The sequence below is a fragment of the Scomber scombrus genome, chromosome 7 (genome assembly GCF_963691925.1).
Source record: "Scomber scombrus chromosome 7, fScoSco1.1, whole genome shotgun sequence".
NCBI classification, from domain to species: Eukaryota; Metazoa; Chordata; class Actinopteri; order Scombriformes; family Scombridae; genus Scomber; species Scomber scombrus.
In genome coordinates, this window is record NC_084976.1 from 31,946,917 (window position 1) to 32,018,628 (window position 71,712).

The 71,712-nt window shown below is 39.7% G+C and overlaps 6 protein-coding genes and 1 pseudogene across 6 annotated transcripts; 5 read left to right on the top strand and 2 right to left on the bottom strand.

The window, feature by feature from the left end:
• Positions 1 to 1,712: 1,712 nt before the first annotated feature.
• On the bottom strand, positions 1,713 to 2,645 carry LOC133983116 (zinc finger protein 239-like). The gene has a single exon (XM_062422070.1). The coding sequence runs from the start codon at positions 2,614 to 2,616 to the stop codon at positions 1,777 to 1,779; it is 840 nt and encodes a 279-aa protein (XP_062278054.1). The 5' UTR covers positions 2,617 to 2,645; the 3' UTR covers positions 1,713 to 1,776.
• Positions 2,646 to 5,424: 2,779 nt separating this feature from the next.
• On the top strand, positions 5,425 to 8,553 carry LOC133984000 (zinc finger protein 239-like). Its single transcript, XM_062423215.1, has 4 exons — positions 5,425 to 5,603; positions 7,206 to 7,341; positions 7,645 to 7,982; positions 8,067 to 8,553. Exons 1-4 carry the CDS (start codon positions 5,432 to 5,434, stop codon positions 8,486 to 8,488), a joined length of 1,068 nt encoding a protein of 355 aa, XP_062279199.1. The 5' UTR covers positions 5,425 to 5,431; the 3' UTR covers positions 8,489 to 8,553.
• A 3,694-nt stretch (positions 8,554 to 12,247) lies between these two features.
• LOC133983115 (uncharacterized) lies at positions 12,248 to 14,058 on the top strand. The gene is made up of 4 exons (XM_062422069.1): positions 12,248 to 13,217; positions 13,327 to 13,395; positions 13,516 to 13,611; positions 13,735 to 14,058. The coding sequence occupies exons 1-4, from the start codon at positions 12,647 to 12,649 to the stop codon at positions 13,851 to 13,853; spliced, it is 855 nt and encodes a 284-aa protein (XP_062278053.1). The 5' UTR covers positions 12,248 to 12,646; the 3' UTR covers positions 13,854 to 14,058.
• A 5,462-nt stretch (positions 14,059 to 19,520) lies between these two features.
• Positions 19,521 to 54,758, bottom strand: LOC133984001 (gastrula zinc finger protein XlCGF57.1-like). The gene is made up of 6 exons (XM_062423216.1): positions 54,587 to 54,758; positions 51,690 to 52,752; positions 37,633 to 37,904; positions 21,121 to 21,431; positions 20,928 to 20,965; positions 19,521 to 19,599 (listed from the first exon to the last, which is right to left on the bottom strand). Exons 1-6 carry the CDS (start codon positions 54,756 to 54,758, stop codon positions 19,521 to 19,523), a joined length of 1,935 nt encoding a protein of 644 aa, XP_062279200.1.
• LOC133983294 (zinc finger protein 883-like) lies at positions 24,551 to 32,428 on the top strand (annotated as a pseudogene).
• Positions 41,195 to 48,534, top strand: LOC133983098 (zinc finger protein OZF-like). Its single transcript, XM_062422052.1, has 3 exons — positions 41,195 to 41,404; positions 47,141 to 47,587; positions 47,840 to 48,534. The coding sequence occupies exons 1-3, from the start codon at positions 41,233 to 41,235 to the stop codon at positions 48,427 to 48,429; spliced, it is 1,209 nt and encodes a 402-aa protein (XP_062278036.1). The 5' UTR covers positions 41,195 to 41,232; the 3' UTR covers positions 48,430 to 48,534.
• A 10,065-nt stretch (positions 54,759 to 64,823) lies between the features above and the next one.
• On the top strand, positions 64,824 to 68,032 carry LOC133984002 (zinc finger protein 260-like). Its single transcript, XM_062423217.1, is given in 4 exon segments — positions 64,824 to 65,052; positions 66,616 to 66,743; positions 66,807 to 67,918; positions 67,920 to 68,032. Coding segments are annotated over 4 exon segments (1,524 nt in total). The 5' UTR covers positions 64,824 to 64,880; the 3' UTR covers position 68,032.
• The last annotated feature ends 3,680 nt before the right edge of the window (positions 68,033 to 71,712 follow it).

A 71,712-nucleotide genomic window follows, 5' to 3' on the forward strand; every position in this document is an offset into this window, starting at 1 on the left:
AAATACATAAAAATGATCTTTTGAACTTAAATGCATTGAACTGATCAACAAAAACATTACATAACCATAGCAACATGCCTATATTTCATCTCTCCCTGACACAAATCTGGCAATTATATGAACCTGCATTATCTAGAGCAACACTTGCTCTTCACACTGTCGGCAATGAAAACAATACATAAACATAACATATGCATAGACTCGGTCCAAACCCGGTGTTTGAACACTTTTAAAACTCTCAAGTGTGACCAAATGTTCTTCTAATGTCTAAGCAGTATGCTGAGCAATTTTAAGTTGGTTTTCACATTATTTTACATACCAGTGGAGCAGTAAGCAACAAACACGGTTTCAGCAGTGTGCAACTACCTCAAGCGCCACTTTATTCTGTCTCCGGTCTGTAGTCAGGGGTACTTGGCTCCTGTGGGAGTAACATGGGCTTGAGTTAGAGGTTTCTTACTGAACCTGGTATCACAGTGCCACCTATGGTCACAAAATGGAATAACAACAATATGTAATGTTTGGAAAGCTTAACACTGGTTTTAATGTTTCAGTCATTCACTGTTGGTTTCCTACATGTTCTCATTGTATCGCTCCTCTCTCTGAAGCATCATGCTCTCTGCCATTCATCTTATTCCACTACAAAGGGACTCGAGTCTGTCCAGTGTGAATTTTATCCTCCATCAGTGAGTTCATTCAGTTTGTGCACCTAATCTACTTCATGTCTTGGTTCTTTCCAAAACTCCAGTAGGGAATCACAGGCAGTACTATATGACATAAGAGAAACTATGCATTGTTTGAAATATATTGTTCCTATATCCTAGAGAATTTTTTTCTTCCAACAATAAGAAACTACCACCAAGATGTTTGTCAAGGGGTGCCTGAAATGTGTATAAAACCATACATTTACAGTATGAAGAAATGTACATGAACTAACTTTTTACTGGCTGTGTTCTCAACAGAATGTAGCGGCCCTCAGGCCTGGTGAGCCTTTATGCCATTTTTGTTACCTGATCAGTGTTGACCCAGCTCTCCACCCCATTTGCCCCTGGCCTCATCCTAAAACCCACCCCAAACACCACTAACAGAACAGAGGTTTACTTTGTTTCTCTTTTAATGTTGATCAAAAAACCTGAAAACAAAACCTGACAGAGTTCTTGACAATGTATTATAATAATAAGAATGAATTTTATTAATAAAGCACTTTACATTTCCAAAGCAAAACTCAAACATAACAAAAAACATTAGAAAATAATTAAAATACAAAAGAACTATTAAAAAGAAATGTTTTAAGTCCCTTTTTAAAAGTCTCAATAGACTGTGGCGCACTCAGCTGTTCGGGAAGGGCGTGGGGCAGCAGAACAAAAGACTCCATCACCCATGGTGCTGAGTCTAGTCTAGTGGGAACCAAGATCATAAACAAAGTAGATTGTTGGGAGGAGCAGAGTCAGTAATGACCAGATCCAAAGTGTGACCCCTGAATGAGTTGAGACATCAACAAGTTGTGTTAAGTTAAAACAGTCCAGTAATTGGAGAAATTCAGCTGTTACACGGCAGGAGGGGTAGTTGACATGGATGTTCATATCTCCAAGTACGATTATATTAGAAAGGGTTGTATAAAAAGTTGAGAGAAGGCTGGACATCTCTGGCATGAAGGATGGGTTTGGTTTGGGTGGTCGGTAAATGAGACGAATTGTCATGTGGAAAGGGGGCTCACATTTAAATGCCAGGCATTCAAAAGATCACCGTTCAGGCAGGGGCACAGGGATTAAATCCAGATCACTGCAATAGATGAGGGACAGACTTCTCACCTGTGTGTCTTCTCATGTGCACTTTTAATGTGCCCAGCGTAGAGAATTTTTTCCCACAAGTGTCACATGTATATGGCTTCTCACCTGTGTGGATTATCTTGTGAACTTTTAAGTTGGTCAGCGTAGTGAATTTTTTCCCACAAGTGTCACATGTATATGGCTCCTCACCTGTATGGACTCTCATGTGACTCACCAAGGTAGAAGCATATCTGAACTTTTCCCCACAAGTTTTGCAATTGTATGGCTTCTCACCTGTATGGATTCTAATGTGCACTTTTAATTTGCCCAGCTCAGAGAATCTCTTCTCACAATTGTTACATTGGTACGGCTTCTCACCTGTATGGACTCTCATGTGAACTTTTAATTTGCCCAGCTCAGAGAATCTCTTCTCACAATTGTCACATGGGTACGGCTTCTCACCTGTATGGACTCTCATGTGCACTTTTAATGTGCCCAGCTTAGAGAATTTTTTCCCACAAGTGTCACATGTATGTGGCTTCTCACCTGTATGGACTCTGAGATGTCTGCGCAAAGTGGACCTTGCCTTAAATGATTTCCCACAAGTGTCACATTTAAAACACTGTTTCTCTGTATTACTCTGTATCTTTAAAGTGGTAGACTTGTCTTCAGTGTTGTTATTTTCTCTACTGTGATGTCTCTTCTGTGGTTTTGGTTCTGCATTTCTAGTTGATCCTGAGTCTTCGTGCTGACCTCCTTTGTGATCTTGGTTCTCAGCTATGTGAGAGTTGTGAGAGAGGACCTGGTCATAATTGTTTGGGTCTGGACCCACAGAGCTTTTAACTGACATGCCGACAACATGCTCTTTCTCTACCACAATCTGAGTTTCATCAGGACTCAAGTCCAGAGTCTGATCTTTACTTTCCTCACAAGTAGGAGTCCACATCAAGGTTTCTGTCTCCTGCTTCAGTAGCAGCGGTTCTATCTCCAGACTGGTGCAGAGTTCCTCTTTAATCTGTGGTGGCTCTGGTTCCTCTTGTGCCTCTTTCATTTCTGAAGGCTCTGGTTCCTCCTGTTCCATTTTAATCTGTGGAGGCTCTGGTTCCTCTTGGTCCAGACTTGAGTTCCTCTCCTGGTCACAGAGCTGCCGGTCAGTGAGAACCTCCTCCTCCTTACAGACATGTTGCTGTGGGAGCTCTGAAAGGACAAAGAGGAAAGACTGAAGAGAAACTCTTATACCACTTTCTGATAAGGCATCCTTTATAGATTATAATTAATTACTTGGTTAATAAATATGTAATACTTTATTAATAATTTATTAAACATTAACACATATAATACATTAGAAATAATTAATTTATTTATAATTTATTAATGATTCATAATCATTTACAAGTAATGATTATGGCACTGAACATACAGACGTCCAACAACACTTAAGTTAGTTTCTCATTTGGAATTAAGTGGAAAGTGAAGGAAATATAAATAATGACATTTAACAGCTGATTCTCCATTTTTGCAACGTTCAACACTTGTGAAATGTGTTACACATCATAGCAAAAACCTTACTGCTGTTTAAACCACTTTCAAATTTGTGAAACCTTTTTTATATTTGAGAAAACAGGAAAAAGGATGATTTCAATGATATTTCTTCATCTAGACCGAACACACCAGGTCTACATCAAAAACCACTAAGCTTAGATTAACAAGGAGACTCCACAGACTAATTAAAAACAGTAAAGTGAAAGTCAAAGTATAGCAGTTTTTATGAACAAAGCGACATGTGAATCTCTGAAAGTCTACATTTTTTAAACCAGAAAACACCTGTAACCAGCCAAGTGTTCTGGCATATGAAACTCTGACTGTAAGAATGAGAACCTTCTCATCAGTCAGTTCTTCTGTTGCAAGTAAAAGACTCAAGACTTAAATTTCATAAGTCTGCTGAAGCCTCATTTTGGCCCCAGTAAGACACGACAAGTGGTGGCATTTTATGCAGTTTAAGGTGTCTTTTCACATGATGGCTATTGAATGAAGCACTCATTGGTATCAGTATCACTTTAAGGGTACTGAGATTGGTACTGGTATCATCATTTTTCAAAAGATACCCAGCCCTAATCATCTCTCAGATATGTTTCACTGTGGAGAACGATATTTTGCTCTCCTGTAGGCCAACTGTGAACTACGGAAGTAATAATATTGAACTTGAATTTTGATTTAGACCTGGTTTAATGTGTCTGGATGGAGAGATATGAAATCACTTTTATGTGGTTTAATAAGCAAATTAAAGGTTCCTCTGTTCTAAAGATGGCTTAAACAGCGTGTCAGTAGGCCTATTTATTATACTCTTAAATTTCATTTAACTCCCAAACAGAAACTGACTTCAGTGTTGTAGAAATCAATCAATCTTTATTTGTATAGCGCCAAATCACAACAAAGTTATCTCAAGGCACTTTACACATAGAGCAGGTTCTAAACTGTACTCTTCAGGTTTTATTTTTAAGGGGACCCAACATTCCCACATGAGCAGCACTTAGCGACAATGGCAAGAAAAAACTCCCTTTTAACAGGAAGAAACCTCAGAACCAGGCTCAAAGTGGGAGAACATCTGCCTCGACCAGTTAGAGTAGAGAGTAGAGAGAGGAATAATAGGAGAGAGAGAGAAGCACATTTGACACCAAAACGGTCGCCACCTGGTGGTCTTTTGATAGAATGCAGTTTTAAGTTACTTCCGCGTTGGCATTATTTCAGAGGACCGGAACTCCACGCTTGGTCTGGATGGAGAGATATGTAATAACCTTTTTTCTGGTTTCATAAGCGAATTAAAGGTTCTTCTGTTCTAAAGATGGTTTAAACAGCGTGTCAGTAGGCCTATTTATTATCCCCTTAAAGTTCCCTTAACTCCCAAACAGAAACTGAATTCAGTGTTGTAGAAACCCGAGCATTAACTAAACGTACATATTTTACCCACTGCGGTGGTATATAAAGCTGACTGTTCTAGTTTATCTTATAATAATTCAAGTTTTACAGACCTGTTCTGTGTAACTTTATTTCAGGTTTCCAAACGATATCCAGCAGTCTGCGCTGACGGTTGATCTCTTCTTCGTACTCTGAGATAGTTGTTTGAAAATCTCGGAATATTTCTTCAGCAGCAGCAGTTAGTCGCTCGTTGATTAACTCTCTCAAACGCTGAGCTGAAGTCATTGTTGCTTCAAATAAAATGTCTCCGTGTAATGTAGAGAGACTTCTTACCGGTACAATAACAAGCAGCTAACGTGTGGTGTAAGACGTTTAAGCTTCCGATAGCAGGCTCGTGTGTCTTTGGTTCCGCTTGAAAATTCTTCCCTCAGTGAGTGTAATTTCTAGATCTTCTCCAGATATGTCCACTACGTTCAAGTATCTCCTGGCAGCGTCCAGCACCATCGGGATTCTTTCCAACTTGTCCTTATACTGCAACAGCACAATTCATGATCATACCAGGTCTTTTTGCTCTCTCACCATCGCCACATTACCTACAACCATCATGGTCTGGTTACAACAAGCGGAACCAAACACACACGAGCCTGCTATCGGAAGCTTAACACTGTCACACCACACGTTAGCTGCTTGTTATTGTACCGGTAAGAAGTCTCTCTGCATTACACGGAGACATTTTATTTGAAGCAACAATGACTTCAGCTCAGCGTTTGAGAGAGTTAATCAACGAGCGACTAACTGCTGCTGCTGAAGAAATATTCCGAGATTTTCAAACAACTATCTCAGAGTACGAAGAAGAGATCAACCGTCAGCGCAGACTGCTGGATATCGTTTGGAAACCTGAAATAAAGTTACACAGAATAGGTCTGTAAAACTCTTAAATTATTTTAAAATAAACTACAACAGTCATCTTAATATACCACCGCAGTGGGTAAAATATGTAGGTTCAGTTAATGCTCCGGTTTCTACAACACTGAAGTCAGTTTCTGTTTGGTAGTTAAGGGGAAAGTTAAGGAAACATAAATACTGATATTTAGCGGCTGATTCTCTGTTTTTTCAAAACTTAAGTTTGAGAAAAAAAGTGTTGGTAGCAAAAGTTTTAACACGGTGTATAAACTGCTTATGAGCATTGATTAATGGCTCAATTGATGTTTAATAAATCATTCATTACTACTGTAGTGGCGATTTGTCCTCAAATAAATAAAGTCAATTCAAATGGCTACTGAGGCACCTCGGTAATGAATCTTAGGCAGGGGGAAAAGGTGCATTGTCCGGGTAAGCATAGCGTTTCTTTAGTTTATTTTACTATTTTGGCAAGCAAACAAAGAAGAATGGCGTCTCTCTTGCTCTGGTAATCAGCTGTATGCCCTTCCCGGTGCCTGCTGCTCCTCTACCTGTAGCCTACCTATAGAAATACATTCACCTCTGTGCTCCAAGCTGCCCAAGTGCCCTGAAACAAAAGCATTAACGAGTACTCAAACTAACTAAAATAATACTAATATAATAATCAAATGAATTAAGCTATATTCTTCAAAACAAACAGCCACGTGTACATAAATTAAAGTCTGTGTAAAGTAAAAATAAATATGTGTTCTGAGTTTGACATACCACAGAAAAGTGGGTTGTTAACCACCCTGCCAAATTTGAATGATTAAAAAAATCGCCAAATATATGAAATTAGGCTTCAAAGTTGTGTAATAGTCAGCCATTTTCTCTTCTCCCAAAATGCTGTGGGGGTGCCCGTCGAGTCCGATGAAACCCCGCCCCCTACCAAGTGTCCCCTGTCAATCAAAGTCCCCACCTCTACCAGAAACATGGACACTTGGTCTGAGAGCTTTCTGCTGCTAACTCAGCTGCTAGCTCGGCGGCTGGCACGTTGGCTAACTCGGCGGCTAACTCGGCAGCTAGCTCAGCTAACTGGCTACCTGTATACTGTAGTAGTAGTAGTAGTGTGCGCTGAATGTATTTATACCTCTACAGCAGCAGGGGCGGGTTTATGCTCCGGTGTGTAACCGTGCTATTGGTTAATACCACCGCGTTACATAATGCAGCAGTGATTTTCAGACCCGCTCATTAAATCCAGACACAGAAATCTTGAAACACAGTTTGTGAAGCTTAGCTCCACAACTCAAATCTAAGTGGTTGAATTGCTTTTTACACCTTTTTTAGAAATACATTTATGACCTATTTAATGTGTTTAAAAGAAAATGTCTGAATTCACTTTACACAGTCTTCAACATTTAATTATCAACTTCAACAAAAATAACAAATAGCTCCAACAACTACTCTATAAATCATTTATAAGCCATTGATAAACATGATTTTGAGTTTCCCAGTTTTGTAAAATCCCTTTTTTGTAAACCACCATAACATTTACTTTATCTCATTCTTTAGAGAGATACGTCCTCTGTGCTTTTTGTGGTGGTACAAGAGTTTCTCTTCAGTCTTTCCTCTTTGTCCTTCCAGAGCTCCCACAGCAACATGTCTATGAGGAGGAGGAGGTTCTCACTGACCAGCAGCTCTGTGACCAGGAGAGGAACTCAAGTCTGGACCAAGAGGAACCAGAGCCTCCACAGATTAAAGACGAACCAGAGGAACCAGAGCCTCCACAGATTAAAGAGGAACAAGAGGAACCAGAGCCTTCAGAGATTAAAGAGGAACAAGAGGAACCAGAGCCTCCACAGATTAAAGTGGAACAAGAGGAACCAGAGCCTCCACTGATTGAAGAGGAACCAGAGCCTCCACTGATTGAAGAGGAACCAGAGCCTCCACAGATAAAAGAGGAACAAGAGGAACCAGAGGCTTCAGAGATTAAAGAGGAACTCTGCACCAGTCTTGAGATAGAACAGCAGATACTGAAGGAGGAGACAGAAACCTTGAAGTGGACTCCTACTTGTGAGGAAAGTGAAGATCAGACTCTGGACTTGAGTCCTGATGCAACTCAGATTGACAAGTCTACCACTTTAAAGATTCACAATAATACTTTGACAGGGAAACAGTGTTTTGAATGTGACACTTGTGGGAAATCATTTGTGGTCAAGGCCAATTTGTTCAGACATCTCAAAGTCCATACAGGTGAGAAGCCATATACATGTGACACTTGTGGGAAAAAATTCTCTAAGCTGGACAAATTAAAAGTTCACAAGAGAGTCCATACAGGTGAGAAGCCTTATCCATGTAACACTTGTGAAAAAAGATTCTCTAATCTAGACAACTTAAAAGTGCACATGAGAACACACACAGGTGAGAAGCCATACCCATGTAACACTTGTGAAAAAAGATTCTCTAAGCAGGACAGCTTAACAGTGCACATGAGAACACACACAGGTGAGAAGCCGTACCCATGTAACACTTGTGAAAAAAGATTCTCTAAGAAGGACAGCTTAACAGTGCACATGAGAACACACACAGGTGAGAAGCCATACAATTGCAAAACTTGTGGGGAGAAGTTCAGACATACTCAGCACTTGAAGATTCACATGAGAACACACACAGGTGATAAGCCGTATCCATGTAACACTTGTGAGAAAAAATTCTCTACGCAGGACAGCTTAAAAGTGCACATGAGAACACACACAGGTGAGAAACCGTACAATTGCAAAACTTGTGGGAAAAAGTTCAGACATAATCAGCACTTGAGTAAACACATGAAAACACACACAGGTGAGAAACCGTATCCATGTGATACCTGTGGGAAAAGATTTTCTCAGATCAACGCAGTAAAAAAACACATGAGAACACACACATGAGAACACACAGGTGAGAAGCCATACAAATGTAAAACGTGTGGGACAAAGTTCAGATATGATTGTCATTTGAGTAAGTGGCAAGTGTTCACCAACATCTTTGTAAATGAATGTCAAATATTCTCCATGAAGAGGTCAGAACATTTTCATGTAAGTTGTACATTGTCAACAACACTGTCAAGTTTTATTTGTCAGGTTTTTGTTTAACATTAAGAAAGAAAGTCATTATGAAACACAATAAACCTCAGTTTCACCTTCAAAGACTGCAGGACTGGCTGTGTAGTGGGGAGTAATCTCATTAATCATCTGGTGTATGCTGATGACTTAGTCGTCGTATCTCCTTACAGTGCTGGATTACAACAACTGCTCAGAATCTGCTCAAATGATGGTATGCAGTATGACAACAAATTCAATTCTAAAAAGAATTGAGACTGCTCCCTCTGACACATCAGTCGAGCATAATCGCAGTCTGTGTGTTACAAGATCGTGTTTTATCATATCGCAGTATAATAGGCTAATATATTGCAAACTATAGGCTAGTGCAAAAACATTAATCATTTAGCCCTATGTGCAAGTGACATGATGTAACTCATCTTTTGTTTGAATGTTTTCAGTTTTTCTTTTTTTCTTTTTCTCATGTCGCGCCTCCCCTCAAACTCTCTGGCGCCCCCCAAGGGAGGCGCGCCTCACACTTTGAAAACCCCTGATTTAAATGATTAATACGTTGTTTGTACTGTAAATCATCAAGTGACATTTATTTGACTTCTTTTAATGGTGATCTATCACAGATTGATTATTTTTTGCAAAAGAACAGGGTCTGATCATCGTATTGAACACATAACAACAACATGCAACACTGTACCACAGATAAATATGGTGGTAGGCAAAAATGGTGGGATTACAACACAACAATGACAACGTAATTTTAAATTTGATGATTAAATTTGAATTGATGATACAATATTCAGGCACACTGCACTTTAAAATTAAAGGGATAGTTCACCCAAAATTCAAATTTCACTCATTATCTACTCCCTCTCATGTGGACTAAGGGCTGGGAGAAGTTTCAGAGTCCTCCGTGGCTTCTCTGAGTTACAGCGGGGCTCCGTGCAGCACTGCATGTCCATATGACGGTTGAGAACGGAGCTCACTTTTCTTCTCCAAAAAGACACGCCAAAAAACATCCAAATACCTCCATAGTGCTCGTCTGTAATGTCCGTCTTGTATTGAAGCCCCAACATGAGAAATTGTTCCGAAAAAAATTAAATGCACGGAGCCCCGCTGTAACTCAGAGAAGCCACGGAGGACTCTGAAACTTCTCCCAGCCCTTAGTCCACATGAGGGGGAGTAGATAATGAGTGAAATTTGAATTTTGGGTGAACTATCCCTTTAATTTTAAAGTGCAGTGTGCCTGAATATTGTATCATCAATTCAAATTTAATCAACACAATTAAGTTGTCATTGTTGTGTTGTAATCCCACCATTTTTGCCTACCACCATATTTATCTGTGGTACAGTGTTGCATGTTGTTGACTCTGTTCATAAATGTGTTCAATACGATGATCAGACCCTATTCTTTTGCAAAAAATAATCACTCTGTGATAGATCACCATTAAAAGAAGTCAAATAAATGTCACTTGATGATTTACAGTACAAACAACATATTAATCATTTAAATAATTATGAACATAAGTCGCCACTTTACAATAACCAAGTAATGTTTATAGATGGTTTATAAACCAAATATTAACCATTTACAAAGTGCCACTGATACACATTTTAATCTTTATAGATGTTTTACAACCAACATTTAAACCATATATAAACATTTAATAAATAGTCCATTAATAATTAATAAACATTATTAATCATAATGTAATTGCTTGTTGATGGTAAATTAACTATTAACTTACATAAATAAACTACCTATTTGCCAATTATAGATTATGGTTAAACATTAATAAATTATCTATTTACCATTCATAATTGGTCTATATAATGTTTATAAATGATGATTATACATTAGTAAACTATCTGTTTACCATTTATAAATGGTCTATTTACCATTTATAAACTATGGTTATTGTAAAGTGTTACCCACTTGTCTTATATCACTTCCATGGAAATTAATGAGCCCTCTTTTGAATTATGTACAGGTTTGACACATCAGTCTGACAATGATGGAACCACTAACAACGCTGGGAATGAGAATCAAAATAAAGTAAGTAATTGTTTTCAAGCAAGGGTCGGCAATATTAAGTTTTTAACTCTCAGGCATCAAGTGGCGCAGTGGGTTAAGTAGGCGCCCCATATATTGAGGCTATAGTCCGGCCCTTTCCTGCGTGTCATTCCCCCTCTCTCTGCCTCCCCGTTTCCTGTCTCTCAACTGTACTGTCAAATAAAGGCATGAAAAAGCCAAAAAATATACTTAAAAAAAAGAAAAAAAATTGATTAACTGTAGGACACTTAAGATTTTTCCACAGTGGAGATTTTGCCTTAATGTTCATTCCAATGTCTACATTTATTTAGTGTCACTTGATATGCAGTATATCCACTATTTTCTGTTGTTGTTGTTGTTGTTGTTACAGGATGGAACCCATACAGCAAATTGCTGCCCCAAAACACCAGATGAGATGGACATTGCAGAGACTATTGTCAGTGATCAGGCTGAGATTACTGGCAGTAACCTGTTGCCCTCATCTTCTCCCACAGAAGAGGATTTTTCTGAGTGTGAAATGGTAAGTAAGAGTTTAATTATATAAGCAGTGGTGAAGAAATTCATAACGTTTTATAAAAAAGTGATGAATGTATGATATTGTGTTATTATCTGCAAAGTAATTAATAAGTTACATTTTCTTTATTTCAGACCTACAAGGAACAGGTTTCCCTTTGCTTGGAAATGTCAGATGAAGAAGAAGTTGAGGATCAACAATCAGAAGAAGAAGAAATGGCAGAAAAGGATTCAATCCACGGAAAACCACCTTCTAAAACCGAACAGAATTCACATGGCAGTTACCCTCAACAACATAACATCACAGTGAAAATGTCTTCAACCACTGCACACCAACGAGTCTATGATAAGAGGAATTACTGCCTTTACTGTGAGAAGCCTTACACAAAAATCACAAGACATCTGAAACAGAAGCATTCAGATAAACCTGATGTGGCCAGGGCACTGGCACATAGGAAAGGGTCAACAATGCACTGTCTGCTTTTGACCAAAGTAAGAAACATGGGAAACTATCACCACAACTGTTCTGTCCTGTCCTCTGGGAAAGGACAAATCATACCAAAAAGTCAAGCAATCTCTCCATCAGCCGCAGCAGACTACCTGCCTTGCAAGTTTTGCTTTGCCATGTATATCAAGACGGATCTCTGGAGACACCACAAACGTTGCAGACTCCAAGAGAAAGAAGACAGGCCGATGATGAGAAGAGTTCAGGCAAGTTGCTCCCTGATGTTACCCATGGACATTGAAATTTCCACTGGACTTAAAACGGTTCTCCAGGACATGACGTACGATGATGTAAGTCAGTTAGTAAAGGCTGACACCCTTATTATTTCCCTGGGAGAGAGGATGTTCCTCAAAAATGGAGAGGTTGGACGTCATCGTGCTGACATAAGAAACAAGATGGGGGAGCTTGCCAGACTTGTCCTGGTGGCAAGAAATGTTGACAAGGACATCGTCTTTTTGAAGGATTTGATCTGCCCAGCAAAATTCAACACAGTCCTTGAGGCTGTAAAACAGATGACTGGGTTTAATGAAGCATCCAACAGATTCTCCGTGCCCTCAACAGCTCTTAAACTGCGCCATTCCCTTGTGAAAGTGTCGTATATTTTGCAAGGAGAGGCTCTGCGTCAAGGGGATGATGACTTGAAGTCGAAAGCAGAGCAATTCATGAAGTTGATTGAACTTGAATGGACGACACATGTGTCATCCAATGCCCTGAAAACATTGTATCAGAAGAAATGGAACAGCCCCCAAATACTGCCCTTGTCGGAAGACATCAAAAAGCTCCAGGACCACCTGAAATGCCATGAGGAGGTTCACAAAAAAATCTTACAGATCAACCGACACAAAAATCATGGAGTGAGCTCTCCCAAGTCACTCTGGCACAGTTGATCCTGTTCAATCGCCACCGTGAAGGAGAAGTTTCGAGAATGGAAGTCAACACATACTTACAGAGGAGCAAACACAGCATGCATGATGAGATTTTGGAGAGCCTTTCACCGTTTGAAAAGAAACTGTGTGAGAATCTCATCAGGGTAGAGGTACGGGGGAAAAGGGGCCGCAAAGTACCTGTGCTGTTCCCGACAAACATAAAAGATTCAGTGGAACTTCTGATTCAAACAAGAGAAGAGGTTGGGATTTCCCCAACCAATCCCTACATTTTTGCCCGTCCATTTTATGGATCCCAGGAAAGCATTCGTGGATATGACAGCTTGAAACGGTTTGCTGAGAGCTGTGGAGCAAAACAGCCAGGGAATCTCACATCAACTAAACTGAGAAAGCATGTAGCCACAGTTTCACAGCTCTTAAACCTGCAAACCCATGAACTTGATCAGCTGGCAACTTTCATGGGACATGATATTGAGGTCCATAGGGAGTTTTACAGACTACCTGAAGAAACACTACAGATGGCGAAAGTCAGTAGACTCCTTTTTGCTCTGCAAGATGGAATGGGCAAATTCAAAGGGAAATCCCTGGATGATATCACACCAAACATCAACTGTAAGTAAAGGACTTCAAGGATTTCTTCATTTTTTATAAAATAAAGAAAATTGTATGTTGTTGAAAAAAATACTTTGTGTTTAATTATTTACTTAACATTTTGTTGCAGCTGAAGAGGAGTCCAGCAACTCAGATGCAGATGTCCAATCTGAGGAGAGTGCTACCAGAAATCAAAAGGGTAAAATGTTCCACTATACCTACTATGAGCACAGTAATGGTAAAGAAAAACCGGCCAGTGTTTTTAGATTATTAAATCACTTAAATATCTTGCAAACATTTTATTGCCATGTGTTTTCAGAAACTTCAGAGGATGCACACCGCAAAGAGAGGCCTGCTACATCAAGCAAGACAACTGAGGGCTTTAAAAAATCATCATTGCCATTGTATCAAAAAGGTACGTTTCACTCACTCTAAGGAATATTGTCTAGATGGACAATCTTGACATTTGATGACCAGATTTGCTGTTAGTGATTTGTATTAATATATTTATTCATTTTATTTCTTTATTTAATTACAGGGAAATCCAAAAGGCCCTGGTCAAAGACAGAGCGAGAAGCCATTGGAAAAACATTTCAAGGACTTCCTGAAGGAAATGAAGATCCCTGGAAAAGAGGACTGCCAAAGATGCCTAAATGACAATCAGGCCCTAAGGGATAATGGAAGAGACTGGAAAGCAGTGAAATACTTTGTGCACAACAAAATTACAGCTATGAAGAGGACTTTGTGCTCACTACGATAAGACCAGTAATGTTGACACCTCACATTATAGATCACCCCAAACCATCTGGATACTGAGAGCTCGCATTATGGAGTACCAAGGTAACTACCTGATCACTGGGAGCTTGCATTATGGAGTATCACTGTTGTGTGCTTGAATACTGGGAGCTTGCATTATGGAGTATCAGTGTTGTGTGCCTGAATACTGGGAGCTCGCATTACGGAGCATCAGTATAAGGGTCACAATGTTGGTAGTCCATATTAACGGAGCATCAGTATAAGGGTCACAATGTTGGTAGTCCATATTAACGGAGCCTCAGTGTAAGGTTCACAATTTTGGTAGTCCATGTAAACGGAGCATCAGTGTACTGATTTTAACATGTGAGCTGTTGTAGTTGGCTAAAGCTAATTCTTTCACTGTTTGTGCTTTTTTTAACCAGGCTTATTTATTAGTCATTCATGTTAACATTTGATCATTGCCATATACTTAAATACTTATTATTGTGTTGTCATTTATTTATTGAGCAATTATTGTCTAACAGCACTCACCAATGAGAGTGGAAAGCCTGCACTACCGCGGGGGGGGGGGGGGGCTCTTATAGTGAGCTTATGAGATTTTTCATGTGATAAACTGTCTTGATAGTGTATTTTGTGGAAAGCCATTTCCGTCGTCAGGAGTGCAGCAAAAGCAAGTGAGAAACTCTCAGTTTAGGGGTGTGTGATTGTATGTACTTCAAAGCACCTCAAATAAACTTTGGCCTAACAAACTGTTCTGCATTTTTGGACTTCTTTCTGAGTTTTGCTGAATACAAACCTTGGATAAATGTTAAAAAACAAAAACTTGACAGGTTAAGTATTGTTCAGTTCAAGTACCATTGTTCCCCACACACAACATGTTAACTTTCTGTTCTCTGGTAACACCTTCATGCCAGTATCTGAAATAGTTTAATATTACTTCACTTGTGTTTTTCCAGTACATCACACATTTCAAGAAGCTAATGACAACATTGCCACTTTGTTTTTTTTTAAAAATATTTTATTTTCCAGTTTTTTATATATGCAATATACAAACAAACATCCATATACCAACAGTATAAAGACACAACACAAAACATGGAGGATAACCTTCCTTGCTCTGTAACCCCACCACCCACCCATTTCCACCCTGAGAGAAAAAAAAAAGAAGAAAAAAAAGGGTCAGTCAGTGTGCAAGGTCAATACAAACCACTAAGTACTTGGTGTAACAGATGTACCGATATGGTCTAGATATGGCTGCCATATTTTCAAAAAGGCGTTATATCGTTTTCTAAGACAATAAGTGATTTTTTCCAGGGGAATGCAACTATTCATCTCAGAAGACCATCTGTCAATAAGAAGAAGGGAATCAGATTTCCATGACACTGCGATACACTTCTTAGCAACACATAGGGCAACTTCCATGAATTTGAGTTGTGCATTGTTCATAGAACTGCTTATACTTGTGAAGTTTCCCAATAAACAAAGTTCTGGGTCCCTTGGAACACTAACTCCTGTGATCTTGGTTAAAGTGGAACAGATATCATGCCAGAAAGGCCTCACTTTCGCACACAGCCAGATACAGTGCAGAAAAGAGCCAATTTCAGTGTCACATCTGAAACATATTTCTGACAGGTTAGATTTGAATGAATGCAATTTTTCTGGGGTTAGGTATAGTTGATGTAGAATATTATAATTAATCAATCTATACCGGGCATTGATAACAGTTGACAAGCTGTTTTGACACAAATCTGTCCACAGCTGTTCATCAATTGTAATATTGAGATCTGACTCCCATTTCAGTCTAGATTTATGCAATCCTGGTTTGGGGCCCTCAGTCAACAACAGGTGATACATTTTAGAAATAAGTTTGTGTGTGTTTCCTTCAAAAATAAGTTTTTCAACATCATTCATGACAGGCAAAATCATTTCAGAACCCAAATTAGCCCTCAGAAAGGATCTTAGTTGAAGATAACAGAAAAAAGTTTGATTAGAAAAGTTATATTTCCTCTTCAGGTGTTCAAATGGCATAAATAGTCTCTTATCGAAGCAGTCCTCCAAGTGTTGGATTCCTTTATGATGCCACGTGTCCAGAATCTTATTATCAAGAGTCATGGGTATAAGATCATTTTGCTTTAAAGGTGTTTTAGGTGACAGTCCCACCTTCAATCCAAGACTTTTGTGAGCCTCATACCAAATTTTTATCAGATGCCTCAATATAGGGTTGTCTGTCCTTTTGTTCACAGTTCCAGAGTTATGCTTATAAATGAAGTCACTATGGACCTTTTCTTTCAGGGGGTGTAGTCCAATTTGAGTCCAAGAGGGGGCGTCACCGCTCCCAAAAAAGGAAGAGATGAACCTCATTTGAGCTGCCAAGTAGTAGTTCTTAAAACTTGGTAGTCGAAGTCCCCCTGAACCATAGTCCCATGTTAGCTTTCCCATTGATATCCGGGGTACTTTACAATTCCATAAAAATTCTCTGACATGTCTATTGAGAGCTTTGAAAAAGGACTGTGGTAGTGGAATGGGCAGAGATTGAAACAGGTATTGCAATCTTGGTTGTACATTCATTTTAATACAGTTGACTCTACCAATCAAGGTGAGAGGCAAGCCCATCCATCTACGTAAATCATCTTCGATTTTACTGAGCAGTGGGAGATAATTCAATTTGTACAGGTTTTTAAGGTTATTGTCTACAAATATCCCAAGGTATTTTATACCAACCGTAGGCCATCTAAACGGACTAGTGCGCTGGAGCTCGGAGTGATCAAAATTTGTTAATGGCATGATTTCACTTTTTTCCAAATTCACCTTATAACCTGAAATACTACCATAAGTTTCCAATACAGTTTGTAATTTGGAAAGAGAATTGCTAGGGTCTTTTAAGTACAAAATGACGTCGTCTGCCAGAAGATTAATTTTATGAACTGCTTGACCCACCTGAAAGCCCTTTATATCAGGATCTCGTCTAATTGCTTCGGCCAAGGGCTCAATTGCAAGAACAAAAAGTGCTGGAGACAGAGGGCATCCCTGTCGACTTGATCTACTTAAAGGGAATGTACATGAAATCTGTCCATTGGTGCTGATTTTTGCCTGGGGTTTATGGTAGAGAGTTTGAAGCCAACTAATAAATAATGGGCCGAATCCAAACTTGGCTAACACTTTAAATAAATATGGCCACTCTAACCTATCAAAGGCTTTCTCAGCATCTAAAGCCACAGCTATACTGGGTTCTGTTTCCGATTTTGTTGAATCAATAATATTAAAAAGCCTATATAGGTTGTTTGCTGAGAAGCGCTTTGAAATAAAGCCACACTGGTCTGGATTTATTAATTGTGGCAGGTGTACCCATGTAACACTTGTGAGAAAAGATTCTCTACGCTGGGTGCATTAACAGTGCACATGAGAACACACACAGGTGAGAAACAATACTCATGTAACACTTGTGAGAAAAGATTCTCTACGTTGAGCATATTAAAAGTGCACATGAGACTCCATACAGGTGAGAAACCGTATCCATGTAACACTTGTGAGAAAAGATTCTCTAAGCTGGGCACATTAAAAGTGCACATGAGAACACACACAGGTGAGAAACCATACCCATGTAACAATTATGAAAAAAGATTCTCTAAGCAGGACAGCTTAAAAGTGCACATGAGAACACACAGTTGAGAAACCGTATCCATGTGATACTTGTCGGAAAAAGTTCAGATGTACTCAGCACTTGAACACACACATGAGAACACACAGGTGAGAAGCCGTACAAATGTAAAACGTGTGGGACAAAGTTCAGATATGCTTGTCATTTGAGTAGAAACATGAGTACACATGCAGTGGGGAAAGATTCTGATGCCAGATTTGAAAAGATCGTTGATGGCAAGTTTTCACCAACATCTTTGTAAATGAATGTCAAATATTATCCATGAAGAGGTCAGAACATTTTCATGTAAGTTGTACATTGTCAACAACACTGTCAAGTTTTGTTTGTCAGGTTTTTGTTTAACATTAAGAAAGAAAGTCATTATGAAACACAATAAACCTCAGTTTCACCTTCAAAGACTGCAGGACTTGCTGTGTAGTGGGGAGTAATCTCATTAATCATCTGGTGTATGCTGATGACTTAGTCGTCGTATCTCCTTACAGTGCTGGATTACAACAACTGCTCAGAATCTGCTCAAATGATGGTATGCAGTATGATATCAAATTCAATTCTAAAAACAATGTTGCCAATGACTGTTAAAACCAAGGAAGATCAGAATGTAATGATAGGTGTTTCCATAAGTTACCACTAGATGACAGTGTAACCATTGGCGATAGTAGGAACACATCAGGTTGTGAACAAGAAAAGGACATGTTGAAATGAAGTGAACAATAAACAAGCTGGCATAGCTAGCATAATGTTACAAACTGGATATGTTTATTTTTAAGAATGAAGAAACATTACATTAAATGTAGTGAGCACATCATCAGGGCTGACCTGTATGATGATGATGATGATGATGATGATGATGATGATGATGATGATGATGATGATGATGATGATGATGATGATGATGATGATGATGATGATGTGCAGCGTCAATGTTACAGAATGTATGCACAAACAAATATGCTGGTACACAAGTTTCACATGTGAACGGATGATGTAAAGACCGCTCTTTTTAAAGCATATTGTACTCCACTCTATACAGCCCATCTTTGGGGCAATTACAGCAAAGCAAAAATGAAGAAGCTACAGGTTGCATTCAATGATGAATTTAGAATTCTGCTTAAACTTCCAAGATGGACGAGTGTGATTCACATGTTTGTTTTTAACAATGTCCCTAACTTTAATGCTGTGTTAAGGAAGTTAATGTACAGATTCATGGTTTGGTTATATGACTAAAAAAAATGAAGCTATGATGGCATTAGCCCAGCCTACACAAGGTGACACAAAATACTCTTCTTGTTTTTGGAAACATTGGAACACATGTCTGTATCTGTTTTAACTCCATATATATTTATACTGTCTTGTCCTTGTGTTGTCTTGTGTTTTATTTATCTTATTACGTTTTTTGTTGTTGTTGACCTACTATCTCATTTTACATTAAACTGGCTAATTAATGACCTTAATAACCACAAATACATATAAATGATAAAACAGTAAAGCACATACTGTGGCTGCATTGACAAATACATAAAAATGATCAAACTAACTTAAATGCATTGAACTGATCAACAAAAACATTACATAACCATAGCAACATGCCTATATTTCATCTCTCCCTGACACAAATCTGGCAATTATATGAACCTGCATTATCTAGAGCAACACTTGCTCTTCACACTGTCGGCAATGAAAACAATACATAAACATAACATATGAATAGACTCGGTCCAAACCCGGTGTTTGAACACTTTTAAAACTCTCAAGTGTGACCAAATGTTCTTCTAATGTCTAAGCAGTATGCTGAGCAATTTTAAGTTGGTTTTCACATGATTTTACATACCAGTGGAGCAGTAAGCAACAAACACGGTTTCAGCAGTGTGCAACTACCTCAAGCGCCACTTTATTCTGTCTCCGGTCTGTAGTCAGGGGTACTTGGCTCCTGTGGGAGTAACATGGGCTTGAGTTAGAGGTTTCTTACTGAACCTGGTATCACAGTGCCACCTATGGTCACAAAATGGAATAACAACAATATGTAATGTTTGGAAAGCTTAACACTGGTTTTAATGTTTCAGTCATTCACTGTTGGTTTCCTACATGTTCTCATTGTATCGCTCCTCTCTCTGAAGCATCATGCTCTCTGCCATTCATCTTATTCCACTACAAAGGGACTCGAGTCTGTCCAGTGTGAATTTTATCCTCCATCAGTGAGTTCATTCAGTTTGTGCACCTAATCTACTTCATGTCTTGGTTCTTTCCAAAACTCCAGTAGGGAATCACAGGCAGTTCTATATGACATAAGAGAAACTATGCATTGTTTGAAATATATTGTTCCTATATCCTAGAGAATTTTTTTCTTCCAACATTAAGAAACTACCACCAAGATGTTTGTCAAGGGGTGCCTGAAATGTGTATAAAACCATACATTTACAGTATGAAGAAATGTACATGAACTAACTTTTTACTGGCTGTGTTCTCAACAGAATGTAGCGGCCCTCAGGCCTGGTGAGCCTTTATGCCATTCTTGTTACCTGATCAGTGTTGACCCAGCTCTGCACCCCATTTGCCCCTGGCCTCATCCTAAAACCCACCCCAAACACCACTAACAGAACAGAGGTTTACTTTGTTTCTCTTTTAATGTTGATCAAAAAACCTGAAAACAAAACTTGACAGAGTTGTTGACAATGTATTATAATAATAAGAATGAATTTTATTAATAAAGCACTTTACATTTCCAAAGCAAAACTCAAACATAACAAAAAACATTAGAAAATAATTAAAATACAAAAGAACTATTAAAAAGAAATGTTTTAAGTCCCTTTTTAAAAGTCTCAATAGACTGTGGCGCACTCAGCTGTTCGGGAAGGGCGTGGGGCAGCAGAACAAAAGACTCCATCACCCATGGTGCTGAGTCTAGTCTAGTGGGAACCAAGATCATAAACAAAGTAGATTGTTGGGAGGAGCAGAGTCAGTAATGACCAGATCCAAAGTGTGACCCCTGAATGAGTTGAGACATCAGCAAGTTGTGTTAAGTTAAAACAGTCCAATAATTGGAGAAATTCAGCTGTTACACGGCAGGAGGGGTAGTTGACATGGATGTTCATATCTCCAAGTACGATTATATTAGAAAGGGTTGTATAAAAAGTTGAGAGAAGGCTGGACATCTCTGGCATGAAGGATGGGTTTGGTTTGGGTGGTCGGTAAATGAGACGAATTGTCATGTGGAAAGGGGGCTCACATTTAAATGCCAGGCATTCAAAAGATCACCGTTCAGGCAGGGGCACAGGGATTAAATCCAGATCACTGCAATAGATGAGGGACAGACTTCTCACCTGTGTGTCTTCTCATGTGCACTGTTAATGTGCCCAGCCTAGAGAATTTTTTCCCACAAGTGTCACATGTATATGGCTTCTCACCTGTGTGGATTATCTTGTGAACTTTTAAGTTGGTCAGCGTAGTGAATTTTTTCCCACAAGTGTCACATGTATATGGCTCCTCACCTGTATGGACTCTCATGTGACTCACCAAGGTAGAAGCATATCTGAACTTTTCCCCACAAGTTTTGCAATTGTATGGCTTCTCACCTGTATGGATTCTAATGTGCACTTTTAATTTGCCCAGCTCAGAGAATCTCTTCTCACAATTGTTACATTGGTACGGCTTCTCACCTGTATGGACTCTCATGTGAACTTTTAATTTGCCCAGCTCAGAGAATCTCTTCTCACAATTGTCACATGGGTACGGCTTCTCACCTGTATGGACTCTCATGTGCACTTTTAATGTGCCCAGCTTAGAGAATTTTTTCCCACAAGTGTCACATGTATGTGGCTTCTCACCTGTATGGACTCTGAGATGTCTGCGCAAAGTGGACCTTGCCTTAAATGATTTCCCACAAGTGTCACATTTAAAACACTGTTTCTCTGTATTACTCTGTATCTTTAAAGTGGTAGACTTGTCTTCAGTGTTGTTATTTTCTCTACTGTGATGTCTCTTCTGTGGTTTTGGTTCTGCATTTCTAGTTGATCCTGAGTCTTCGTGCTGACCTCCTTTGTGATCTTGATTCTCAGCTATGTGAGAGTTGTGAGAGAGGACCTGGTCATAATTGTTTGGGTCTGGACCCACAGAGCTTTTAACTGACATGCCGACAACATGCTCTTTCTCTACCACAATCTGAGTTTCATCAGGACTCAAGTCCAGAGTCTGATCTTTACTTTCCTCACAAGTAGGAGTCCACATCAAGGTTTCTGTCTCCCGCTTCAGTAGCAGCGGTTCTATCTCCAGACTGGTGCAGAGTTCCTCTTTAATCTGTGGTGGCTCTGGTTCCTCTTGTGCCTCTTTCATTTCTGAAGGCTCTGGTTCCTCCTGTTCCATTTTAATCTGTGGAGGCTCTGGTTCCTCTTGGTCCAGACTTGAGTTCCTCTCCTGGTCACAGAGCTGCTGGTCAGTGAGAACCTCCTCCTCCTTACAGACATGTTGCTGTGGGAGCTCTGAAAGGACAAAGAGGAAAGACTGAAGAGAAACTCTTATACCACTTTCTGATAAGGCATCCTTTATAGATTATAATTAATTACTTGGTTAATAAATATGTAATACTTTATTAATAATTTATTAAACATTAACACATATAATACATTAGAAATAATTAATTTATTTATAATTTATTAATGATTCATAATCATTTACAAGTAATGATTATGGCACTGAACATACAGACGTCCAACAACATTTAAGTTAGTTTCTCATTTGGAATTAAGTGGAAAGTGAAGGAAATATAAATAATGACATTTAACAGCTGATTCTCCATTTTTGCAACGTTCAACACTTGTGAAATGTGTTACACATCATAGCAAAAACCTTACTGCTGTTTAAACCACTTTCAAATTTGTGAAACCTTTTTTATATTTGAGAAAACAGGAAAAAGGATGATTTCAATGATATTTCTTCATCTAGACCGAACACACCAGGTCTACATCAAAAACCACTAAGCTTAGATTAACAAGGAGACTCCAGAGACTAATTAAAAACAGTAAAGTGAAAGTCAAAGTATAGCAGTTTTTATGAACAAAGCGACATGTGAATCTCTGAAAGTCTAAATTTTTTAAACCAGGAAACACCTATAACCAGCCAAGTGTTATGGCATATGAAACTCTGACTGTAAGAATGAGGACCTTCTCATCAGTCAGTTCTTCTGTTGCAAGTAAAAGACTCAAGACTTAAATTTCATAAATCTGCTGAAGCCTCATTTTGGCCCCAGTAAGACACGACAAGTGGTGGAATTTTATGCAGTTTAAGGTGTCTTTTCACATGATGGCTATTGAATGAAGCACTCATTGGTATCAGTATCACTTTAAGGGTACTGAGATTGGTACTGGTATCATCATTTTTCAAAAGATACCCAGCCCTAATCATCTCTCAGATATGTTTCACTGTGGAGAACGATATTTTGCTCTCCTGTAGGCCAACTGTGAACTACGGAAGTAATAATATTGAACTTGAATTTTGATTTAGACCTGGTTTAATGTGTCTGGATGGAGAGATATGAAATCACTTTTATGTGGTTTAATAAGCAAATTAAAGGTTCCTCTGTTCTAAAGATGGCTTAAACAGCGTGTCAGTAGGCCTATTTATTATACTCTTAAATTTCATTTAACTCCCAAACAGAAACTGACTTCAGTGTTGTAGAAATCAATCAATCTTTATTTGTATAGCGCCAAATCACAACAAAGTTATCTCAAGGCACTTTACACATAGAGCAGGTTCTAAACTGTACTCTTCAGGTTTTATTTTTAAGGGGACCCAACATTCCCACATGAGCAGCACTTAGCGACAATGGCAAGAAAAAACTCCCTTTTAACAGGAAGAAACCTCAGAACCAGGCTCAAAGTGGGAGAACATCTGCCTCGACCAGTTAAGGTAGAGAGTAGAGAGAGGAATAATAGGAGAGAGAGAGAAGCACATTTGACACCAAAACGGTCGCCACCTGGTGGTCTTTTGATAGAATGCAGTTTTAAGTTACTTCCGCGTTGGCATTATTTCAGAGGACCGGAACTCCACGCTTGGTCTGGATGGAGAGATATGTAATCACCTTTTTTCTGGTTTCATAAGCGAATTAAAGGTTCTTCTGTTCTAAAGATGGTTTAAACAGCGTGTCAGTAGGCCTATTTATTATCCCCTTAAAGTTCCCTTAACTCCCAAACAGAAACTGACTTCAGTGTTGTAGAAACCCGAGCATTAACTAAACGTACATATTTTACCCACTGCGGTGGTATATAAAGCTGACTGTTCTAGTTTATCTTATAATAATTCAAGTTTTACAGACCTGTTCTGTGTAACTTTATTTCAGGTTTCCAAACGATATCCAGCAGTCTGCGCTGACGGTTGATCTCTTCTTCGTACTCTGAGATAGTTGTTTGAAAATCTCGGAATATTTCTTCAGCAGCAGCAGTTAGTCGCTCGTTGATTAACTCTCTCAAACGCTGAGCTGAAGTCATTGTTGCTTCAAATAAAATGTCTCCGTGTAATGCAGAGAGACTTCTTACCGGTACAATAACAAGCAGCTAACGTGTGGTGTAAGACGTTTAAGCTTCCGATAGCAGGCTCGTGTGTCTTTGGTTCCGCTTGAAAATTCTTCCCTCAGTGAGTGTAATTTCTAGATCTTCTCCAGATATGTCCACTACGTTCAAGTATCTCCTGGCAGCGTCCAGCACCATCGTGATTCTTTCCAACTTGTCCTTATACTGCAACAGCACAATTCATGATCATACCAGGTCTTTTTGCTCTCTCACCATCTCCACATTACCTACAACCATCATGGTCTGGTTACAACAAGCGGAACCAAACACACACGAGCCTGCTATCGGAAGCTTAACACTGTCACACCACACGTTAGCTGCTTGTTATTGTACCGGTAAGAAGTCTCTCTGCATTACACGGAGACATTTTATTTGAAGCAACAATGACTTCAGCTCAGCGTTTGAGAGAGTTAATCAACGAGCGACTAACTGCTGCTGCTGAAGAAATATTCCGAGATTTTCAAACAACTATCTCAGAGTACGAAGAAGAGATCAACCGTCAGCGCAGACTGCTGGATATCGTTTGGAAACCTGAAATAAAGTTACACAGAACAGGTTTGTAAATCTCTAATTATTATAAAATAAACTAGAACAGCTTAATATACCACCGCAGTGGGTAAAATATGTAGGTTCAGTTAATGCTCCGGTTTCTACAACACTGAAGTCAGTTTCTGTTTGGAAGTTAAGGGGAAAGTTAAGGAAACATAAATACTGATATTTAGCGGCTGATTCTCTGTTTTTTCAAAACTTAAGTTTGAGAAAAAAAGTGTTGGTAGCAAAAGTTTTAACACGGTGTATAAACTGCGTATGAGCATTGATTAATGGCTCAATTGATGTTTAATAAATCATTCATTACTACTGTAGTAGCGATTTGTCCTCAAATAAATAAACTCAATTCAAATGGCTACTGAGGCACCTCGGGAATGAATCTTAGGCAGGGGGAAAAGATGCATTGTCCAGGTAAGCATAGCGTTTCTTTAGTTTATTTTACTATTTTTGCGAGCAAACAAAGAAGAATGGCGTCTCTCTTGCTCTGGTAAACAGCTGTATGCCCTTAACGGTGCCTGCTGCTCCTCTACCTGTAGCCTACCTATAGAAATACATTCACCTCTGTGCTCCAAGCTGCCCAAGTGCCCTGAAACAAAAGCATTAACGAGTACTCAAACTAACTAAAATAATACTAATATAATAATCAAATGAATTAAGCTATATTCTTCAAAACAAACAGCCATGTGTACATAAATTAAAGTCGGTGTAATGTAAAAATAAATATGTGTTCTGATTTTGACATACCACAGAAAAGTGGGTTGTTAACCACCCTGCCAAATTTGAAAGATTAAAAAAATCGCCAAATATATGAAATTAGGCTTCTAATTTCTATTTCTCTTCTCCCGAACGCTGTGGGGGTGCCCGCTGAGTCCGATGAAACTCCGCCCCCTACCAAGTGTCACCTGTCAATCAAAGTCACCACCTCTACCAGAAACATGGACACTTGGTCTGAGAGCTTTCTGCTGCCAACTCAGCTGCTAGATCGGCGGCTAGCTCAGCTAACTGGCTACCTGTATACTGTAGTAGTAGTAGTGTGCGCTGAATGTATTTATACCTACAGCAGCAGGGGCGGGTTTATGCTCCGGTGTGTGACCATGCTATTGGTTAACACCGCTGCATTACGTAATGCAGCAGTGATTTTCAGACCCGCCCATTAAATCCAGAAATCACAGAAATCTTGAAACACAGTTTGTGAAGCCTAGCTCCACAATTCAAATCTAAATGGTTGAAATGCTTTTTACACCTTTTTTAGAAATACATTTATGACCTATTTAATGTGTTTAGAAGAAAATGTCTGAATTCACTTTACACAGTCTTTAACATTTAATTATCAACTTCAACAAAAATAACAAATAGCTCCAACAACTACTCTATAAATCATTTATAAGCCATTGATAAACATGATTTTGAGTTTCCCAGCTTTGTAAAATCCCTTTTTTGTAAACCACCATAACATTTACTTTATCTCATTCTTTAGAGAGATACGTCCTCTGTGCTTTTTGTGGTGGTACAAGAGTTTCTCTTCAGTCTTTCCTCTTTGTCCTTCCAGAGCTCCCACAGCAACATGTCTATGAGGAGGAGGAGGTTCTCATTGACAAGCAGCTCTGTGACCAGGAGAGGAACTCAAGTCTGGACCAAGAGGAACCAGAGCCTCCACAGATTAAAGAGGAACAACAGGAGCCAGAGCCTCCACAGATTAAAGAGGAACCAGAGGAACCAGAGCCTCCACAGATTAAAAAGGAACAAGAGGAACCAGAGCCTCCACTGATTGAAGAGGAACAAGAGGAACCAGAGCCTCCACTGATTGAAGAGGAACCAGAGGAACCAGAGCCTCCACAGATTAAAGAGGAACAAGAGGAACCAGAGCCTCCACTGATTAAAGAGGAACAAGAGGAACCAGAGGCTTCAGAGATTAAAGAGGAACTCTGCACCAGTCTTGAGATAGAACCGCTGGTACTGAAGCAGGAGACAGAAACCTTGAAGTGGACTCCTACTTGTGAGGAAAGTGAAGATCAGACTCTGGACTTGAGTCCTGATGAAACTCAGATTGACAAGTCTACCACTTTAAAGATTCACAATAATACTTTGACAGGGAAACAGTGTTTTGAATGTGACACTTGTGGGAAATCATTTGTGGCCAAGGCCAATTTGTGCAAACATCTCAAAGTCCATACAGGTGAGAAGCCATATACATGTGACACCTGTGAGAAAAGATTCTCTAAGCTGACCAACTTAAAAGTCCACATGAGAACACACACAGGTGAGAAGCCGTACAATTGCAAAACTTGTGGGGAAAATTTCAGACGTACTCAGCACTTGAAGACTCACATGAGAACACACACAGGTGAGAAGCCGTATCCATGTAACACTTGTGAGAAAAGATTCTCTAAGCTGGGCACATTAAAAGTGCACATGAGAACACACACAGGTGAGAAGCCATACAATTGCAAAACTTGTGGGACAAAGTTCAGATATACTCAGCACTTGAACACACACATGAGAACACACACATGAGAACACACAGGTGAGAAGCCATACAAATGTAAAACTTGTGGGACAAAGTTCAGATATACTTGTCATTTGAGTAGAAACATGAGTACACATGCAGTGGGAAAAGATTCTGTCTGATGCCGGATTTGAAAAGATCGTTGATGGCAATTGTTCACCAACATCTTTGTAAATTAATGTCAAATATTATCCATGAAGAGGTCAGAACATTTTCATGTAAGTGGTACATTGTCAATAATGCTGTCAAGTTTTGTTTGTCAGGTTTTTGTTTAAGATTAAGAAAGAAAGTCATTATGAAACACAATAAACCTCAGTTTCACCTTCAAAGACTGCAGGACTGGCTGTGTAGTGGGGAGTAATCTCATTAATCATCTGGTGTATGCTGATGACTTAGTCGTCGTATCTCCTTACAGTGCTGGATTACAACAACTGCTCAGAATCTGCTCAAATTATGGTATGCAGTATGACATCAAATTCAATTCTAAAAACAATGTTGTCATGATTGTTAAAACCAAGGAAGATCAGAATGTAATGATAGGTGTTTCCATAAGTTACCACTAGATGGCAGTGTAACCATTGGCGATAGTAGGAACACACCAGGTTATGAACAAGAAAAGGACATGTTGAAATGAACTGAACAATAAACAAGCTGGCATAGCTAGCATAATGTTACAAACTGGATATGTTTATTTTTAAGAATTAAGAAACATTACATTAAATGTAGTGAGAACATCATCAGGGCTGACCTGTATGATGATGATGATGATGATGTGCAGCGTCAATGTTACAGAATGTATGCACAAACAAATATACTGGTACACAAATTTCACATGTGAACGGATGATGTAAAGACCGCTCTTTTTAAAGCATATTGTACTCCACTCTATACAGCCCATCTTTGGGGCAATTACAGCAAAGCAAAAATGAAGAAGCTTCAGGTTGCATTCAATGATGAATTTAGAATTCTGCTTAAACTTCCAAGATGGACGAGTGCTAGTCACATGTTTGTTTTTAACAATGTCCCTAACTTTAATGCTGTGTTAAGGAAGTTAATGTACAGATTCATGGTTTGTTTATATGAATCAAAAAAATGAAGTTATGATGGCATTAGCCCAGCCTACACAAGGTGACACAAAATACTCTTCTTGTTTTTGGAAACATTGGAACACATGTCTGTATCTGTTTTAACTCCATATATATTTATACTGTCTTGTCCTTGTGTTGTCTTGTGTTTTATTTATCTCATTAAGTTTTTTGTTGTTGTTGACCTACTATCTCATTTTACATTAAACTGGCTAATTAATGACCTTAATAACCACAAATACATATAAATAATAAAACAGTAAAGCACATACTGTGGCTGCATTGACAAATACATAAAAATGATCAAACTAACTTAAATGCATTGAACTGATCAACAAAAACATTACATAACCATAGCAACATGCCTATATTTCATCTCTCCAACAACTACTCTCTGTGCTTCTCTCTCTCTCCTATTCTTCCTCTCTCTCCTCTCTACCCCAACCGGTCGAGGCAGATGTTCTCCCACTTTGAGCTTGGTTCTGGTTCTGAGGTTTCTTCCTGTTAAAAGGGAGTTTTTTCTTGCCATTGTCGCTAAGTGGTGCTCATGTGTGAATGTTGGGTCTCTTTAAAATTAAACCTGAAGAGTAAGGTTTACAACCTGCTCTATGTGTAAAGTGCCTTGAGATAACTTTGTTGTGATTTGGCGCTATATAAATAAAGATTGATTGATTGATTGATTGATTAGTCGCTCGTTGATTAACTCTCTCAAACGCTGAGCTGAAGTCATTGTTGCTTCAAATAAAATGTCTCCGTGTAATGCAGAGAGACTTCTTCAAAACACAATACCAAGAGGCTAACGTGTGGTGTGACAGTGTTAAGCTTCCGATAGCAGGCTCGTGTGTCTTTTGTTCCGCTTGAAAATTCTTCCCTCAGTGAGTGTAATTTCTAGATCTTCTCCAGATATGTCCACTACGTTCAAGTATCTCCTGGCAGCGTCCAGCACCATCTTGATTCTTTCCAACTTGCCCTTATACTGCAACAGCATAATTCATGATCATGCCAGGTCTTTTTGCTCTCTCACCATCTCCACATTACCTACAACCATCATGGTCTGGTTACAACAAGCGGAACCAAACACACACAAGCTTGCTATCGGAAGCTTAACACTGTCACACCACACGTTAGCCTCTTGGTATTGTGTTTGGAAGAAGTCTCTCTGCATTACACGGAGACATTTTATTTGAAGCAACAATGACTTCAGCTCAGCGTTTGAGAGAGTTAATCAACGAGCGACTAACTGCTGCTGCTGAAGAAATATTCCGAGATTTTCAAACAACTATCTCAGAGTACGAAGAAGAGATCAACCGTCAGCGCAGACTGCTGGATATCGTTTGGAAACCTGAAATAAAGCTACACAGAATAGGTCTGTAAAACTTTAATTATTATAAAATAAACTACAACAGTCATCTTAATATACCACCGCAGTGGGTAAAATATGTAGGTTCAGTTAATGCTCGGGTTTCTACAACACTGAAGTCAGTTTCTGTTTGGGAGTTAAGGGGAAAGTTAAGGAAACATAATTACTGATATTTAGCGGCTGATTCTCTTTTTTTTCGAAACGTAAGTTTGAGAAAAAAGTGTTGGTAGCAAAAGTTTTAACACAGTGTATAAAATGCTTATGAGCATTGATTAATGACTCAATTGATGGTTAATAAATCATTCATTACTACTGTAGTAGCGATTTGTCCTCAAATGAATAAACTCAATTCAAATGGCTACTGAGGCACCTCGGGAATGAATCTTAGGCAGGGAGAAAAGGTGCATTGTCCAGGTAAGCATAGCGTTTCTTTAGTTTATTTTACTATTTTGGCAAGCAAACAAAGAAGAATGGCGTCTCTCTTGCTCTGGTAAACACCTGTATGCCCTTCCCGGTGCCTGCTGCTCCTCTACCTGTAGCCTACCTATAGAAATACATTCACCTCTGTGCTCCAAGCTGCCCAAGTGCCCTGAAACAAAAGCATTAACGAGTACTCAAACTAACTAAAATAATACTAATATAATAATCAAATGAATTAAGCTATATTCTTCAAAACAAACAGCCACGTGTACATAAATTAAAGTCTGTGTAAAGTAAAAATAAATATGTGTTCTGAGTTTGACATACCACAGAAATGTGTGTTGTTAACTACCCTGCCAAATTTGAATGATTAAAAAAATCGCCAAATATATGAAATTAGTCTTCAAAGTTGCGTAATAGTCTGCCTATTTCTCTTCTCCCTAACGCTGTGGGGGTGCCCGCCGAGTCAGATGAAGCCCCGCCCCCTACCAAATGTCACCTGTCAATCAAAGTCACCACCTCTACCAGAAACATGGACGTCTGAGAGCTTTCTGCTACTAACTCAGCTGCTAGCTCGGCGGCTAGCTCAGCTAACTGGCTACCTGTATACTGTAGTAGTAGTAGTGTGCGCTGAATGTATTTATACCTCTACAGCAGCAGTGGCGGGTTTATGCTCCGGTGTGTAACCATGCTATTGGTTAATACCACCGCGGTACGTAATGCAGCAGTGATTTTCAGACCCGCCCATTAAATCCAGACACAGAAATCTTGAAACACAGTCTGTGAAGCCTAGCTCCACAATTCAAATCTAAATGGTTGAAATACTTTTTACACCTTTTTTAGAAATACATTTATGACCTATTTAATGTGTTTAGAAGAAAATGTCTGAATTCACTTTACAAAAAATACAAAATTTACAAATAGCTCCAACAACTACTCTATAAATCATTTATAAGCCATTGATAAACATGATTTTGAGTTGCCCAGTTTTGTAAAATCCCTTTTTTGTAAACCACCATAACATTTACTTTATCTCATTCTTTTATGAGATTTTAGTCCTCTGTGCTTTTTGTGGTGGTACAAGAGTTTCTCTTCAGTCTTTCCTCTTTGTCTTTCCAGAGCTCCCACAGCAACATGTCTATGAGGAGGAGGAGGTTCTCACTGACCAGCAGCTCTGTGACCAGGAGAGGAACTCAAGTCTGGACCAAGGGGAACCAGAGCCTCCACAGATTAACGAGGAACAAGAGGAGCCAGAGCCTCCACTGATTGAAGAGGAACAAGAGGAGCCAGAGCCTCCACTGATTAAAGAGGAACAAGAGGAACCAGAGCCTCCACTGATTAAAGAGGAACCAGAGGAACCAGAGCCTCCACAGATTAAAGAGGAACAAGAGGAACCAGAGATTGAAGAGGAACTCTGCACCAGTCTTGAGATAGAACCGCTGGTACTGAAGCAGGAGACAGAAACCTTGAAGTGGACTCCTACTTGTGAGGAAAGTGAAGATCAGACTCTGGACTTGAGTCCTGATGAAACTCAGATTGACAAGTCTACCACTTTAAAGATTCACAATAATACTTTGACAGGGAAACAGTGTTTTGAATGTGACACTTGTGGGAAGTCATTTGTGGCCAAGGCCAATTTGTGCAAACATCTCACAGTCCATACAGGTGAGAAGCCATATACATGTGACACCTGTGAGAAAAGATTCTCTAAGCTGACCAACTTAAAAGTGCACATGAGAGTCCATACAGGTGAGAAACCGTACCCATGTAACACTTGTGAGAAAAGATTCTCTATGCTGGGCACATTAAACGCACACATGAGAACACACACAGGTGAGAAGCCGTACAATTGCAAAACTTGTGGGGAAAATTTCAGACGTACTCAGCACTTGAAGACTCACATGAGAACACACACAGGTGAGAAGCCGTATCCATGTAACACTTGTGAGAAAAGATTCTCTAAGCAGGACAGCTTAAAAGCGCACATGAGAACACACACAGGTGAGAAGCCGTATCCATGTAACACTTGTGAAAAAAGATTCTCTCTGCTGGGCACATTTAAAGTGCACATGAGAACACACACAGGTGAGAAGCCCTACAATTGCAAAACTTGTGGGAAAAAGTTCAGATGTACTCAGCACTTGAACACACACATGAGAACACACAGGTGAGAAGCCATACAAATGTAAAACTTGTGGGACAAAGTTCAGATATACTCGGCACTTGAAAACACACAGGTGAGAAGCCGTACAAATGTAAAACTTGTGGGACAAAGTTCAGATATACTTGTCATTTGAGTAGAAACATGAGTACACACGCAGTGGGAAAAGATTCTGTCTGATGCCAGATTTGAAAATATCGTTGATGGCAAGTGTTCACCAACATCTTTGTAAATTAATGTCAAATATTCTCCATGAAGAGGTCAGAACATTTTCATGTAAGTTGTACATTGTCAACAACACTGTCAAGTTTTGTTTGTCAGGTTTTTGTTTAACATTAAGAAAGAAAGTCATTATGAAACACAATAAACCTCAGTTTCACCTTCAAGACTGCAGGACTGGCTGTGTAGTGGGGAGTAATCTCATTAATCATCTGGTGTATGCTGATGACTTAGTCGTCGTATCTCCTTACAGTGCTGGATTACAACAACTGCTCAGAATCTGCTCAAATTATGGTATGCAGTATGACATCAAATTCAATTCTAATTAAAGACGCAAGCGGCGATGGCGGGCCCTCGCTCACCCATGCCACCGCGGGGCCTGAGGCATGGCGGGGCTGTGGCGTGAAGCAGAAAGTGAGAAAAAACCTGGAAGGAGGCCAAAAATGCAATGTTTCGTACATCCAGTAGGGGGCAGTCACAGGTAGTTACACATATGGTCTGGTGTGTTCAGGGCGGCCACTCATCAGTCATGTGAAGTTTGGAGTGAATTGGACAAAGCATGAAGGAGTTATGAGAGGTTGATGGTTCATCCACCAGGGGGCAGTAGAGTGTAACAAAACACAAGCGGTTGCGTTCAGGGCGGGACAGTGATTACACATGTGAAGTTTTGTGGAAATCGCACAATGATGATGTAAAATATGGCACTTCCTGTTTCTACTACGGGACGACACGAGTGAGATCGCCTATGAGCGAATGGAGACGTTGAGGTCGGCACCCTGGACCTGTGTACCAATTTTCATGATGATACAAGTTCAATAAAGCCATCAAAAAGCCAAACGTATTTTCATGGCGTGGAATTGATGGTCGCCGCGTCGCCACTCAGACGCCATTACTCGTAGCTTCACAGTGTTCATAATGTAGCTTCACCAACTGGTTCTGAATGAAGTTGATGGGGCAAAGTATGTAATTTTAATGAATCTTAGTTAACTTCCTGTTACCACCGGGGGGGCGCTATGAGTTACGTGGGAATTTAATATATCGGGACGTTCAGGGCGGAGCCATCATCATGTCCAGCAAGTTTGAAGCTGATTGGATGAAGTATGTGGGCTTGAGAGCCACTCGTATGTACATGGCGAGCACGCCAAAATTAGTTGAGCCCTGGCAGACACGCCCTTTGACCTACGGATGCGCAGAGCACAACTTAAGCTCAGCTAGGTCTGGAGATGTTGCGTACCTAATTTGAACTTGATCGGGCGAACGCTGTGGGAGGAGTTAATTTTAGGCGGGAAAAATAAAAACCAAAATGGCCGACTTCCTGTTGGCTTGAGGTCAAGAGGCTTTTTTGCATATGTGGGTATAATACATATGTGTACCGAATTTTGTGAGCATAGGACAAAGTTAGCAAAATTCCCTATGGGCATTTTTGGACTTTGTAGGGGGCGCTATTCCGCCATTCTGCGTCGACCATGTGCGACCACCCAAAAATATCGAATTTCGGATGAGGCCAGACGTCCGTGCAAAAGTATAAGCATTTTCGCATTTGGGAAAGGGGCGAAATTGGGGCACGAAATGTCGGAATAATAATAATAATAATAATAATAATAATAATAAACATTACAATTTCAATAGGGCTTTCGCCAGGCGACTTGCAGTCGCCGCTCGGGCCCTAATTAAAGCTGCGAGCAGCGTTGGGCGGGACCTCGCCCCCTTGCGCACGTCGGGCCGTGGTGAAGCGGAAAGGTTTCCGTCAGGTGCATTTAGACGCATTCAGACCCGGACATTTATTGGACACTGCAATAAGTGGATATAAGTTACACACACTCTCTCTCTCTGTCTGTGTAGACATTTAGACTTAGCCACTGAAATGAACTGCCACTTTGATGAGTCAAACAGGAGAGGAACTTATTTCCAGTGAAACCTGTAGATATGTTTGTAGTTCATGCTCATGTAATTCGTGATTGATCTAGACTTTGACAGCAATGTCAGTGAAATAGTTGACAGACTGCACAGATATCTAAAATCATAATAATACAGTCAATAAACTTGAACTACCATCAAAAAACGTCCTTATCAGGTATCATGACAAGTTTTCTCCACTGGGTGGCACACTAAGACCACAAATGAACCTGGCTGAGCCACACACACACAGTTGTTGCCATGGTAGTTAACGACTGGAGCGCATGAGAACAGAGCATGCACAGACAGCAGGCAGAGTACTGATTGAATGGGAGAGGAACAGGGTCCACATGTGGGGCCGCAGATCAAAAAGTATAAAACATAGCCAGACCAAATTACACACATCTATAGATGAGACTTGTGGCTACATTTTGACGTTTGAATGGAGTCTGTAACTGAAAGTATGCAGGAATAATATATATATTTTGAAAAGCCTGAAAAACCGTCCAAAATCATACATTTAAAGACAAACTGTGCACTTCCTGTTGGATTTAAGTCAGGGGTGTCAGCGCGGGATTTGTAGGTCTTGATAAGACAAACAATTGAGTTTTTGTTTGATCTTTCTACGACATTCCTATCAGGCGTAGTGGCCGTTTTACTGTTTCTAGGTGGCGCTAGAGAGTCCATTTTGGCACTTTTGGGGTTAATTTTTCAATTTTATCAAATTTATGGCCAGACCTGATGTGCGTGTTGAATTTGGTCTGTCCTGGAGCATGTTTAGGTGGTCAAATTTAGGGTCAAAGTGGCATGAGACACTCCTCTCATTCATTGTCTATCGGAGCGTTTTGGCGAGGGGTTTTGGGCACTTGACCTTTGAGGGCTTCTAAAATCCAAACCGGACGAGTAATGAAAAAGTTGTTCAGATCGTTTGTGCAGCAGGGTGTGCTCAGTCAGCTATTTAAGTTTGAAGCCGCCACGATGAACGCCCTCGGACAAGATAGCGTTTGTAGCAGGCCAAGAATCGTCAAAAATCCCACATGTAACAGCAAATTGTGCACTTCCTGTTGGATTTAGGTCAGGGGTGTCAGCGCGTGATTTGTAGGTCTTGATAAGACAAACAATTGAGTTTTGGTTTGATTTTTCTACGACATTCCTATCAGGCGTAGTGACCGTTTTAGTGTTTCTAGGTGGCGCTAGAGAGTTTGACGTTGTTTGTTTTTCCATTTTATCGAATTTTTCGCCAGACCTGATGTGCGTTCCGAATTTGGTGAGTTTTGGAGCAGGTTTAGGGGGTCAAATTAAGGCTCAAAGAGGCGGTAGAATAATAATAAAAAACGGTACAAATTCAATAGGGTCCTTGCCTCCAGGCAAGGGCAGGACTCCTCTGGAGTCCTCGCCCTCTTGCCTTTCGGCTCGGTCCCTAAAAATAGGGGGGGGGTTTAGTTTCTTTTAACTTCTAATAAGAGGCTTTTTTCTCTCCCTCTACACCCTCCCCTACTTTTTAAAGATGTCTCCTGACATCTAGAGCTACAATAACAAGTTAACTCACAGTCACAAATTGAATTCAGGAGAAATTAGTGCCTAGTTTGTTAAGTATCTTGGCTATCATACATCAAGTTGCAACTATGTGCAAGTCCAGACTACTGGCCTTGGCACATAGTTGGTGTCCGGGAGGACGAGACTTGGCATCCCAGTGCTTCACATAAGATAAGGTACACACTGGAACACAGCGTTGACTCCAGGAATCAATGGCTGATATGAGGGTTGACCTAAACTGTGAACATTCCCCTGGGTCGTGGCACACGTGAGGATCTACTTACAGTTTGTTCATTCATCCCTGATGACGTGATCCAAATATTTTACTCTGATCACTACATTTAAAACTGGATCTGCCAAAACAAAAGAAGAAGCACGACTTTACTTCTGACCCTCCTTGGTTTTAGCAATCATGACACATGTGACTGTGTGCTGCAGCATGAACATTTCAAACCAGGATTAAAGCCATCAGAAAGAAATCAAATCAATCACACAAAATGTATTTATTTATATTTATGTATTTTTAAAATGCATTTGCATCTATATTTCCGTCCCTTCAAGACTTCTGATTAAACACTGACAGAGAAAATAACTGTTGCTTGCAAAGGTCAGAAGAGAAAAGGCTGAAATCAGCAGTGGCAGCTTTTCTCCAGCAGGTGGGCGATCTGTCCTTAACTCAGGTGATGTGATGACATTTCCCTGTTTGTATTGCTTTAGTAGTAAAATAGTATCTGACAGTGTTGGCATGAAATTACCAGTTTACTAAATAAATATTAACGGTTGAAACTACAAAGCGACTTCCCCACAGTTCATTTTACACAATGCATTGTTACTTACTTTCATTCATTTAACTGAAATGTAGGTGATGGAGGTTATGGTTCGACTCCTCCCAGTGAATGTTTTTAAATGAAGACAAGCTCACAAATAGCTTCCTTTTTTTTTATTACAGTTATATTGAAAATGGTGTTTGAAACTATTTGCAGTGGTGCTCATAATGAAGGAATTTCTGAGGCAGGAAGTTGAGTCGGGGTATTGGTCACTCTTTGATAGGAGTGACCAGTGTGTTGTGCTCAAAGATCCACCACCAAATGTTTTACAGGTACCACAACTGGTACAGTTTACTGAACTTTGTAGCCCAGGAACTCTTGGCTAGGTAGACCCTTGTATGTCTTTTGTATCATGAAAACTGTAACTTTCACTCGCCTGCACCGAGACTCCAGCCCTCACACAGCAACAGTAGAATTTGCCCTGTAGAAACAAATGTCCGCTCAGCTCCTTCTTGACTGTGTCCACTGGGTTTTCAGGTAAACAATCAGCAGTTAGTGTGGCTCTTTGTCTGCCTGGCTTTTCCTCCTCGCTGACTGACTCTATGTAAAGATGGACAGCTCAAAACAAAACTTTTTTTTTTTAAGTTTTTTTTTTTATTGGAGACCAGCATATCACAATCCATTCAAGATACAAAGTTATTCCACAGCTTTTCCCACTGCGTGTAAACTCATGTTTCTACTCAAATGACAAGTATATCTGAACTTTGTCCCAAAAGTTTTACATTTGTACGGCTTCTCACCTGTGTGTTCTCATGTGGTTTTTAACTACGTTGAGCTGAGAGAATCTTTTCCCACAGGTATCACAAGGATACGGTTTCTCACCTGTGTGTGTTCTCATGTGCACTTTTAATGCGCCCAGCGTAGAGGATCTTTTCTCACAAGTGTTACATGGGTATGGTTTCTCACCTGTATGGACTCTCATGTGCACTTTTAATAAGAACAGCCGAGAGAATCTTTTCTCACAAGTGTTACATGGATACGGTTTCTCACCTGTGTGGACTCTCATGTGAACTTTTAATTTGCCCAGCTCAGAGAATTTTTTCCCACAAGTGTCACATGTATGTGGCTTCTCACCTGTGTGGACTTTGAGATGTCTGCGCAAATTGGACCTTACCTTAAATGATTTCCCACAAGTGTCACATGTATGTGGCTTCTCACCTGTGTGGACTTTGAGATGTCTGCGCAAATTGGCCCTTACCACAAATGATTTCCCACAAGTGTCACATTTAAAACACTTTTTCTCTGTATTACTCTGTATCTTTAAAGTGGTAGACTTGTCTTCAGTGTTGTTATTTTCTCTACTTTGATGTATCTTCTGTGGTTTTGGTTCTGCATTTCTAGTTGATCCTGAGTCTCCCTGTTGGCCTCTTTTGTGATTTTGGTTCTCAGCTATGTGAAAGTTGTGAGAGAGGACCTGGTCATAATCGTTTGGGTCTGGACCCACAGAGCTTTTAATTGACATGCTGACAACATGCACTTTCTCTACCACAATCTGAGTTTCATCAGCACTCAAGTCCAGAGTCTGATCTTTACTTTCCTCACAAGTAGGAGTCAACATCAAGGTTTCTGTCTCCGGCTTCAGTACCTGCTGTTCTCCCTCAAGACTGGTGCAGAGTTCCTCTTGAATCTGTGAAGGCTCTGGTTCCTCTGGTTCCTCTTTAATCTGTGGAGGCTCTGGTTCCTCTTTAATCTGTGGAGGCTCTAGTTCCTCTTGGTCCAGACTTGAGTTCCTCTCTTGATCACAGAGCTGCTGGTCAGTGAGAACCTCCTCCTCCTCATAGACATGTTGCTGTGGGAGCTCTGGAAGGACAAAGAGAAAAGACTGAAGGGAAACTCTTATACCACTTTCTGATGAGGCATCCTTTATAGAGGCTTTATAAGCATTAATTAATTACTTGATTAATTAATGGTTAATAGATATTTAATACTTTATTAATCATTTAATAAACATTAACATTAACACATATAATACATTAGAAAATAACCCTTTATTAATGATTCATAATCATTTACAAGTAATGATTATGGCACTGAACATACAGACGTCCAACAACACTGAAGTCAGTTTCTCATTTGGAATTAAGTGGAAAGTGAAGGAAATATAAATAATGACATTTAACAGCTGATTCTCCATTTTTGCAACGTTCAACACTTGTGAAATGTGTTACACATCATAGCAAAAACCTTACTGCTGTTTAAACCACTTTTTTATATTTGAGAAAACAGGAAAAAGGATGATTTCAATGATATTTCTTCATGTAGACCGAACACACCAGGTCTACATCAAAAACCACTAAGCTTAGATTAACAAGGAGACTCCAGAGACTAATTAAAAACAGTAAAGAGAAAGTCAAAGTATAGCAGTTTTTATGAACAAAGCGACATGTGAATCTCTGAAAGTCTAAATAACTTGAAGACTTTCAAAATGCATTTGTGTAAAAATCAAATCATTTATGATGTTGTAAAGGTCAATTCTGTTGAAAGAGTGTACATGCAGAGACACAATTAAGCACACAATATCAAATGGGTGCAACATGAGAGCGCAGGAAATCAAGAGTATGGGTACGCAGGAAATTAAGAGACACTATGGGGAGCAGGATATGATAGTCAGAGTGAGTTGATGTGCAAACTAGGTTTGTGGATTTAAACCAGGAAACACCTGTAACCAGCCAAGTGTTCTGGCATATGAAACTCTGACTGTAATGGCGCTTTTCCACTACACAATTCCAGCACGACTCGCCTCGACTGGGCTCGCCTCGGCTCTCCTCGCCTCGCCACGGTTCCAGAACAGACCTTTTCCATTACAAAAAAGTACCTACTCAAAGTGGGCGGGGTCGTCATAGCACGGCTCCGCGAAACTGCTGTGACTTCGTTTTATATGTGACACAAAACACATAAACAATGGAGGACATTGAGGCAGTGGTGTACTTGCTGCTGTTTGTGGCTTTTTGTCACACACAGAGCAAGAAAATTGAGCCGTATGGCTGTAACTACGGTTGTAACGCTGCTGCCGGTATTTAAAAATGCCGGACGGCTCATGACTCTTCCAGCGACAACTCTTCTGACCAATCAGCGGCCAGCAGTGTGTCAACGGCACAATTTTGTACCGGCTTGGCTCGCTTGGAACCTCACCAGAGCAGGTACTAAAAAAGTACCAGGTACCAGGTACTTTCCCTAGTGGAAACGCAAAAAGAACCGAGGCGAGTCGAGGCGAGTCGTGCTGGAACTGTGTAGTGGAAAAGCGCAATTAGAATGAGGATCTTCTCATCAGTCAGTTCTTCTGTTGCAAGTAAAAGACTCAAGATTTAAATTTCATAAGTCTGCTGAAGCCTCATTTTGGCCCCAGTAAGACACGACAAGTGGTGGCATTTTATGCAGTTTAATGTGTCTTTTCACATGATGGCTATTGGATGAAGCACTCATTGGTATCAGTATCACTTTAAGGGTACTTAGATTGGTACTGGTATCATCATTTTTCAAAAGATACCCAGCCCTAATCATCTGTCAGATATGTTTCACTGTGGAGAACGATATTTTGCTCTCCTGTAGGCCAACTGTGAAAAACGGAAGTAATAATATTGAACTTGAATTTTGATTTAGACCTGGTTTAATGTGTCTGGATGGAGAGATATGAAATCACCTTTTTTCTGGTTTCATAAGCAAATTAAAGGTTCCTCTGTTCTAAAGATGGTTTAAACAGCGTGTCAGTAGGCCTATTTATTATCCCCTTAAATGTCCCTTAACTCCCAAACAGAAACTGACTTCAGTGTTGTAGAAACCCGAGCATTAACTTAACCTACATATTTTACCCACTGCGGTGGTATATAAAGCTGTTCTAGTTTATTTTATAATAATTAAAGTTTTACAGACCTATTCTGTGTAACTTTATTTCAGGTTTCCAAACGATATCCAGCAGTCTGCGCTGACGGTTGATCTCTTCTTCGTACTCTGAGATAGTTGTTTGAAAATCTCGGAATATTTCTTCAGCAGCAGCAGTTAGTCGCTCGTTGATTAACTCTCTCAAACGCTGACCTGAAGTCATTGTTGCTTCAAATAAAATGTCTCCGTGTAATGCAGAGAGACTTCTTACCGGTACAATAACAAGCAGCTAACGTGTGGTGTGACAGTGTTAAGCTTCCGATAGCAGGCTCGTGTGTCTTTGGTTCCGCTTGAAAATTCTTCCCTCAGTGAGTGTAATTTCTAGATCTTCTCCAGATATGTCCACTACGTTCAAGTATCTCCTGGCAGCGTCCAGCACCATCTTGATTCTTTCCAACTTGTCCTTATACTGCAACAGCACAATTCATGATCATACCAGGTCTTTTTGCTCTCTCACCATCTCCACATTACCTACAACCATCATGGTCTGGTTACAACAAGCGGAACCAAACACACACGAGCCTGCTATCGGAAGCTTAACACTGTCACGCCACACGTTAGCTGCTTGTTATTGTACCGGTAAGAAGTCTCTCTGCATTACACGGAGACATTTTATTTGAAGCAACAATGACTTCAGGTCAGCGTTTGAGAGAGTTAATCAACGAGCGACTAACTGCTGCTGCTGAAGAAATATTCCGAGATTTTCAAACAACTATCTCAGAGTACGAAGAAGAGATCAACCGTCAGCGCAGACTGCTGGATATCGTTTGGAAACCTGAAATAAAGTTACACAGAATAGGTCTGTAAAACTCTTAATTATTATAAAACAAACTACAACAGTCAGTGGGTAAAATATGTAGGTTTAGTTCATGCTCGGGTTTCTACAACACTGAAGTCAGTTTCTGTTTGGGAGTTAATGGGAAAGTTAAGGAAACATAATTACTGATATTTCACTAACAAAGACCACGCCAACTGAGATATGAGTTTAAGTATTTATTGTGTGAATTAGAAAAAGGGTTGAGGGATAGGGAAGGAAGGATGGGGGGTGAGGGTTTAGGGGTAGGGATGAGGGGTAAGGGTCGAAGGGTAGGGAGGGGGGGTGAGGGTAGGTGGGTAGGGATGAGGGGATAACGGTCGAAAGGGATGAAGGTTGAAAGGTCGAAGAGGTGGGATGGGGGGTGAGGGTCGGTTGGATGTAGGGTAGGGAGGGAGAAGTGATGGTTGTGGGGATGGGGGAAGGGATGTAGGGGAGGGGGAGAAGAAAAGAATAGAGGTTTAGGATGTAGTGTGGGTGCAAGTTGGAGCCGGGTGCCAGGTTGATGAGGAGGCGCAGGATGCTGAACCTGTCTCCTAGGTGAGTGTAGGAAGGGAACCGGGGCAGGATGAGACTCTGGATGGGGGAGCTGTCTCTGCGTCTGGTCCGTGGTGCAGACCCCCAGTTCCTGGAATAAAACAAAAAGAGAGAACATTAGAAGGAGGGTGAGGGGGGAGGGGTATTCGAAGTGAGACGAAGGGCGATAGAGCTGATAGGGTGTGACTTAAGTACTGCTTGAATGGAAATTGAGTGGGTATGAGGCGTGGTCTCTGTTCCTGAACTTTGTTATAAAACTCCATTTAGCGGCTGATTCTCTGTTTTTTCAAAACTTAAGTTTGAGAAAAAAAGTGATGGTAGCAAAAGTTTTAACACAGTGTATAAAATGCTTATGAGCATTGATTAATGGCTCAATTGATGGTTAATAAATCATTCATTACCTCGGTAATGAATCTTAGGCAGGGAGAAAAGGTGCATTGTCCAGGTAAGCATAGCGTTTCTTTAGTTTATTTTACTATTTTGGCAAGCAAACAAAGAATAATGGCGTCTCTCTTGCTCTGGTAAACAGCTGTATGCCCTTCCCGGTGCCTGCTGCTCCTCTACCTGTAGCCTACCTATAGAAATACATTCACCTCTGTGCTCCAAGCTGCCCAAGTGCCCTGAAACAAAAGCATTAACGAGTACTCAAACTAACTAAAATAATACTAATATAATAATCAAATGAATTAAGCTATATTCTTCAAAACAAACAGCGACGTGTACATAAATTAAAGTCTGTGTAAAGTAAGAATAAATATGTGTTCTGAGTTTGACATACCACAGAAAAGTGTGTTGTTAACCACCCTGCCAAATTTGTATGATTAAAAAAAATCGCCAAATATATGAAATTAGGCTTCAAAGTTGTGTAATAGTCTGCCTATTTCTCTTCTCCCAAACGCTGTGGGGGTGCCCACCAAGTCCGCTGAAACTCCGCCCCCTACCAAGTGTCATCTGTCAATCAAAGTCACCACCTCTACCAGAAACATGGACACTTGGTCTGAGTGTGAATCTCAGTCTGGCCTCCTGTTTTAATGCAGAGCTGCTTTCAGTCTGATAATAACTCCATGACATCATGTGTTTGTAGCAGTGCACAGAATGTCACGCAGGCTCAATCTGGTGCTACACATTTAATGAATTTCTGCAACATGCAAAACGTATAGTTTTAGGTTCACAGTCGATAGACAGCGTTTTCTGCTTTCATCTTGTACACAGAGATTCTCATTATGTCTTGTTCACAATAAACAACAACAAGATACCATCAGTACATCAAAATAAAAGATTTACACCCCATCTCAAACTCTGTTGAGGGCAATATGTCTCATTCATGTCTATACCAATAATCTGCATTCAGTATAATACCATCTTTTCTTAATAACAGTGCTATGAAAGATTAATATAAACAGGCTCACTCACTAAGGTATGAATAGGAACAATCTTGAATAGGAACACAATGCTCATTGTGAAGTCTACTGCCCCTCGCGCCACTACTACCAACGCGGGCGCCCGCCATACATTAGCTGCTAACTGGCTAGCATTACACAGTGAAATAAAGTCGCTAATGACACTCACAGGACATAATACAGCGCCCCGACATACAGTGTAAACATTATCCTAACCCCGGATCCCTCAATAACATCACCAGCTTACCTGTAACATGCAAAACGTATAGTTTTAGGTTCACAGTCGCTACACAGGGTTTTCTGCTTTTATCTTGTACACAGAGATTCTCATTATGTCACTTTTTGACGCAAGACTTCCTGGTAACTCACCCTGCTTGTGTAGCGACACTGCCACCTGCTGGTGATTTACTAGTGTAACACTAACACTGGCAGTGAATAACTTTGTACCATAGATTTTAACTATAATGAACACTCTTCTTCCCATAAACACATAAACACATATAAAGCTGATAACACAACTCTTAACTAACATATGACTTGATTGTGCCACATCTACATGGCCCTTTTACATATAGTGGACAAGATTCATACTGCATTAGATAAAAAAGAGTTTACATGTGGTATTTTCCTGGATCTCTCTAAAGGGACACGCTGTCAGCTCTGAACTATATTACACACACAGTTATATCAGTGGAGAGCAATGTGAGCTGCAAGCTGTCATTAACTCAAACTCAGTTTAACTCATCTGTAGTCTTTGGGGCTGCCACAGTAACATGCTCCTGGTAACTTTTAGTATGTGTGTGTCTGTCTGTCTGTGTGTGTGTGTGTGTGTGTGTGTGTGTGTGTGTGTGTGTCTTTCTGTCTCTGTGTGTGTGTGTCTGTCTGTGTGTCTGTCTGTCTGTGTGTCTGTGTTTGTGTGTGTGTGTGTGTGTGTGTGTGTGTGTGTGTGTGTCTCTCTCACTGTGTGTGTGTGTGTGTGTGTGTGTGTGTGTGTGTGTGTGTGTGTGTGTGTGTGTGTGTTTGTGTCTCTCTCTCTGTGTGTTTGTCTGTGTGTGTTTGTGTGTGTGTGTGTGTGTGTCTTGTTTCTGCTCTGTTTAGTTCGGGGCTTTTACAGTACATGGTAATATATCGTTCTTTATTGAAAATGTGTTTTAAATTTATAATCCTGCTAAATAATCCACATTTTTACTAAATACTGTAATCTGATTACTTATTTTTTTCTGTAACAGAATACAGTTTCTGATTATATGTATTCCGTTACTCCCCAAGCCTGATTATTTCTACACTAAAGTAACTCTCGCTAGGCTGTTGCTGGGCTGTTGCTAGGCTGTTGCTGGGCTGTTACTGGGCTGTTGCTAGGCTGTTGCTGGGCTGTTGCTGGGCTGTTGCTAGGCTGTTGCTGGGTTGTTGCTGGGCTGTTGCTAGGCTGTTGCTGGGCGGTTGCTGGGCTGTTGCTGGGCTGTTGCTGGGCTGTTACTGGGCTGTTGCTGGGCTGTTACTAGGCTGTTGCTGGGCTGTTGCTGGGCTGTTGCTAGGCTGTTGCTAGGCTGTTGCTGGGCGGTTGCTGGGCTGTTGCTGGGCTGTTGCTGGGCTGTTACTAGGCTGTTGCTGGGCTGTTGCTTGGCTGTTGCTGGGCTGTTACTAGGCTGTTGCTGGGCTGTTGCTGGGCTGTTACTAGGCTGTTGCTGGGCTGTTGCTGGGCTGTTGCTGGGCTGTTGCTGGGCTCAATCAATCAATCATAATGTAATAATAATGGTAATTTCAAAAAGGTATAAAACAAGAACAATTTGAGGACAAAACTGGAGGCCATTGCATGCAAGAGAAAAAAAGGAATAAAATGCTTTACAAATGTAAATAAAATATGTATGTGTGTGTGTGTGTGTGTGTGTGTGTGGGGGGGGGGGGGGCTTAATTACATAAAAATCATTAAATAAATAAGTAAAATAAGAGAGAATAATGGAAAAGGATTATTAAAAGTTAGAGTAAAAAAATTTGCTTAAATATATTATAAAGACAAAAGAAAAGTAATATAGAAGAAGTTTAATAAAGGCGGGACTAAAACTATGTTAAGAAAGAGACTAAATCACAAAAGAAATAGACAAATAAAATTGATAAGGAGATAAAACTATAGAATGATAATAAGATTTTAAAAAGTATGTTTAGCTTTTGTAGATATTTTTACACAATTGGGTTGAAATCAAAAGTGTAACAACACATTTCTGGTGTCATTTTTAACACTTTGCATTCTTTTAAAGCTTCTTTTAATCATTATTATTATTATTAATAATAATAAACACAAACAATATATACAAACAAATCTGTTTCTGCCAGGGAAACAATCACATGAAGTATTTTTCAAAAATACAGTTTTGTTTTCATTACCTTTTTGTTTTTAATGTCCAACTGTGCTTCACACTTTCAAGGCCATCCACAACCTCGCCCCCCCATACCTCTCTGACCTCATCAGCCTCCTCCATCAGCCTCCCTGTTCCCTCTGCCCGTCTGCCCCCCGCCTCTGGAACTCCCTCCCCCCCGACATCAGGAACATTAACTCTCTATCCATTTTCAAATCCTGTCTAAAAACCCACCTTTTCAAACTTTCATACTCACTTTAATTTGTCATCCACCCTGCAGTTTTTCTGATTGTATTTGTTTTTATTGCACTTACATGTGTCCCTTTTGGCTCTTTTAATTGTTTTTTTATCTGTATTGTAAGGCGACTTTGAGTGCCCTGAAAGGCGCCTTAAAAATAAAATGTATTATTATTATTATTATTATTAACTGTTTCAAAAGTTTGGCTTAGAGTCAGTCCATTTCTTCTTATGTAAATAGCGAAGTGTAAAACAACATCTATATCTCTTAGATGAAATGTCTTATTATTTTTTCTCATTACAAACATTTTCGACCCAAAATATTTTACTGTTTACACAGTGAAAAAATAAATGACATATTGTTTCTTTTAATGCACCACAGAAGTCAGCAGAGTATTCAATATATATTTTAAATGTCTCTAATGAAATTAGGCTTCAAAGTTGTGTAATAGTCTGCCTATTTCTCTTCTCCCTAACGCTGTGGGCGTGCCCGCCGAGTCCGCTGAAATGCCGCCCCCTACCAAGTGTCACCTGTCAATCAAAGTCACCACCTTTACCAGAAACATGGACGTCTGAGAGCTTTCTGCTGCTAACTCAGCTGCTAGCTCGGCGGCTAGCTCGATGGCTAACTCTGCGGCTAGCTCAGCTAACTGGCTACCTGTATACTGTAGTAGTAGTGTGCGCTGAATGTATTTATACCTCTACAGCAGCAGGGGTGGGTTTATGCTCCGGTGTGTAACCGTGCTATTGGTTAACACCACCACGCTACGTAGTGCAGCAGTGATTTTCAGACCCACCCATTAAATCCAGACACAGAAATCTTGAAACACAGTTTGTGAAGCCTAGCTCCACAATTCAAATCTAAATGGTTGAAATGCTTTTTACAACTTTTTTAGAAATACATTTATGACATATTTAATGTGTTTAGAAGAAAATGTCTGAATTCACTTTACACAGTCTTTAACATTTAATTATCAACTTCAACAAAAATAACAAATAGCTCAAACAACTACTCTATAAATCATTTATAAGCCATTGATAAACATGATTTTGAGTTGCCCAGTTGTGAAAAATCCCTTTTTTGTAAACCACCATAACATTTACTTTATCTCATTCTTTAGAGAGATACGTCCTCTGTGCTTTTTGTGGTGGTACAAGAGTTTCTCTTCAGTCTTTCCTCTTTGTCCTTCCAGAGCTCCCACAGCAACATGTCTATGAGGAGGAGGAGGTTCTCACTGACCAGCAGCTCTGTGACCAGGAGAGGAACTCAAGTCTGGACCAAGAGGATCCAGAACCTCCACAGATTAAAGAGGAACAAAAGGAGCCAGAGCCTCCAGAGATTAAAGAGGAAAAAGAGGAACCAGAGCCTTCAGAGATTGAAGAGGAACTCTGCACCAGTCTTGAGATAGAACAGCAGGTACTGAAAGAGGAGACAGAAACCTTGATGTTGACTCCTACTTGTGAGGAAAGTGAAGATCAGACTCTGGACTTGAGTCCTGATGAAACTCAGATTGACAAGTCTACCACTTTAAAGATTCACAATAATACTTTGACAGGGAAACAGTGTTTTGAATGTGACACTTGTGGGAAATCATTTGTGGTCGAGGCCAATTTGTGCAGACATCTCAAAGTCCATACAGGTGAAAAGAAACATACATGTGACACTTGTGGGGAAAAATTCTCTGACCAGTGCAAATTAAAAGTTCACAAGAGAATCCACACAGGTGAGAAGCTGTATCCATGTGACACTTGTGGGAAAAGATTCTCTAATCTAGACCACTTAAAAGTGCACATGAGAGTCCATACAGGTGATAAGCCTTATCCATGTAACACTTGTGAGAAGAGATTCTCTATGCTGGGCACATTAAAAGTGCACATGAGAACACATACAGGTGAGAAGCCGTACCCATGTAACACTTGTGAGAAAAGATTCTCTAAGCAGGGCAGCTTAAAAGTGCACATGAGAACACACACAGGTGAGAAGCCATACAATTGCAAAACTTGTGGGGAGAAGTTCAGACATACTCAGCACTTGAAGATTCACATGAGAACACACACAGGTGAGAAGCCGTACCCATGTAACACTTGTGAGAAAAGATTCTCTCGGCTGTGCTTATTAAAAGTGCACATGAGAACACACACAGGTGAGAAACCGTACCCATGTAACACTTGTGAGAAAAGATTCTCTACGCTGGGCGCATTAACAGTGCACATGAGAACACACACAGGTGAGAAACCATACCCATGTAACACTTGTGAGAAAAGATTCTCTACGTTGAGCATATTAAAAGTGCACATGAGACTCCATACAGGTGAGAAACCGTATCCATGTAACACTTGTGAGAAAAGATTCTCTAGGCTGGGCACATTAAAAGTGCACATGAGAACACATACAGGTGAGAAACCATACCCATGTAACAATTGTGAGAAAAGATTCTCTAAGCAGGACAGCTTAAAAGTGCACATGAGAACACACAGTTGAGAAACCGTATCCATGTGATACTTGTTGGAAAAAGTTCAGATGTACTCAGCACTTGAACACACACATGAGAACACACAGATGAGAAGCCGTACAAATGTAAAACTTGTGGGACAAAGTTCAGATATGATTGTCATTTGAGTAAAACATGAGTACACATGCAGTGGGAAAAGATTCTGTCTGATGCCAGATTTGAAAAGATCGTTGATGGCAAGTGTTCACCAACATCTTTGTAAATGAATGTCAAATATTCTCCATGAAGAGGTCAGAACATTTTCATGTAAGTTGTACATTGTCAACAACACTGTCAAGTTTTGTTTGTCAGGTTTTTGTTTAACATTAAGAAAGAAAGTCATTATGAAACACAATAAACCTCAGTTCCACCTTCAAAGACTGCAGGACTGGCTGTGTAGTGGGGAGTAATCTCATTAATCATCTGGTGCATGCTGATGACTTAGTCATCGTATCTCCTTACAGTGCTGGATTACAACAACTGCTCAGAATCTGCTCAAATTATGGTATGCAGTATGACATCAAATTCAATTCTAAAAACAATGTTGTCATGATTGTTAAAACCAAGGAAGATCAGAATGTAATGATAGGTGTTTCCATAAGTTACCACTAGATGGCAGTGTAACCATATTAGGAACACACCTGGTTGTGAACAAGAAAAGGACATGTTGAAATGAAGTGAACAATAAACAAGCTGGCATAGCTAGCATAATGTTACAAACTGGATATGTTTATTTTTAAGAATGAAGAAACATTACATTAAATGTAGTGAGCACATCATCAGGCTGACCTGTATGATGATGATGATGATGATGATGTGCAGCGTCAATGTTACAGAATGTATGCACAAACAAATATGCTGGTACACAAGTTTCACATGTGAACGGATGATGTAAAGACCGCTCTTTTTAAAGCATATTGTACTCCACTCTATACAGCCCATCTTTGGGGCAATTACAGCAAAGCAAAAATGAAGAAGCTTCAGGTTGCATTCAATGATGAATTTAGAATTCTGCTTAAACTTCCAAGATGGACGAGTGCTAGTCACATGTTTGTTTTTAACAATGTCCCTAACTTTAATGCTCTGTTAAGGAAGTTAATGTACAGATTCATGGTTTGGTTATATGAATCAAAAAAATGAAGTTATGATGGCATTAGCCCAGCCTACACAAGGTGACACAAAATACTCTTCTTGTTTTTGGAAACATTGGAACACATGTCTGTATCTGTTTTAACTCCATATATATTTATACTGTCTTGTCCTTGTGTTGTCTTGTGTTTTATTTATCTTATTAAGTTTTTTGTTGTTGTTGACCTACTATCTCATTTTACATTAAACTGGCTAATTAATTACCTTAATAACCACAAATACATATAAATAATAAAACAGTAAAGCACATACTGTGGCTGCATTGACAAATACATAAAAATGATCTTTTGAACTTAAATGCATTGAACTGATCAACAAAAACATTACATAACCATAGCAACATGCCTATATTTCATCTCTCCCTGACACAAATCTGGCAATTATATGAACCTGCATTATCTAGAGCACCACTTGCTCTTCACACTGTCAGCAATGAAAACAATACATAAACATAACATATGCATAGACTCGGTCCAAACCCGGTGTTTGAACACTTTTAAAACTCTCAAGTGTGACCAAATGTTCTTTTAATGTCTAAGCAGTATGCTGAGCAATTTTAAGTTGTTTTTCACATTATTTTACATACCAGTGGAGCAGTAAGCAACAAACACGGTTTCAGCAGTGTGCAACTACCTCAAGCGCCACTTCATTCTGTCTCCGGTCTGCAGTCCGGGGTACTTGGCTCCTGTGGGAGTAACATGGGCTTGAGTTAGAGGTTTCTTACTGAACCTGGTATCACAGTGCCACCTATGGTCACAAAATGGAATAACAACAATATGTAATGTTTGGAAAGCTTAACACTGGTTTTAATGTTTCAGTCATTCACTGTTGGTTTCCTACAAGTTCTCATTGTATCGCTCCTCTCTCTGAAGCATCATGCTGTCTGCCATTCATCTTATTCCACTACAAAGGGACTCAAGTTTGTCCAGTGTGAATTTTATCCTCCATCAGTGAGTTCATTCAGTTTGTGCACCTAATCTACTTCATGTCTTGGTTCTTTCCAAAACTCCAGTAGGAAATCACAGGCAGTTCTATATGACATAAGAGAAACTATGCATTGTTTGAAATATATTGTTCCTATATCCTAGAGAATTATTTTCATCCAACAATAAGAAACTATCACCAAGATGTTTGTCAAGGGGTGCCTGAAATGTGTATAAAACCATACATTTACAGTATGCAGAAATGTACATGAACTAACTTTTTACTGGCTGTGTTCTCAACAGAATGTAGCGGCCCTCAGGCCTGGTGAGCAGGAGCCTTTATGCCATTCTTGTTACCTGATCAGTGTTGACCCAGCTCTCCACCCCATTTACCCCTGGCCTCATCCTAAAACCCACCCCAAACACCACTAACAGAACAGAGGTTTACTTTGTTTCTCTTTTAATGTTGATCAAAAAACCTGAAAACAAAACTTGACAGAGTTCTTGACAATGTATTATAATAATAAGAATGAATTTGATTAATAAAGCACTTTACATTTCCAAAGCAAAACTCAAACATAACAAAAAACATTAGAAAATAATTAAAATACAAAAGAACTATTAAAAATAAATGTTTTAAGTCCCTTTTTAAAAGTCTCAATAGACTGTGGCGCACTCAGCTGTTCGGGAAGGGCGTGGGGCAGCAGAACAAAAGACTCCATCACCCATGGTGCTGAGTCTAGTCTAGTGGGAACCAAGATCATAAACAAAGTAGATTGTTGGGAGGAGCAGAGTCAGTAATGACCAGATCCAAAGTGTGACCCCTGAATGAGTTGAGACATCAGCAAGTTGTGTTAAGTTAAAACAGTCCAATAATTGGAGAAATTCAGCTGTTACACGGCAGGAGGGGTAGTTGACATGGATGTTCATATCTCCAAGTACGATTATATTAGAAAGGGTTGTATAAAAAGTTGAGAGAAGGCTGGACATCTCTGGAATGAAGGATGGGTTTGGTTTGGGTGGTCGGTAAATGAGACGAATTGTCATGGGGAAAGGGGGCTCACATTTAAATGCCAGGCATTCAAAAGATCACCGTTCAGGCAAGGGCACAGGGATTAAATCCAGATCACTGCGATAGATGAGGGACAGACTTCTCAGCTGTGTGTCTTCTCATGTGCACTTTTAATGTGCCCAGCGTAGAGAATTTTTTCCCACAAGTGTCACATCTATATGGCTTCTCACCTGTGTGGATTATCTTGTGAACTTTTAAGTTGGTCAGCGTAGAGAATTTTTTCCCACAAGTGTCACATGTATATGGCTCCTCACCTGTATGGACTCTCATGTGACTCACCAAGGTAGAAGCATATCTGAACTTTTCCCCACAAGTTTTGCAATTGTATGGCTTCTCACCTGTATGGATTCTAATGTGCACTTTTAATTTGCCCAGCTCAGAGAATCTCTTCTCACAATTGTTACATTGGTACGGCTTCTCACCTGTATGGACTCTCATGTGAACTTTTAATTTGCCCAGCTCAGAGAATCTCTTCTCACAATTGTCACATGGGTACGGCTTCTCACCTGTATGGACTCTCATGTGCACTTTTAATGTGCCCAGCTTAGAGAATTTTTTCCCACAAGTGTCACATGTATGTGGCTTCTCATCTGTATGGACTCTCAGATGTCTGCGCAAAGTGGACCTTGCCTTAAATGATTTCCCACAAGTGTCACATTTAAAACACTGTTTCTCTGTATTACTCTGTATCTTTAAAGTGGTAGACTTGTCTTCAGTGTTGTTATTTTCTCTACTGTGATGTCTCTTCTGTGGTTTTGGTTCTGCATTTCTAGTTGATCCTGAGTCTTCGTGTTGACCTCCTTTGTGATCTTGGTTCTCAGCTATGTGAGATATGTGAGAGAGGACCTGGTCATAATCGTTTGGGTCTGGACCCACAGAGCTTTTAACTGACATGCTGACAACATGCTCTTTCTCTACCACAATCTGAGTTTCATCAGGACTCAAGTCCAGAGTCTGATCTTTACTTTCCTCACAAGTAGGAGTCCACATCAAGGTTTCTGTCTCCGGCTTCAGTAGCAGCGGTTCTATCTCCAGACTGGTGCAGAGTTCCTCTTTAATCTGTGGAGGCTCTGGTTCCTCTTGGTCCAGACTTGAGTTCCTCTCCTGGTCACAGAGCTGCTGGTCAGTGAGAACCTCCTCCTCCTTACAGACATGTTGATGTGGGAGCTCTGGAAGGACAAAGAGGAAAGACTGAAGAGAAACTCTTATACCACTTTCTGATAAGGCATCCTTTATAGATTATAATTAATTACTTGGTTAATAAATATGTAATACTTTATTAATAATTTATTAAACATTAACACATATAATACATTAGAAAATAATAAATTTATTTATAATTTATTAATGATTCATAATCATTTACAAGTAATGATTATGGCACTGAACATACAGACGTCCAACAACACTGAAGTCAGTTTCTCATTTTGAATTAAGTGGAAAGTGAAGGAAATATAAATAATGACATTTAACAGCTGATTCTCCATTTTTGCAACGTTCAACACTTGTGAAATGTGTTACACATCATAGCAAAAACCTTACTGCTGTTTAAACCACTTTCACATTTGTGAAACTTTTTTTATATTTGAGAAAACAGGAAAAAGGATGATTTCAATGATATTTCTTCATCTAGACCGAACACACCAGGTCTACATCAAAAACCACTAAGCTTAGATTAACAAGGAGACTCCAGAGACTAATTAAAAACAGTAAAGTGAAAGTCAAAGTATAGCAGTTTTTATGAACAAAGCGACATGTGAATCTCTGAAAGTCTACATTTTTTAAACCAGAAAACACCTGTAACCAGCCAAGTGTTCTGGCATATGAAACTCTGACTGTAAGAATGAGAACCTTCTCATCAGTCAGTTCTTCTGTTGCAAGTAAAAGACTCAAGACTTAAATTTCATAAGTCTGCTGAAGCCTCATTTTGGCCCCAGTAAGACACGACAAGTGGTGGCATTTTATGCAGTTTAATGTGTCTTTTCACATGATGGCTATTGAATTAAGCACTCATTGGTATCAGTATCACTTTAAGGGTACTGAGATTGGTACTGGTATCATCATTTTTCAAAAGATACCCAGCCCTAATCATCTGTCAGATATGTTTCACTGTGGAGAACGATATTTTGCTCTCCTGTAGGCCAACTGTGAACTACGGAAGTAATAATATTGAACTTAAATTTTGATTTAGACCTGGTTTAATGTGTCTGGATGGAGAGATATGAAATCACTTTTATGTGATTTCATAAGCAAATTAAAGGTTCCTCTGTTCTAAAGATGGCTTAAACAGCGTGTCAGTAGGCCTATTTATTATCCTCTTAAATTTCCTTTAACTCGCAAACAGAAACTGACTTCAGTGTTGTAGAAATCAATCAATCTTTATTTGTATAGCGCCAAAATCACAACAAAGTTATCTCAAGGCACTTTACACATAGAGCAGGTTCTAAACTGTACTCTTCAGGTTTTCATTTTAAAGAGACCCAACATTCACACATGAGCAGCACTTAGCGACAATGGCTAGAAAAAACTCCCTTTTAACAGGAAGAAACCTCAGAACCAGGCTCAAAGTGGGAGAACATCTGCCTCGACCAGTTAGGGTAGAGAGTAGAGAGAGGAATAATAGGAGAGAGAGAGAAGCACATTTGACACCAAAACGGTCGCCACCTGGTGGCCTTTTGATAGAATGCAGTTTTAAGTTACTTCCGCGTTGGCATTATTTCAGAGGCCCGGAACTACCCGTTTGGTCTGGATGGAGAGATATGTAATCACCTTTTTTCTGGTTTCATAAGCGAATTAAAGGTTCTTCTGTTCTAAAGATGGTTTAAACAGCGTGTCAGTAGGCCTATTTATTATCCCCTTAAAGTTCCCTTAACTCCCAAACAGAAACTGACTTCAGTGTTGTAGAAACCCGAGCATTAACTGAACCTACATATTTTACCCACTGCGGTGGTATATAAAGCTGACTGTTCTAGTTTATCTTATAATAATTAAAGTTTTACACACCTGTTCTGTGTAACTTTATTTCAGGTTTCCAAACGATATCCAGCAGTCTGCGCTGACGGTTGATCTCTTCTTCGTACTCTGAGATAGTTGTTTGAAAATCTCGGAATATTTCTTCAGCAGCAGCAGTTAGTCGCTCGTTGATTAACTCTCTCAAACGCTGAGCTGAAGTCATTGTTGCTTCAAATAAAATGTCTCCGTGTAATGCAGAGAGACTTCTTACCGGTACAATAACAAGCAGCTAACGTGTGGTGTGACAGTGTAAAGCTTCCGATAGCAAGCTTGTGTGTGTTTGGTTCCGCTTGTTGTAACCAGACCATGATGGTTGTAGGTAATGTGGAGATGGTGAGAGAGCAAAAAGACCTGGCATGATCATGAATTGTGCTGTTGCAGTATAAGGACAAGTTGGAAAGAGTCAAGATGGTGCTGGACGCTGCCAGGAGATACTTGAACGTAGTGGACATATCTGGAGAAGATCTAGAAATTACACTCACTGAGGGAAGAATTTTCAAGCGGAACCAAAGACACACGAGCCTGCTATCGGAAGCTTAAACGTCTTACACCACACGTTAGCTGCTTGTTATTGTACCGGTAAGAAGTCTCTCTGCATTACACGGAGACATTTTATTTGAAGCAACAATGACTTCAGCTCAGCGTTTGAGAGAGTTAATCAACGAGCGACTAACTGCTGCTGCTGAAGAAATATTCCGAGATTTTCAAACAACTATCTCAGAGTATGAAGAAGAGATCAACCGTCAGCGCAGACTGCTGGATATCGTTTGGAAACCTGAAATAAAGTTACACAGGATAGGTCTGTAAAACTCTTAAATTATTTTAAAATAAACTACAACAGTCAGCTTAATATACCACCGCAGTGGGTAAAATATGTAGGTTTAGTTAATGCTCCGGTTTCTACAACACTGAAGTCAGTTTCTGTTTGGGAGTTAAGGGGAAAGTTAAGGAAACATAAATACTGATATTTAGCGGCTGATTCTCTGTTTTTTCAAAACTTAAGTTTGAGAAAAAAAGTGTTGGTAGCAAAAGTTTTAACACGGTGTATAAAACGCTTATGAGCATTGATTAATGGCTCAATTGATGGTTAATAAATCATTCATTACTACTGTAGTGGCGATTTGTCCTCCAATAAATAAACTCGATTCAAATGGCTACTGAGGCACCTCGGTAATGAATCTTAGGCAGGGGGAAAAGGTGCATTGTCCAGGTAAGCATAGCGTTTCTTTAGTTTACTTTACTATTTTGGCAAGCAAACAAAGAAGAATGGCGTCTCTCTTGCTCTGGTAAACAGCTGTATGCCCTTCCCGGTGCCTGCTGCTCCTCTACCTGTAGCCTACCTATAGAAATACATTCACCTCTGTGCTCCAAGCTGCCCAAGTGCCCTGAAACAAAAGCATTAACGAGTACTCAAACTAACTAAAATAATACTAATATAATAATCAAATGAATTAAGCTATATTCTTCAAAACAAACAGCCACGTGTACATAAATTAAAGTCGGTGTAACGTAAAAATAAATATGTGTTCTGAGTTTGACATACCACAGAAAAGTGTGTTGTTAACCACCCTGCCAAATTTGAATGATTAAAAAAATCGCCAAATATATGAAATTAGGCTTCAAAGTTGTGTAATAGTCTGCCTATTTCTCTTCTCCCTAACGCTGTGGGGGTGCCCGCTGAGTCCGCTGAAACCCCGCCCCCTACCAAGTGTCACCTGTCAATCAAAGTCACCACCTCTACCAGAAACATGGACACTTGGTCTGAGAGCTTTCTGCTGCTAACTCAGCTGCTAGCTCGGCGGCTAGCTCAGCTAACTGGCTACCTGTATACTGTAGTAGTAGTAGTGTGCGCTGAATGTATTTATACCTCTACAGCAGCAGGGGCGGGTTTATGCTCCGGTATGTGACCATGCTATTGGTTAACACTGCCGCGCTATGTAATTCAGCAGTGATTTTCAGACCCGCTCATTAAATCCAGACACAGAAATCTTGAAACACAGTTTGTGAAGCCTAGCTCCACAACTCAAATCTAAGTGGTTGAATTGCTTTTTACACCTTTTTTAGAAATACATTTATGACATATTTAATGTGTTTAAAAGAAAATGTCTGAATTCACTTTACACAGTCTTCAACATTTAATTATCAACTTCAACAAAAATAACAAATAGCTCCAACAACTACTCTATAAATCATTTATAAGCCATTGATAAACATGATTTTGAGTTTCCCAGTTTTGTAAAATCCCTTTTTTGTAAACCACCATAACATTTACTTTATCTCATTCTTTAGAGAGATACGTCCTCTGTGCTTTTTGTGATGGTACAAGAGTTTCTCTTCAGTCTTTCCTCTTTGTCCTTCCAGAGCTCCCACAGCAACATGTCTATGAGGAGGAGGAGGTTCTCACTGACCAGCAGCTCTGTGACCAGGAGAGGAACTCAAGTCTGGACCAAGAGGAACCAGACCCTCCACAGATTAAAGAGGAACAAGAGGAACCAGAGCCTCAACAGATTAAAGAGGAACCAGAGCCTTCAGAAATTAAAGAGGAACAAGAGGAACCAGAGCCTCCACAGATTAAAGAGGAACAAGAGGAACCAGAGCCTTCAGAGATTAAAGAGGAACTCTGCACCTGTCTTGAGATAGAACCGCTGGTACTGAAGCAGGAGACAGAAACCTTGATGTTGACTCCTACTTGTGAGGAAAGTGAAGATCAGACTCTGGACTTGAGTCCCGATGAAACTCAGATTGACAAGTCTACCACTTTAAAGATTCACAATAATACTTTGACAGGGAAACAGTGTTTTGAATGTGACACTTGTGGGAAGTCATTTGTGGTCAAGGCCAATTTGTGCAGACATCTCAAAGTCCATACAGGTGAAAAGAAACATACATGTGACACTTGTGGGAAAAAATTCTCTGAGTTGGGCAATTTAAAAGTTCACAAGAGAGTCCATACAGGTGATAAGCCTTATCCATGTAACACTTGTAAGAAGAGATTCTCTCTGCTGGGCACATTAAAAGCGCACATGAGAACACACACAGGTGAGAAGCCATACAATTGCAAAACTTGTGGGAAAAATTTCAGACGTACTCAGCACTTGAAGACTCACATGAGAACACACACAGGTGAGAAGCCGTATCCATGTAACATTTGTGAGAAAAGATTCTCTAAGCTGGGCACATTAAAAGTGCACATGAAAACACACACAGGTGAGAAGCCATATCCATGTGACACCTGTGAGAAAAGATTCTCTAATCTAGACAACTTAAAAGTCCACATGAGAACACACACAGGTGAGAAGCCGTACAATTGCAAAACTTGTGGGGAAAATTTCAGACGTACTCAGCACTTGAAGACTCACATGAGAACACACACAGGTGAGAAGCCGTACCCATGTAACACTTGTGAGAAAAGATTCTCTAAGCAGGACAGCTTAAAAGCGCACATGAGAACACACACAGGTGAGAAACCGTATTCATGTAACACTTGTGAAAAGAGATTCTCTATGCTGGGCACATTAAAAGCGCACATGAGAACACACACAGGTGAGAAGCCATACAATTGCAAAACATGTGGGAAAAAGTTCAGATGTACTCAGCACTTGAACACACACATGAGAACACACAGGTGAGAAGCCGTACAAATGTAAAACTTGTGGGACAAAGTTCAGATATACTTGTCATTTGAGTAGAAACATGAGTACACATGCAGTGGGAAAAGATTCTGTCTGATGCCAGATTTGAAAAGATCGTTGATGGCAATTGTTCACCAACATCTTTGTAAATTAATGTCAAATATTCTCCATGAAGATGTCAGAACATTTTCATGTAAGTTGTACATTGTCAATAATGCTGTCAAGTTTTGTTTGTCAGGTTTTTGTTTAACGTTAAGAAAGAAAGTCATTATGAAACACAATAAACCTCAGTTTCACCTTCAAAGACTGCAGGACTGGCTGTGTAGTGGGGAGTAATCTCATTAATCATCTGGTGTATGCTGATGATTTAGTCGTCGTATCTCCTTACAGTGCTGGATTACAACAACTGCTCAGAATCTGCTCAAATTATGGTATGCAGTATGACATCAAATTCAATTCTAAAAACAATGTTGTCATGATTGTTAAAACCAAGGAAGATCAGAATGTTATGATAGGTGTTTCCATAAGTTACCACTAGGTGGCAGTGTAACCATTGGCGATAGTAGGAACACACCAGGTTGTGAACAAGAAAAGGACATGTTGAAATGAAGTGAACAATAAACAAGCTGGCATAGCTAGCATAATGTTACAAACTGGATATGTTTACTTTTAAGAATTAAGAAACATTACATTATATGTAGTGAGAACATCATCAGGGCTGACCTGTATGATGATGATGATGATGATGTGCAGCGTCAATGTTACAGAATGTATGCACAAACAAATATGCTGGTACACAAATTTCACATGTGAACGGATGATGTAAAGACCGCTCTTTTTAAAGCATATTGTACTCCACTCTATACAGCCCATCTTTGGGGCAATTACAGCAAAGCAAAAATGAAGAAGCTTCAGGTTGCATTCAATGATGAATTTAGAATTCTGTTTAAACTTCCAAGATGGACGAGTGCTAGTCACATGTTTGTTTTTAACAATGTCCCTAACTTTAATGCTCTGTTAAGGAAGTTAATGTACAGATTCATGGTTTGTTTATATGAATCAAAAAAATGAAGTTATGATGGCATTAGCCCAGCCTACACAAGGTGACACAAAATACTCTTCTTGTTTTTGGAAACATTGGAACACATGTCTGTTTCTGTTTTAACTCCATATATATTTATACTGTCTTGTCCTTGTGTTGTCTTGTGTTTTATTTATCTCATTAAGTTTTTTGTTGATGTTGACCTACTATCTCATTTTACATTAAACTGGCTAATTAATTACCTTAATAACCACAAATACATATAAATAATAAAACAGTAAAGCACATACTGTGGCTGCATTGACAAATACATAAAAATGATCAAACTAACTTAAATGCATTGAACTGATCAACAAAAACATTACATAACCATAGCAACATGCCTATATTTCATCTCTCCAACAACTACTCTCTGTGCTTCTCTCTCTCCTCTCCTTCCTCTCTCTCCTCTCTACCCCAACCGGTCGAGGCAGATGTTCTCCCACTTTGAGCTTGGTTCTGGTTCTGAGGTTTCTTCCTGTTAAAAGGGAGTTTTTTCATGCCATAGTCGCTAAGTGCTGCTCATGTGGGAATGTTGGGTCTCTTTAAAATTAAACCTGAAGAGTACAGTTTAGAACCTGCTCTATGTGTAAAGTGCCTTGAGATAACTTTGTTGTGATTTGGCGCTATACAAATAAAGATTGATTGATTGATTGATTGATTGATTAGTCGCTCGTTGATTAACTCTCTCAAACGCTGAGCTGAAGTCATTGTTGCTTCAAATAAAATGTCTCCGTGTAATACAGAGAGACTTCTTCCAAACATAATACCAAGCAGCTAACGTGTGATGTGACAGTGTTAAGCTTCCGATAGCAGGCTCGTGTGTCTTTGGTTCCGCTTGAAAATTCTTCCCTCAGTGAGTGTAATTTCTAGATCTTCTCCAGATATGTCCACTACGTTCAAGTATCTCCTGGCAGCGTCCAGCACCATCTTGATTCTTTCCAACTTGTCCTTATACTGCAACAGCACAATTCATGATCATGCCAGGTCTTTTTGCTCTCTCACCATCTCCACATTACCTACAACCATCATGGTCTGGTTACAACAAGCGGAACCAAAGACACACGATCCTGCTATCGGAAGCTTAACACTGTCACACTACACGTGGGTACTTGGTATTATGTTTGGAAGAAGTCTCTCTGCATTACACGGAGACATTTTATTTGAAGCAACAATGACTTCAGCTCAGCGTTTGAGAGAGTTAATCAACGAGCGACTAACTGCTGCTGCTGAAGAAATATTCCGAGATTTTCAAACAACTATCTCAGAGTACGAAGAAGAGATCAACCGTCAGCGCAGACTGCTGGATATCGTTTGGAAACCTGAAATAAAGTTACACAGAATAGGTCTGTAAAACTTTAATTATTATAAAATAAACTAGAACAGCTTTATATACCACCGCAGTGGGTAAAATATGTAGGTTCAGTTAATGCTCGGGTTTCTACAACACTGAAGTCAGTTTCTGTTTGGGAGTTAAGGGGAAAGTTAAGGAAACATAAATACTGATATTTAGCGGCTGATTCTCTGTTTTTTCGAAACTTAAGTTTGAGAAAAAAGTGTTGGTAGCAAAAGTCTTAACACGGTGTATAAAACGCTTATGAGCATTGATTAATGGCTCAATTGATGTTTAATAAATCATTCATTACTACTGTAGTAGCGATTTGTCCTCAAATAAATAAACTCAATTCAAATGGCTACTGAGGCACCTCGGTAATGAATCTTAGGCAGGGGGAAAAGGTGCATTGTCCAGGTAAGCATAGCGTTTCTTTAGTTTATTTTACTATTTTGGCAAGCAAACAAAGAAGAATGGCGTCTCTCTTGCTCTGGTAAACACCTGTATGCCCTTCCCGGTGCCTGCTGCTCCTCTACCTGTAGCCTACCTATAGAAATACATTCACCTCTGTGCTCCAAGCTGCCCAAGTGCCCTGAAACAAAAGCATTAACGAGTACTCAAACTAACTAAAATAATACTAATATAATAATCAAATGAATTAAGCTATATTCTTCAAAACAAACAGCCATGTGTACATAAATTAATGTCTGTGTAAAGTAAAAATAAATATGTGTTCTGAGTTTGACATACCACAGAAAAGTGTGTTGTTAACCACCCTGCCAAATTTGAATGGTTAAAAAAATCGCCAAATATGTGAAATTAGGCTTCAAATTTGTGTAATAGTCTGCCTATTTCTCTGCTCCCAAACGCTGTGGGGGTGCCCACCGAGTCCGCTGAAACGCCACGCCCCCTACCAAGTGTCACCTGTCAATCAAAGTCACCACCTCTACCAGAAACATGGACGTCTGAGAGCTTTCTGCTGCTAACTCAGCTGCTAGCTCGGCGGCTAGCTCAGCTAACTGGCTACCTGTATACTGTAGTAGTAGTAGTGTGCGTTGAATGTATTTATACCTCTACAGCAGCAGGGGCGGGTTTATGCTCCGGTGTGTAACCGTGCTATTGGTTAACACCACCACGCTACGTAATGCAGCAGTGATTTTCAGATCCGCCCATTAAATCCAGACACAGAAATCTTGAAACACAGTTTGTGAAGCCTAGCTCCACAATTCAAAACTAAATGGTTGAAATGCTTTTTACACCTTTTTTAGAAATACATTTATGACATATTTAATGTGTTTAGAAGAAAATGTCTGAATTCACTTTACACAGTCTCTAACATTTAATTATCAACTTCAACAAAAATAACAAATAGCTCCAACAACTACTCTATAAATCATTTATAAGCCATTGATAAACATGATTTTGAGTTTCCCAGTTTTGTAAAATCCCTTTTTTGTAAACCACCATAACATTTACTTTATCTCATTCTTTAGAGAGATACGTCCTCTGTGCTTTTTGTGGTGGTACAAGAGTTTCTCTTCAGTCTTTCCTCTTTGTCCTTCCAGAGCTCCCACAGCAACATGTCTGTAAGGAGGAGGATGTTTTCATTGACCAGCAGCTCTGTGACCAGGAGAGGAACTCAAGTCTGGACCAAAAGGAACCAGAGCCTCCACAGATTAAAGAGGAACAAGAGGAGTCAGAGCCTCCACTGATTGAAGAGGAACAAGAGGAGCCAGAGCCTCCACAGATGAAAGAGGAACAAGAGGAACCAGAGCCTCCACTGATTGAAGAGGAACATGAGGAGCCAGAGCCTCCACAGATGAAAGAGGAACAAGAGGAACCAGAGCCTTCAGAGATTAAAGAGGAACTCTGCACCAGTCTTGAGATAGAACAGCAGGTACTGAAGGAGGAGACAGATACCTTGATGTTGACTCCTACTTGTGAGGAAAGTGAAGATCAGACTCTGGACTTGAGTCCTGATGAAACTCAGATTGACAAGTCTACCACTTTAAAGATTCAAAATAATACTTTGACAGGGAAACAGTGTTTTGAATGTGACACTTGTGGGAAGTCATTTGTGGCCATGGCCAATTTGTGCAAACATCTCAAAGTCCATACAGGTGAGAAGCCGTATACATGTAACACCTGTGAGAAAAGATTCTCTAAGCTGGACAACTTAAAAGTACACATGAGAACACACACAGGTGAGAAGCCGTACAATTGCAAAACTTGTGGGGAAAATTTCAGACGTACTCAGCACTTGAGTAGACACATGAGAACACACACAGGTGAGAAGCCGTATCCATGTAACACTTGTGAAAAAAGATTCTCTCTGCTGGGCACATTAAAAGTGCACATGAGAACACACACAGGTGAGAAGCCATACAAATGTAAAACTTGTGGGACAAAGTTCAGATATACTCAGCACTTGAACACACACATGAGAACACACAGGTGAGAAGCCATACAAATGTAAAACTTGTGGGACAAAGTTCAGATATACTTGTCATTTGAGTAGAAACATGAGTACACATGCAGTGGGAAAAGATTCTGTCTGATGCCAGATTTGAAAAGATCGTTGATGGCAAGTTTTCACCAACATCTTTGTAAATGAATGTCAAATATTCTCCATGAAGAGGTCAGAACATTTTCATGTAAGTTGTACATTGTCAACAACACTGTCAAGTTTTGTTTGTCAGGTTTTTGTTTAACATTAAGAAAGAAAATCATTATGAAACACAATAAACCTCAGTTTCACCTTCAAAGACTGCAGGACTGGCTGTGTAGTGGGGCGTAATCTCATTAATCATCTGGTGTATGCTGATGATTTAGTCGTCGTATCTCCTTACAGTGCTGGATTACAACAACTGCTCAGAATCTGCTCAAATTATGGTATGCAGTATGGCATCAAATTCAATTCTAAAAACAATGTTGTCATGATTGTTAAAACCAAGGAAGATCAGAATGTAATGATATGTGTTTCCATAAGTTACCACTAGGTGGCAGTGTAACCATTGGCGATAGAAGGAACACACCAGGTTGTGAACAAGAAAAGGACATGTTGAAATGAAGTGAACAATAAACAAGCTGGCATAGCTAGCATAATGTTACAAACTGGATATGTTTATTTTTAAGAATTAAGAAACATTACATTAAATGTAGTGAGAACATCATCAGGGCTGACCTGTATGATGATGATGATGATGTGCAGCGTCAATGTTACAGAATGTATGCACAAACAAATATGCTGGTACACAAATTTCACATGTGAACGGATGATGTAAAGACCGCTCTTTTTAAAGCATATTGTACTCCACTCTATACAGCCCATCTTTGGGGCAATTACAGCAAAGCAAAAATGAAGAAGCTTCAGGTTGCATTCAATGATGAATTTAGAATTCTGCTTAAACTTCCAAGATGGATGAGTGCTAGTCACATGTTTGTTTTTAACAATGTCCCTAACTTTAATGCTGTGTTAAGGAAGTTAATGTACAGATTCATGGTTTGGTTATATGAATAAAAAAAATGAAGTTATGATGGCATTAGCCCAGCCTACACAAGGTGACACAAAATACTCTTCTTGTTTTTGGAAACATTGGAACACATGTCTGTATCTGTTTTAACTCCATATATATTTATACTGTCTTGTCCTTGTGTTGTCTTGTGTTTTATTTATCTCATTAAGTTTTTTGTTGTTGTCTACCTACTATCTCATTTTTTGATTGATTGATTAGTCGCTCGTTGATTAACTCTCTCAAACGCTGACCTGAAGTCATTGTTGCTTCAAATAAAATGTCTCCGTGTAATGCAGAGAGATTTCTTCCAAGCACAATAACAAGCAGCTAACGTGTGGTGTAAGACGTTTAAGCTTCCGATAGCAGGCTCGTGTGTCTTTGGTTCCGCTTGAAAATTCTTCCCTCAGTGAGTGTAATTTCTAGATCTTCTCCAGATATGTCCACTACGTTCAAGTATCTCCTGGCAGCGTCCAGCACCATCTTGATTCTTTCCAACTTGTCCTTATACTGCAACAGCACAATTCATGATCATGCCAGGTCTTTTTGCTCTCTCACCATCTCCACATTACCTACAACCATCATGGTCTGGTTACAACAAGCGGAACCAAAGACACACGAGCCTGCTATCGGAAGCTTAACACTGTCACACTACACGTGGGTACTTGGTATTGTGTTTGGAAGAAGTCTCTCTGCATTACACGGAGACATTTTATTTGAAGCAACAATGACTTCAGCTCAGCGTTTGAGAGAGTTAATCAACGAGCGACTAACTGCTGCTGCTGAAGAAATATTCCGAGATTTTCAAACAACTATCTCAGAGTACGAAGAAGAGATCAACCGTCAGCGCAGACTGCTGGATATCGTTTGGAAACCTGAAATAAAGTTACACAGAATAGGTCTGTAAAACTTTAATTATTTTAAAATAAACTACAACAGTCAGCTTAATATACCACCGCAGTGGGTAAAATATGTAGGTTCAGTTAATGCTCGGGTTTCTACAACACTGAAGTCAGTTTCTGTTTGGGAGTTAAGGGGAAAGTTAAGGAAACATAAATACTGATATTTAGCGGCTGATTCTCTGTTTTTTTCATAACTTAAGTTTGAGAAAAAAAGTGTTGGTAGCAAAAGTTTTAACACGGTGTATAAACTGCTTATGAGCATTGATTAATGGCTCAATTGATTTTTAATAAATCATTCATTACTACTGTAGTGGCGATTTGTCCTCAAATAAATAAACTCAATTCAAATGGCTACTGAGGCACCTCGGGAATGAATCTTAGGCAGGGGGAAAAGATGCATTGTCCAGGTAAGCATAGCGTTTCTTTAGTTTATTTTACTATTTTTGCAAGCAAACAAAGAAGAATGGCGTCTCTCTTGCTCTGGTAAACAGCTGTATGCCCTTCCCGGTGCCTGCTGCTCCTCTACCTGTAGCCTACCTATAGAAATACATTCACCTCTGTGCTCCAAGCTGCCCAAGTGCCCTGAAACAAAAGCATTAACGAGTACTCAAACTAACTAAAATAATACTAATATAATAATCAAATGAATTAAGCTATATTCTTCAAAACAAACAGCCACGTGTACATACATTAAAGTCTGTGTAATGTAAAAATAAATATGTGTTATGATTTTGACATACCACAGAAAAGTGTGTTGTTAACCACCATGCCAAATTTGAATGATTAAAAAAATCGCCAAATATATGAAATTAGGCTTCAAAGTTGTGTAATAGTCTGCCTATTTCTCTTCTCCCTAACGCTGTGGGGGTGCCCGCCAAGTCCGCTGAAACTCCGCCCCCTACCAAGTGTCACCTGTCAATCAAAGTCACCACCTCTACCAGAAACATGGACACTTGGTCTGAGAGCTTTCTGCTGCTAACTCAGCTGCTAGCTCGGCGGCTAGCTCAGCTAACTGGCTACCTGTATACTGTAGTAGTAGTAGTAGTGTGCGCTGAATGTATTTATACCTCTACAGCAGCAGGGGCGGGTTTATGCTCCGGTGTGTGACCATGCTATTGGTTAACACTGCTGCGCTACGTAACGCAGCAGTGATTTTCAGACCCGCTCATTAAATCCAGACACAGAAATCTTGAAACACAGTTTGTGAAGCCTAGCTCCACAATTCAAATCTAATGGTTGAAATGCTCTTTACACCTTTTTTAGAAATACATTTATGACATATTTAATGTGTTTAGAAGAAAATGTCTGAATTCACTTTACACAGTCTTTAACATTTAATTATCAACTTCAACAAAAATAACAAATAGCTCCAACAACTACTCTATAAATCATTTATAAGCCATTGATAAACATGATTTTGAGTTGCCCAGTTTTGAAAAATCCCTTTTTTGTAAACCACCATAACATTTACTTTATCTCATTCTTTAGAGAGATACGTCCTCTGTGCTTTTTGTGGTGGTACAAGAGTTTCTCTTCAGTCTTTCCTCTTTGTCCTTCCAGAGCTCCCACAGCAACATGTCTATGAGGAGGAGGAGGTTCTCACTGACCAGCAGCTCTGTGACCAGGAGAGGAACTCAAGTCTGGACCAAGAGGAACCAGAGCCTCCACAGATTAAAGAGGAACCAGAGGAACCAGAGCCTCCACAGATTAAAGTGGAACAAGAGGAACCAGAGCTTCCACTGTTTCAAGAGGAACCAGAGCCTCCACTGATTGAAGAGGAACAAGAGGAACCAGAGCCTCCACTGATTCAAGAGGAACCAGAGCCTCCACTGATTGAAGAGGAACACGAGGAACCAGAGCCTCCACAGATTAATGAGGAACAAGAGGAACCAGAGCCTCCACTGATTGAAGAGGAACAAGAGGAACCAGAGGCTTCAGAGATTAAAGAGGAACTCTGCACCAGTCTGGAGGGAGAACAGCTGGTACTGAAGGAGACAGAAACCTTGAAGTGGACTCCTACTTGTGAGGAAAGTGAAGATCAGACTCTGGACTTGAATCCTGATGAAACTCAGATTGACAAGTCTACCACTTTAAAGATTCACAAAAATACTTTGACAGGGAAACAGTGTTTTGAATGTGACACTTGTGGGAAATCATTTGTGGTCAAGGCCTATTTGTGCAGACATCTCAAAGTCCATACAGGTGAGAAGCCGTATACATGTGACACTTGTGGGAAAAGATTCTCTAAGCTGACCAACTTAAAAGTCCACATGAGAGTCCATACAGGTGAGAAGCCGTATACATGTAACACCTGTGGGAAAAGATTCTCTAATCTAGACAATTTAAAAGTGCACATGAGAGTGCATACAGGTGAGAAGCCTTATCCATGTAACACTTGTAAGAAGAGATTCTCTCTGCTGGGCACATTAAAAGTGCACATGAGAACACACACAGGTGAGAAGCCATACAATTGCAAAATTTGTGGGAAAAAGTTCACACGTACTCAGCACATGAAGACTCACATAAGAACACACACAGGTGAGAAGCCGTATCCATGTAACACTTGTGAGAAAAGATTCTCTATGCTGGGCACATTAAAAGTGCACATGAGAACACACACAGGTGAGAAGCCATACAATTGCAAAACTTGTGGAGAAAATTTCAGACGTACTCAGCACTTGAAGACTCACATGAGAACACACACAGGTGAGAAGCCGTATCCATGTAACACTTGTGAGAAAAGATTCTCTAAGCAGGACAGCTTAAAAGTGCACATGAGAGTCCATACAGGTGAGAAACCGTATCCATGTAACACTTGTGAAAAAAGATTCTCTCTGCTGGGCACATTAAAAGTGCACATGAGAACACACAGGTGAGAAGCCATACAAATGTAAAACTTGTGGGACAAAGTTCAGATATACTTGTCATTTGAGTAGAAACATGAGTACACACGAAGTGGGAAAAGATTCTGTCTGATGCCAGATTTGAAAAGATCGTTGATGGCAAGTTTTCACCAACATCTTTGTAAATTAATGTCAAATATTCTCCATGAAGAGGTCAGAACATTTTCATGTAAGTTGTACATTGTCAATAATGCTGTCAAGTTTTGTTTGTCAGGTTTTTGTTTAACATTAAGAAAGAAAGTCATTATGAAACACAATAAACCTCAGTTTCACCTTCAAAGACTGCAGGACTGGCTGTGTAGTGGGGAGTAATCTCATTAATCATCTGGTGTATGCTGATGATTTAGTCGTCGTATCTCCTTACAGTGCTGGATTACAACAACTGCTCAGAATCTGCTGAAATTATGGTATGCAGTATGGCATCAAATCCAATTCTAAAAACAATGTTGTCATGATTGTTAAAACCAAGGAAGATCAGAATGTAATGATAGGTGTTTCCATAAGTTACCACTAGGTGGCAGTGTAACCATTGGCGATAGTAGGAACACATCAGGTTGTGAACAAGAAAAGGACATGTTGAAATGAAGTGAACAATAAACAAGCTGGCATAGCTAGCATAATGTTACAAACTGGATATGTTTATTTTTAAGAATTAAGAAACATTACATTAAATGTAGTGAGCACATCATCAGGGCTGACCTGGATGATGATGATGTGCAGCGTCAATGTTACAGAATGTATGCACAAACAAATATGCTGGTACACAAATTTCACATGTGAACGGATGATGTAAAGACCGCTCTTTTTAAAGCATATTGTACTCCACTCTATACAGCCCATCTTTGGGGCAATTACAGCAAAGCAAAAATGAAGAAGCTTCAGGTTGCATTCAATGATGAATTTAGAATTCTGCTTAAACTTCCAAGATGGACGAGTGCTAGTCACATGTTTGTTTTTAACAATGTCCCTAACTTTAATGCTCTGTTAAGGAAGTTAATGTACAGATTCATGGTTTGGTTATATGAATAAAAAAAATGAAGTTATGATGGCATTAGCCCAGCCTACACAAGGTGACACAAAATACTCTTCTTGTTTTTGGAAACATTGGAACACATGTCTATCTGTTTTAACTCCATATATATTTATACTGTCTTGTCCTTGTGTTGTCTTGTGTTTTATTTATCTTATTACGTTTTTTGTTGTTGTTGACCTACTATCTCATTTTACATTAAACTGGCTAATTAATGACCTTAATAACCACAAATACATATAAATAATAAAACAGTAAAGCACATACTGTGGCTGCATTGACAAATACATAAAAATGATCAAACTAACTTAAATGCATTGAACTGATCAACAAAAACATTACATAACCATAGCAACATGCCTATATTTCATCTCTCCCTGACACAAATCTGTCAATTATATGAACCTGCATTATCTAGAGCAACACTTGCTCTCCACACTGTCGGCAATGAAAACAATACATAAACATAACATATGCATAGACTCGGTCCAAACCCGGTGTTTGAACACTTTTAAAACTGTCAAGTGTGACCAAATGTTCTTCCAACGTCTAAGCAGTATGCTGAGCAATTTTAAGTTGTTTTTCACATTATTTTACATACCAGTGGAGCAGTAAGCAACAAACACGGTTTCAGCAGTGTGCGACTACCTCGAGCACCACTTTATTCTGTCTCCGGTCTGTAGTCAGGGGTACTTGGCTCCTGTGGGAGTAACATGGGCTTGAGTTAGAGGTTTCTTACTGAACCTGGTATCACAGTGCCACCTATGGTCACAAAATGGAATAACAACAATATGTAATGTTTGGGAAGCGTAACACTGGTTTTAATGTTTCAGTCATTCACTGTTGGTTTCCTACATGTTCTCATTGGGCCTGATGCAAGAACCACTCGTACGCACAGATTCTTTCTTAAACCATGCGTACGAGTGATTTACGAGGATTTGCCGCATTCACCAATGTTCTCGTATTTTGGATTTTCTCTTAGGTACGAAGAACATTTACGAGTGGTGCAGACCTGTCGTACCTGTCAATCACAACCAACCTGCAGTCCTCCAAAGCAATAAAACATGACTGTTACTGTCTAATTGTCTAATTGCAGCGTGCCAACGATATCATGTCTTTAGGGGGAACTCAAATTTCTCCGGGGGGGGGAATCATATATTATAAGCAACATATGATAATCGCATATGATAAACACATAACACCTCCACACGGGTATCAAGACCAAACAACACTGTATGATACAATCTAGCCAAGCACGATACGGTAGCTATATATACTCTACAGAGTGATGTAACCTGCTGTAGTTTATCAGCACAAAACACACAGAGGGGTCGAGCTGTTGAACTGTTACCCTCATCTCCAACTTCTTCTGCCGGCTTGCCCTGCGTTGTCATCCCGGGTGTTAGCAGGTCTGTGCTGACAGCAATCCAGCAGCAGTTGAGCTTCAGAATCAACTGACTTGGATTTTCTTTTTAACATCACTGTATGCTGACTACCACTTAACAGAGAAATGAATAATGTCGATCCGCAGGCTGAGTGTATATTATATTGTCAGTATTTTAGAGACCCCTGAGTAATGGGTGTGAACTACAGGGGATATAGGCAGTGAGCAAGTGTATACTATGTCCCGTTCATTAAATTGCACTTCTGAATCCATAATCATGATGACATGACTCTGTTTGTAAAATTATTAGGCTATTTAGTATTAAGAAGTAACAATGTAGGTAGATATATCAGTCATTTAAATTGACAATTGAAACCATGATATAATGCAAGCGTACAATATAAATATTAGCGGCCGAAACTACAACGCGACTTGTCCACAGCTTCTTTTCCACAATATAAACTGACTATTTATTAATAACTGTTATTCATTTAATTGAAATATTGCTTATTGAAGTAATAGTTTAACTCCCTGGCTGATGACATCCCCTGGCATAATTCATGTTCAGTCATTTTTGTTTTTATTTCTGTGACGGTGCAACAGCTGAGACAGCGTTCACAGCACGAGTCATTTTTCCTCTTTCTTTGTCTTTCTCAGGACCTTTAATTCCACCACTAACACTAAATAATAAAATGTGTTTCTGTTGATCTATTTCTGTCTCAGAGCTCGTAAAGTTCTTATTCTTAGTCTTTAGTGCCATTTTCATGAATGGAGCTTCTCCACAACCTGCCGGTCGTCTGACCGTATATGGTATTTTGGGGGCGTTATTCATGTTAATTTACTATTCTCGGGAACGCGCGTTCATTTATAACAGGTGGGATTCATCATGTTTACGAAAGTCATTTACGACTGTTTCCTGGTGATACGAGTGTCTGGTGAATCCGACGTGGCTCACTCGTAAATTCCACCTCACGAAAAAAGTACGACAGATTTAAGAAGAAAAATACGAACATATTCTTGCATCTGGCCCAGTGTATCGCTCCTCTGTCTGAAGCATCATGCTCTCTGCCATTCATCTTATTCCACTACAAAGGGACTCGAGTCTGTCCAGGTTGAATTTTATCCTCCATCAGTGAGTTCATTCAGTTTGTGCACCTAATCTACTTCATGTCTTGGTTCTTTCCAAAACTCCAGTAGGGAATCACAGGCAGTTCTATATGACATAAGAGAAACTATGCATTGTTTGAAATATATTTTTCCTATATCCTAGAGAATTATTTTCTTCCAACAATAAGAAACTACCACCAAGATGTTTGTCAAGGGGTGCCTGAAATGTGTAT

Excerpts from the sequence above, each read along its gene's own strand:
- LOC133983116 (XM_062422070.1), bottom strand. The coding sequence starts at position 2,616 with ATGTCAGTTAAAAGCTCTGTGGGTCCAGACCCAAACAATTATGACCAG.
- LOC133984000 (XM_062423215.1), top strand. The coding sequence starts at position 5,432 with ATGACTTCAGCTCAGCGTTTGAGAGAGTTAATCAACGAGCGACTAACT. Across the intron at positions 5,604-7,205 it reads AATAAAGTTACACAGAATAG|AGCTCCCACAGCAACATGTC; the intron begins GTCTGTAAAACT and ends TTGTCCTTCCAG. Across the intron at positions 7,342-7,644 it reads GACGAACCAGAGGAACCAGA|TGAAGATCAGACTCTGGACT; the intron begins GCCTCCACAGAT and ends TTGTGAGGAAAG.
- LOC133983115 (XM_062422069.1), top strand. The coding sequence starts at position 12,647 with ATGGAAGTCAACACATACTTACAGAGGAGCAAACACAGCATGCATGAT. Across the intron at positions 13,396-13,515 it reads TGCTACCAGAAATCAAAAGG|AAACTTCAGAGGATGCACAC; the intron begins GTAAAATGTTCC and ends ATGTGTTTTCAG. Across the intron at positions 13,612-13,734 it reads ATTGCCATTGTATCAAAAAG|GGAAATCCAAAAGGCCCTGG; the intron begins GTACGTTTCACT and ends ATTTAATTACAG.
- LOC133983098 (XM_062422052.1), top strand. The coding sequence starts at position 41,233 with ATGACTTCAGGTCAGCGTTTGAGAGAGTTAATCAACGAGCGACTAACT. Across the intron at positions 41,405-47,140 it reads AATAAAGTTACACAGAATAG|AGCTCCCACAGCAACATGTC; the intron begins GTCTGTAAAACT and ends TTGTCCTTCCAG. Across the intron at positions 47,588-47,839 it reads ACATCTCAAAGTCCATACAG|GTGAGAAGCCGTACCCATGT; the intron begins GTGAAAAGAAAC and ends GAACACATACAG.
- LOC133984001 (XM_062423216.1), bottom strand. The coding sequence starts at position 54,758 with ATGACTTCAGCTCAGCGTTTGAGAGAGTTAATCAACGAGCGACTAACT. Across the intron at positions 37,905-51,689 it reads ACGCTGGGCACATTAAAAGT|ACATCTCAAAGTCCACACAG; the intron begins GCACATGAGAAG and ends CAATTTGCGCAG. Across the intron at positions 21,432-37,632 it reads GCACATGAGAGTCCATACAG|GTGAGAAGCCACATACATGT; the intron begins GTGAGAAACCAT and ends GAGTCCATACAG.